The 52,026-nt window shown below is 47.9% G+C and overlaps 4 protein-coding genes across 4 annotated transcripts; all 4 read right to left on the minus strand.

Annotated features, from left to right (window-relative positions):
* Nucleotides 1-309: 309 nt before the first annotated feature.
* On the minus strand, nt 310-6,065 carry LOC149342608 (uncharacterized). Its single transcript, XM_089546819.1, has 3 exons — nt 5,874-6,065; nt 3,424-3,602; nt 310-502 (listed from the first exon to the last, which is right to left on the minus strand). The coding sequence occupies exons 1-3, from the start codon at nt 6,063-6,065 to the stop codon at nt 310-312; spliced, it is 564 nt and encodes a 187-aa protein (XP_089402945.1).
* Nucleotides 6,066-12,081: 6,016 nt separating this feature from the next.
* On the minus strand, nt 12,082-15,216 carry LOC149342609 (uncharacterized). The gene is made up of 3 exons (XM_089546820.1): nt 15,031-15,216; nt 13,453-13,631; nt 12,082-12,295 (listed from the first exon to the last, which is right to left on the minus strand). Exons 1-3 carry the CDS (start codon nt 15,214-15,216, stop codon nt 12,082-12,084), a joined length of 579 nt encoding a protein of 192 aa, XP_089402946.1.
* Nucleotides 15,217-22,278: 7,062 nt separating this feature from the next.
* Nucleotides 22,279-28,567, minus strand: LOC149342610 (uncharacterized). The gene is made up of 3 exons (XM_089546821.1): nt 28,295-28,567; nt 26,533-26,711; nt 22,279-22,492 (listed from the first exon to the last, which is right to left on the minus strand). Exons 1-3 carry the CDS (start codon nt 28,472-28,474, stop codon nt 22,279-22,281), a joined length of 573 nt encoding a protein of 190 aa, XP_089402947.1. The 5' UTR covers nt 28,475-28,567.
* A 4,668-nt stretch (nt 28,568-33,235) lies between these two features.
* Nucleotides 33,236-37,550, minus strand: LOC149342611 (uncharacterized). Its single transcript, XM_089546822.1, has 3 exons — nt 37,359-37,550; nt 34,204-34,379; nt 33,236-33,440 (listed from the first exon to the last, which is right to left on the minus strand). The coding sequence occupies exons 1-3, from the start codon at nt 37,548-37,550 to the stop codon at nt 33,236-33,238; spliced, it is 573 nt and encodes a 190-aa protein (XP_089402948.1).
* Between the last annotated feature and the right edge of the window lie 14,476 nt (nt 37,551-52,026).

Raw genomic sequence — 52,026 nt, forward strand, 5'->3', positions numbered from 1 at the left:
CGTTATAAATGTTATGCCTGTATGTTTCCTTGTCTGCTACGTAGAGTAACAAACAAGGATATTGCAGTTATGCGCTGTGGTCGGGTAAATAGGAGGCGCTCCGGCTTCGCCAGAAGTGCTAGAAGAACTCAGTCCAGACGGAAATTAGCTATTAAGAAATCTTCGGGCAGCGCGCTGGTTTGAACTGTCGCTGTCCGACGAGCTCCGGTGTCAGAACAGCGACGCGCGCACGAGCCCGCTCCTCGGGATATGGCAGGCCGTCCGTGGTTTCGTATCGAAACACAGCAGCCTGCCTCCCGAGGCGGCCGCCTACCGGAGCTGCAGGGCCGAGCCCTGGCTGCGCGCCCCGTTCTCCAGATGGTAGAGCGGGCCCAGGACTGGGCAGGCCGAGCGGTTGGTCTTCATCGCATTGGAGATGGGGCCCGGCCAAGCACTGTGCCGCTGCTCGCACTCGCAACCACGGAGCTCGGACCCTAGTCGGCCAGCCCGGACATGGCCATACCTGCGTGGCACGGGTAGTGTATGCTAGTAACCACGAGCATATTTTGCACGAGTACACTTAGAAGCTGCCAGCTTCAGTCGTTGTTATACGATTTCTTTGCTCCTGAATTTTGAAGGGTGAAGCCCATGGCTGCCACAACGCGTAGGAAGTAGTCGTTTGCACACAAGGTGCTTTGAATTCATGATATAAGAAAACCGGGACTGCAAACAGGGCGTCACGGTATAGGGCGTCAGCAAAATTTTAGCTTACGTGTCTCAGGCATTTCCCTTCGACACCGTGCATTCGCACACATTTCCCATTCACTTTTAAAACATATAAAACAAATACTAGGAAGGCAAATTAGAAGGTGCTTGCAGGAAAGCGCAAATTTGTCATGCAATTTCTGCAGGTCAATAAATATCGAATTTCGAACATGGCATTTGCTATTGCATTACGAAGTCATATGGTCGAAAGCCAACGTGCTTTGTGAATGAATTATCAGGTCAGCATTATTAGAATTTGCGCCTGATTAGCTCTTTTACAAAGGCTAGTTAGCTATTATTCATCAAAATTGGCTCAAAATTTTCAGTCAGAAATGTTGACCATGCTCATAAATTTCGGTTTAAACTAGCTTTAGCGCTCTTTGTAGAAGAATAATTGAGCACTACCCAATTCAAAGGAACACACATGCAGACATGACAGGACGAGCCATTCCTGTCATGACAGCGCCCGTGCTGTTATGGCCGCTGTGTTCTCGTCTAAAATAAACGCTCAATTACTCTTCTAGAAACAATAGAACACCAACAAACCCCTGAAACTGTTCCATTATCTTCATCGCATTTTTTTTTTTGGCCTAAAATGAAATTCGAGAGGTCTGACAACGGCCACTTGAAGATGAGCTCCAGTGTCGTTGTGTTAGCCCCCTCCACACAATGCGATCCAAGTAACTTGGTTCCAAAAAGCCGCAGTGAGTAAAGGGGCCACCGGTCAAACTGATGGTACACCGATCAGCATGCACACTTAGTTTTCCTAAGATCATGATGCTCACGCTTTCAAGCGGACGCATTGGACAGCAGGAAGTTATCCGCGCTATGACGTAAAACGGCGGCAACATTTTCTCGCGCCTGCTGCAGAATCATGATTTTAACTAAGCCAAGGGACCTCGCAAATCGAGGGATCATCGGTGTGAGTGGTGGCCTGATTACGTATCACGGAATTGTGTTACCGTTTTTTTTTTATCGAACTGCGTTCGAGGGGCTAATATCGTGATGCGGCAGTGCATAGTCACGCGAAAATTTTTAAATCTCGTGGAATACATGTATATTTAAGGCTAAAAAAGGAACCACGTTAAAGTTGCCGTTAAGGAACCAGCTTAAACGAGCCTTTTTCAACTAGCTCAGCAGGCTATAGGTAAAATAAATTGCGCGTATATAGATATTAAGGAAGCTAACCAATTTAATTTTTTAATTAGTCAATCAGGTGCAAGAAATATGCTGACCTGGTCAATACGACTGCGTGCAACGCTGCACTAGTCGAATCTCAAAAGAGTGCATTGTCTTTTTTATGTCTTAATACAACTGAGCCGAAGCCAACAATGATCCAGGAGGCGTGAGCTATGTGAAAGATTGATTCCAAGCGGAAGTGGCAGCGAAAGCTTAGGCATTGCTGAGCATAGGGCCACAAATTATCCGCTCCTCGTTGAGAGTGTTCGGAAGCTTGAAATTGTCCCCCAACAGCTTCGCAAAAACTCCACGTCGCTCAGACCTCCAATTACGTTGCCTTACCCTGGCCGTTAAGTGCGTGATTATTTCAAATAGCGAACATATATGTCCTCTGCCAAGAAAACTTCTTGCAGCTGGAGGAAAGAACCAGGCTTCAGAGGGGTCGCGTTTGCAAGTACGGTGTACGGTTATGCGAGAGCCTAACCCCCCTGCTGACGACGTCTTCCCAATGCATGCATGATTGCATGCTATTAGGTTATGTATAACGAGTAGATGTATCGGCCAACAGGCTGGCTGCTTATTAAAATAACATTTTTGTGTACAGGACCAAATAACAGGCTTCCCACCTTATATTTCACACGAATGGTGTGCCTTGATTGAACTATGAAGTGCACCCGACGTGTAAATGCAGTGAGCACTTTGGTGTTTCTAAGCGTTTAGCCTACTCGAACACGCAAAAGAGCATCATAAATTATACAGCACTGTTGCTGACAGTCGTGGATGGAACATTATTCAAAAGGGGGATATGAAATTGATTGTCATTTTAATTGCTTATCATCGATTTACAACATGCTGTTATTCTTTGTGGCGCAGTAACAAAACTAACTCTGAGGCACCATGATCACCCACGAGTCGTTCCCGATCGCAGTAACACGAGCTGTCTGCACCTGTCCTGAAAGTCAATATTAATTTGTCAAAATTCCTTAAGTGTGCTTTTTGTTCATAAAAACCTTAGGATCGAAAGACAAATTCCTTAAGCATTCACTAGCACATAGATATATCCTGTATATGAAACAAACGTTACAAATATCTGAGGAAGAGAAGGCTAATGAAAACATTGCTGTGACCCCCTTATACTTGTACGGATATGCTGGAGACCGACGCGAGCCAAATCACATGTGAGTTAAGCTCCGGTTACTGCATCTCTCTGCGTTCTCTCAGCGTTCCATTGCAGCTGCGCAAGGAGATTCTGCCTCGCCCCCGGCGCAGTACGAAAAATTCTTCCGATACGTCGTGGGTATTCTTAGAACGCTCTAGACCAAGCTATGTTGAGAAATTGCTTGCTATTCTCTTAGACAAGTTTCCCACAGAACACATTTAAGGTAATTGGGATTGGAACACAAATTCACTGAGCTTGTTTCGTCATTTTAGCGTGTTTTAGGTCAAGATGTTTTTGTCCTCTGCCACTTTTGTGACTGGCATGCGGGGAACTTTACTCACCAGCAGCGCGGATCAGCACTGAGCTGTTTGCTGACTTGCTCGCTGCGCGACTCGGTGTGCTGGTGAACTGAGAGCTGCTCGACGATGACGGTGCACAGCCGGGCATTAGTGCTGACTACATCTTCCTCTCCGGGGGAGTAAGGGGCAAGCTCGGTGGCCGTGCTTAGGACCTCGGTGGTCTGCGTTTACAATAATGGTACAGTTAGTCATAAGAGGTCAAAATACCAGAATAGAAACTTCTGACAGCGACCCTACTCCGTTTCGTTTCTCCATATTCAAAGTGGCACTGGTTAACTCTCTTAAGATGGGCAATACATAGAACGTGGCTCTAAATAAGGATTTTAATTTCTTGTTATCTAGTATGAATTGCTTCCCATTTAATCGCGCACAGTATAACTCTCACACCCAGTAATAATCTGCGCACATCTATTCCAGGCTGCGTGCTAATAAGAGGCTGAAATGTGGTTTAGTTGCTATTATTGCGTTCTATAAACTTTTGGTAGTATGGCTATACAGGTACAAAATATTGTAGTCAAGATAGACAAGTTTGTAGGGACACCGCGCTCGTATAGGAGAGGTTAAAAATTACGAGGAACTTTAGCGGCTAAAGTGGTGAAAGGCGAAAGCCTGAGTGCTGCATTCTGCTACGCAATTGTTCACTTCACATTCTGTTGGTGCATTAATTAACTGCCAATTAATGACGCTTAATCTTTGCCTTTAGGAGTGGAACGCGACAGCGTGTTGTAGCGCTGCCAGGAGTCCACGGAACGACACCACCCGTTCGGCGCGATGCGTTGCACTTTGAGCGCAACGCTTTTTGAGGAAAGGAAATAGCGCTGTAATTCTCTGTGATCTCGGTGGACACCTGAACCGCACCGTACAGGAAGGGAGGAAGTGGAGTGAAAGAAGAAAGAGGGGCCATAATGAAGAAAATAAAAATTGTATTTGAGGAAAGGAAATTACACAGTAACTGTCTCACATATCTCGGTGGACACCTGTCGAAAATTGTATTTGAGGGAAGGAAACTGCGCATTAACTGTCTCACGTATTTCGGTGGACACCCGTCGAAATTCGCTGGCAGTGACGTCATGATCGTTTCGACCATTCTGAAACGCGGACAAATTTGCTAACACGTCTTGGCCACGACAGTATGAACCATTAAAGGCTTTCGCCTTAAAAGTATACTTTGCACACGTCTAACTTCCGCCCCCGCAGGTTAGGTCGGTACTGGAGGTGCATTGCCTTCGCGCAATTTAAGTGCAGTTACAACAGCGAAATGACTTCCACTAACCACTATGAACCATGCAACTTAAAATTACGCAGTGCATTTCAATAAAGTACGGTGCAATGACCTCAGCTCTAGTTCATTGATGACTAATCGGAATATATCATCATGGTAACATGATAGTTACTGGCGTGTCGAATTCCTCCAGATCACTGCCTCCGTCGTTAGCGACAAATTTTTTCGGGTACTGTATAAACCTGTGGAGAATTATTCGGCTCCTTCCACAATATCAGGCGTATTCATAATGACATTGCCCTCCTTTCTTTTTGGAGGGTCTGCCCGATTTTGCTAGTGCTTAGTTGCCGATGACCGCTTTTTAGGTTAACACCACCGCGGTGGCTCAGTGGTTATGGTGCTCGGCTGTTGACTCGAAAGACGCGGGTTCGACCTCGGCCTCGGCGGTCGAATTTCGATGGAGGCGAAATTCTAGAGGCCCGTGTACTGTGCGATGTCAGTGCACGTTAAAGAACCCCAGGTGGTCGAAATTTCTGGAGCCCTTCTCTACGGCATCCCTCATAGCCTGAGTCGCTTTGGGACGTCAAACCCCACAAACCAAAAAACGAAGCAACCGCTTTTAGGTTACCTACGTTCTTCAGATCAGGGTGCACGCCTTCGCTGCGTACCTGTCCTCGAAGACCTAACATTGGGTCGCGAATAAAAATTTCTGTCTCAAGGAGTGTTCAAATTGTGCAGAATATTATTTTCAGACGTCATGAAGACGAAGCAGAGAACTGGGAGAGAAAGCAACAAAGAGTACGCTCGAGATCGTGCACGTTCAGCCCTGTCTGGTAGCACCCAGCTTAGGTGGGTGTGGTTCATTGTCGCCTGACCTATTGATTCTACGTTATGGACATACATTATTAACAGCTGTGCAGTTTTACACCTACCACCACTTTGCCAGAATTTTTTACTCCAGCCACGCACAGAGCTTCAGTCCTCATATGTACAAGTGAGACAATTTAGAATTTATGCAGAGTCGTTTAACTTTATTAGCTAAACAGCTAAATATGATGTGTTGAGCCTTGTGCCCTTCCCCATCATCTAGAAAATGTATTTCACTATGATAGTAGGAATGTCGAGCGTTAAATATGTGGTGGTAACGGTGATACAAACGCGCTGGCAGTTCATTGACAGAACTGGCGGCCCAGTTCTGTGCATCACCTACCTGCGTCGTGATTTCGGCAGTGTTGGGTTGTGAGCTGGGGCACAGCAATGGGTCGTGCATGTCTTGAAGCTGGCGGTGGCTGAATGGGGCTACGGACCTGACCGACGTAGGCAGCGCATTTCTTGGCTCGACGTTGACTTTAGAGTTCGATTGCTGTCCTCTGCCGCTGTCATCGTTGGTCGTGTCAGGCATGGTGAATAGCCCCTGAACCAGCGCTGTCGGGCGGTGAGCCAGTGCAAGTTAATGACAGCGCCTTAAAGTGAGCCTGCGATTCTATTTGTTGGTTCAAATGAAGAAGACGCAATTCAGAGGCACTGGAATTTAATTAAACAAAGTTTTTAAACTATAAGATATAGTTGAAAAAAAATGACAAAATATATCTTTTGTGAAGTCTCCTTACTTCCACGGTTAAGGGCCGGATGTTTCAGAGGGAAATACTAGACGCAAAAGTTGAGCACTGCAAACGATATTTGTTCTTGCTGTTTGCAAAGATGCGAACTGGGAACATGTTCTGAAAGAGTGTGTTACCATAAAGCTTGTCATCAAAAAATAGAACTACAGAGGTCGCAGGCACTTGGAGGGTTTAAGAATACCATGTAGAAGCGTAAGAAACTGTGGGATAACTGAAAGGAGAACAATCGGTCAGAGGTAGGTGGAGAATGCAGGGACACTGAAGAAAAAAAAGGAGTTTTTAAGAGACGGTGTTGGGATTTTTACCTGCTTGTGAGGAACGAAGGACGGGATTGTGGCTCGTACAGGACGACGCTCGCTGAAGCACCAGGAGCTGTAAGGTATGAGACAAATGAGTGAATAAACAAGCACTCACTTGAAAGAATGGCAGCCTTGCACTTTGGGTATCGGGCAAATATTCTCATGAATGCTGGTGTTAATGAAAATCATTATAATGATTTCTAACAAACCTAGCACGTATGCCGTTGTGCTTCAGCCCTGAAATGTGCTGAATTTGTCACCCTTCGTTGCGGACCACTGCGCGTTGGGCACTAGCCGCTTACACCACCGCCGGGTTCGTATCTTCCACCGTGGCCTGGGTCTTGGCCCATATAGCAGTTACAGCAGTTTACAGAAGGCATGTTAAAACTCAGTATTGTTACAACGTACGAAGTTTTGTGCAGTTGCACCGGTAACGCATAGTGGTGAACAAAGTGGAGGCTTACCTGCAGTATGTTAAGGCTGACCGTTTCAAGAAGACAGCTATACAAGAACAAATAATTGCGCAGAGCACTGTGAAATTCCATTGACATGGAGTGCTCTCAGAGGTAGACGTCATTAAAGGATAACGCCAACAATGCAGGGAGAGCTTATGGTTTATGGGATTTAACGTCCCAAAGCAACTCAGGCTACACGGACGCCGTAGTGAAGGGCTCTGGAAATTTATACCACGTGGGGAAAATGTAGTACGTGACCACGGTCTGTGCATGTGCGAAAGACAGCACACAATGGAAGGCGGATGCAGCTTAATTTCATAAATGAGTTAAGGAAAAACAACTACGATCAAGAAGCGCATTGAGTGATCACTGATTGGTTTTCTTCGTAATTTATGAAGACCTGCGAGGCATTTCTAGGAGCGCATAAGGGAGCAACCTCTTTCGTTATCACTCGAAACTCTCAAAATCACGAAGATTTTCTTCTCGTTGCTTCGCACAAGAATTATTGCTATTGACAAGTTCGCACTGCTCAGTGTGCTCATCGTAAACGCTCAAACTACTTTGGGTTGCATCTAACCATGCGGAAGTGCTTCGTCGTAGAAAATTTTTTCCTACACGAGGAGCGCGAAAACTGCATTACTCGCATTTTATTATCTCTAGCCTGCGCCCTGAATGACGCGGCAAAGTCGGCCACTTTCGGGCCACGGGAGCTGACGCATTGGCTCGAAGCCGAGAACCGTCGTATCGCTTCAGACAGAGGGAAAGCTAAAGCCTGACACCGAACAGATAACGCGCTGTGGCCCTTGTGCAGGGGTGTTCGGCATTAGGGAAGGCTGTGACGAGACTAATAGGCCAGAGAAAAAAGGCTTCGTTTACCTTGCGGAGGTCGTCTTGAACAGATGCGGGAGCGGACGAAAAACCGGCAGCCGCGCACGAGAGGAAGGCACGAGGAACGTGTTGCCTGACCTCGTGATGAGCGTGCTGGTAGTGCGATGATGATGATGATGAATGAGAAAGCACCCATTATTGGGCTTTATATTGGTGGTCGGTCCCAGTTTTGCAGTGAATGATTGGCTGAAGAAATGGCAGTGGTGGAAAGTTATAACAACATTGTAATGGAAATTGTTGTGCTTCAGTCGTTTTTCTTCTCTTTTATGGATGCGTTATGGTTACAGAGACAACTCTGCGTTATGGTTACAGAGAATCAGCTGTCACTACCTGCCCTAAATACACATATTCCCTTACTAATTCTAGTACCACGCCACCAATTGCGAACTGCTGCTCTCTTGCTAGACTGTTGAATATTACTTTGGTTTTCTGCATGTTAACTGGTTGAATATTACTTTGGTTTTCTGCATGTTAGCCCCACCGTTCTGCTCTGCCTGTCTAATTCATTGATCATGCTTTGAAGTTCATGTCCTGAGTGACTTAGCAAGGCAATGCCATCAGCGAATCGCAGATTACTTAGGTATTCTTCATTAACTCTTATCCCCAACTGTTCCCATTTCAGGCCCCGGAATACCTCCTCTAAACAGGCAGTGAATATCAAAAAATGTGCTTGGTTGCATTTGACCCATTATTAGGGAAACAGTTATCGGCAAAATGCTTATTTAATTCCAGATTTATACGCACACAAATGGAGAAGTACTGAACTAGATCGCTAGAGACCACCTACGCCTAATTTCTTCCTTGAAGACATTTGCCCCATGAAAACAGCACAAAACTCCGAGTATTAGTTAAGTTAGAGGGTGGCAGAATAAGGTGCAAAGAAAAAGAAATCCTAAACGGGCAGTGTTGGGGCTACTGGCCACTTGACAGTTTCTAGAGCGGCTATTTTCCGCTCTGCAAACGGCCTCAGTTTGTCCTTAGAGAGCACCTGTTGTCTAAAATTGTAGTCTGGCTTAGGTCTATGTAATTCGTTAGCAATGTGCAGGTTGCAATAGCTGTTTGCTTCAACCATACGCTACCGCTATATGCTAAAAACTTATCTGCCAGCGTGGTAAACGGTATCCTGCAGGAGTACCTGTTACAGTATCCGAGCCGTGCTGTTATTTTCACAGATTCCTCTCAAGAAGGCGAAAAAGCAGCAGTAAGTGTTTATTTTTACACACTAGATTGGTGTTAATGTATCCGAGTCCCTGATTGTACACCAAATTTCGCTGCTGAATTTCTTGCTATTGGTTTCACCTTCAAAAACTTCTCCGCAATATTTCTCAAGTAGTCATTCCATCGGACTGTCTGTCAGTCTTGGCAGCGCTTGAAAGTTCGGGTACTTATTTTTAATGTACTTTGTCCCACTTCATGTGAAAGAATTGCGTTTTCAGTGGATCCCAGGGCACAGTGGTATTACTTCAAAGTTGATGGCAGATTTCTTAGCGAGGTCAGCCATCAATGAGCCTGTTGCCCATATTGCGAACCTCACCCTGCTGACCAAATACACCAGTACCTGAGCCATGAGCCCATCTTTGGTACAGCGGAAAAAGGCAATGTGAGATTTCCATAACGCTGTTGCGCTGCAGAATTCCTCACCTTATTTTATATTTATGCCAATCTGTGTTTACGGCGTCGAAACAATGTGCACCATGCGAGGATGTTGAAACGTCAGATCATTTCATCCTCTAGTGCCGGCGGTTTGCACGGCAAAGAATGCAGTTTTTGCAAAATCCTCTCCCAGAATTAGGGCTGCCGTTTACGCTTCCCGTCCTCCTTTTTTTTTGGTGCAACCGTCTAAAGGCATACCCTGAAGCAGGTGTGTCAGCTTCTTGAAAAGTATTTGAAACCGGCAGATTATTGCGTTGACTTCTCCATGCCTTTCCTTCTCGCTCAAAATTATTTTATTCCTGATTATTGCTTTAAAATATAGTGACTCAATCCACACCGCTTTGTGTCCTCGATTTTTATTCCGATTTCCTCAAGATCTCTGAAAGTTATTTTTTTTTCACAGATTCCTCTATAGTTAAGAGCCGCTTGATATAAACCTGGAGTTTTTAAGCATGAAATGATTTTAGCTCCGGTTGTCGGCAGTGTGGTGACGTCCCGCCAAGACCGAGAGCCAGCATCCGGGCACTGAATTTCACTCATCCGGGCACCGAATTCCACACATCCGCGAGCTGAAACGAGAGCATCCGGGCGCCGTACGAGATTTAACGAGACTGTCTATGAGGAAGGGCTGCTTAGAGCAAGAGGGGAGCACCATGGCGAGAAGGGCTTTGGGCGGAAAAACTGCTTCCGCGCCGTCCCCAAGGATGGCGCAGCGGTCCCACACTCACGCATGTAAAAGACCGGCCGCTGGGCCTTCAGCTCATGACGTTTCCCCCTTTGGCAGGCAGATGTACACACTCTCGCGGAGTATTCGAACGCGCTGCATATACATTCTTGGCAGGCCTGCGTCTCGTCGTGTCCGCGTACGCTTCTTCATCGTCCTGCATTTCAATGCCGCCACCGTCACAGCTGCTTAAGCCGAGCAATGGAGCCTGACAGAAACCGGATACAGCTGACGAGGCAGGGCGGAAGAGATTCCCCAGACACAGGAAACGATTGCGTCTACATGGACCAGTGCACAGTGTGTGTGGTGTGGTGAACGCTTGACCCATTTCAAGATTTTGACTAGTACCATCTACAACCGATGTCTTATGCCCGTAAACATTTCATTCTTACTGTGCTCTCGGTTACAGGGGAGGCAGATGTTTTTTCCTGTTTGGACCTGCACCAAACCGTGCCCAATCCCCCCCCCCCCCCCCCTCCGTGGATATGTGCCATCAATTTTAAGGAAACTGGAAAAACTGATCCAAAACATGTATAAAGTAGATATATGTGTAGGGCCACTCCTGTGTCCTTTACTTGCTCTGACATCGCGCACAGCAAGGACATTCATGATTGTTTACAGCCTAATCTATGAAAAATTGCTATCTCTGCATTCTTCTGAAGGAGTTGTTCGCAAACTTGCAATAAAACGACCACAAATCAGGCAAGCTCTTGCCACAAGCCATTTATTACCCATGTCTGCCACCCCACAGTGACTTCGGGCTGCTGCCATCCCGCAAACAATGAATTCACGGGTGCATAGAGTACTACTACCGCGAGCCGGACTGCAAGCGGCCGTGGCTCATCCAGTCCAGAGTTCGCGACCAGGAAACAGTGCCGACGTCTGCTACGGCCACAGCGTTGCATATCTACTGTGCAGAACGAAGGGAACGAAGGTTTCATCCACGTGGAGATTGTCCCGATGTGACAGGTCGCATTAAGTTCTCCAGTTATCGTACACCGCCTCTAGTCGGTTGAGTCACTCGTACTAGGTAGGATGCTTTGCGCGAAATGTGGCGAGCAAGCTGGCAGTGGGGTACGAGAAACAGCTTGGTAGCTTGCGAAAGTTAAAGACAGGTACCCGTAGCTCCTCGACTGCATTATCGCGGAGTATGGCCCTAAACAGAGAAAAGTAATCAGATCACAGAAACTGTCAGTGCTTCACTCGTACCGCGTGTCCGCGGAATTGGGCACTACAAGAATGCTGTAAATAGGTTAGAGCTGGTGGCGGGCCATGAGTCCATGAGTGAGGCGGGTCATTAGTGAATGGCTTTGGCTTCAAAGGTGCAAGCCAGTCCGAGGCGGCAGTGATTCCTTTGGCACTATCAGTAACTCCGTACACAGCATCTTGCGGATGACACTGTTCACGAACTATCCACTCGGAGTTCACACGATCGCGCTCGTGAACACGGCCTGGGTTTTCGTGTGATTTTGTTATAAATATTATGTTTGGATCTTCCTTGTTTGCTACGGAGAGTAACAAGCAAGGATATTGCAGTTGTGCTCTGTAGTTGGGTATATAGGATGCCCTCCAGCTTCACCAGGAGTGCTATGAGAACTCAGTCCAGACGGAGTATGACCATTAAGAAATCTGCGGGCAGCGCGCTGGTTTGAACTGTCGCTGTCCGACGAGCTCCTGTGTCGGAGCAGCGACGCCCGCGCGAGCCCGCACCTCGGGGTTGTGCAGGCCGCTGGTGGTCTCGTATCGAAATACAGCGGCTGCACCCCGAAGGGGCCGCCTAACGGCGCTGCTGCGCCGTGCCCTGGATGCGCGTCTCATTCTCCAGGTGGTAGAGGAGCGCGCGCCACTCGCCCAGGGCTGGGCAGGCCGAGCGGATGGTCTTCGTCGCATTGCCGATGAGGCCAGGCCATGCACTGTGCTGCTGCTCGCACTCGCAGCCACGGAGCTCGGAGTCGAGGCGGAGGCAGCAGCCAGCCCGGATGTGGTCACACCTGCGTAACACGATAAACGTGTGCTTGTGAACACCAGTATAGTTTACACGTATACACTTAGAAGCTTCACACTTCAGTCGTTTTTATGCGATTACATCGCTCTTCAATTTTAATGGTGAAACCGATGACTGCCAGAACGCCTAGGAAGATGTCATTTGCCTTCCCCTTTGAAGGGACAAATCCAAGAGAAATGGGGTTGCAAACACGGTGTCACGGTACTGTGAGCCGCAAAATCTTAGCCTACGTGCTCGGATCTGGATGGAATTTTGCCCATATTTTCTCTAAGGTGTGAGGAACGCCATTATTTTATTTAAATCTAAGTATTGCTCATATATATGTGACAAATTTGAAATGAACACCTACTGGGGCCTGGGTATTGGAAACTTCCTAAGTACCAATTTTTCGCGGGTATATGATATTTTATGCACTATTCTTACTTATTTTTTGGTATTCTACCGTTCAAAAACAATAATATGAACCATGAATGGGTCGTAATTATGAAAGTTTAATGCTAGTAAAAAGGGAGGCAAAAAAGCCCATGTTTTGCACTTTGGCATACTACGGAACAAAAGATATGGAACTTGCAATAAAACGAAATGTATATTTGAAATAAGCATAAAATTTATATAAGGAACCAGAATTTCATTGTTCTAGTCTATGTATTTAAGAAAAAGTGTCTTCGAGTAGCATCTCCCTTTAAAGCATGTAAAAAAGTATACTCCGCAGGCAAATAACGAAAGCGCAAATTTCTCATGCAATTGTTGTAGCACAATCAATTTCGAATTTAAAACAAGGCATCTGCTAATGCATTGCGAAGTCATAATGGGAGAAACAGTGCGCAATCGAAAGGGATCGTGCTTTGCGAGAATTCTGCTGATGCATACAAGGTATTCTTACAACGCCTACCCGAGCAATGGATCGACATGAAAATGAACCATTGCTTGTTGTTCTCTTAGATAATGTTTACACAGACACGAACCGAAGCGCGCATGCATATACGTGTACACGTAAGTTTAATATAGGCATGCATGCGCACATATGAACACATCTGAGGTAGTTGAGAGCGGCACGGCTTTTCCTACTACACGTATTCACTGAAGTTGCTTCGTCGTGACCTCTGCCACTTTCATGAGTGGCATGGGGCAAACTTCACTCACCGGCAGCGTAGATCAGCACTGAGCTGTTTGCTGACTTGCTCCCTGAGCGACTCGGTGCGGTGGTTATCTGAGAGCAGCTCGTCGCTGGTGATGCACATCTGGGCGTTGGCGTTTACTCCGTCTTCCGCTCCGGTAGAGTGCGGGCCAGGTTCGGTGGATGCTCTTATGATCTCAGTGGCCTGCGTTTGCAGTAATGGTTCAGTAAGTCACAAGAGGTCAAAACACCAGGAGAGGCTGTGTTGACCGCGACCCAAGTCCATTTCATTTTACCACATTCGTAGTTTGGCTGGTTTCTCTCTGTCCAGATGGGCAATGTACGAAACGTTTCTTTAACGAAGAAATTTAATGTCTTGGTATCTATAAGAAATTTCTTCCCATCTAGAAGTGCACTGTGTAGCTCACACAGCCTGTAATAATCTGCGCATATCTATTCCAGGCGGCGTGCCAATACGGCGCAGTAATGAGGTTTTCTTGCTATTGCTGCGTTACATAAACTGTTGACAGTAATTCAAAATAGCTACAAAAGATAGACCAGTCTGTAGAAGCACCTCCCTTGGACAGCAGAGGTTAAAAGTATACTTTGGACGCGTAAAACGTTCGCGTCCATAGGTTTGTTCTCTACTGGAGGCGCATTGCCTACGCGTAAAGTGCAGTTATATACAGCAGAGTGACTTCCACTTCCCTCATTGAACCCTGCAATTTAAAATTACGCAGCGCATTTCAATAAAGTATGATGCAGTTAGCTCTGGTCTAATTCATTGCTTACTAATCGGAATATCAATTCATGGTAACAGGATAGTTAGCAGCGGGGTGTCCAGTTCCTCCAGATCACTGCTTCAGGCTATCGACCAAATCGTTTCGGGTACTCTATTTTCCTCTGGAGAATTATTCGACTCTTTGAACTTATTAGTCGTATTTATAATGACCCTGCCTTCCTTGAGTCTTGTCGTGTGTATGTTATTTTTGATTATGCTTAGTTTCCTTTCAATGTTTTCAGGTTACCTGCGTTTTTCAGATCAGGGTGCACGCCTCCGCTGCACATTTGACTTCGAAGGCCCATCCGCTGATCACGAATAAAAATTTCTCTGTCTGAAGAGTTGTTTAAATTGAGCAAAATAATATTTGCAGACGTGACGGCGACGAGGCAGAGAACTGGGAGAGAAAGCGACAAAGAGGAAGCTCCAGCTCGTATACGTTCGGCCCTGTCTGGTGAAACCCAGCTAAGGTGGATGTGGTTCTTTTACTCCTTCGCCTCTGATTCGACGTAACCGACATACACTGTTAATAGCAGTGCAGTCTTACACCTACGACGACGATGCCAGCATTTCTCATTCCAACCGCACACAGAGATTTAGTCATCATTTCTGTAAGTCAGATATCTGAGAATTTATGTGCAGTCGTTTAGCGTTATCCGCTAAATAACCAAATATGAAGTGTTGTGACCTGTGCCCCGACCCTTCATCTACAAAATGTATTTGACTATGGTGATAGGAATGCTGAGCGTTAATGAAGTGGTAACGATGCTGCAAACATGCAAGCACCGAATGAACTGGAGGCCCAGTTCCGTGGGTCACCTACCTGCGTAGCGATGCCGGCAGTGTTGGGTCGTGAGCTAGGGCAGAGAAGCGTGACGTGCGCGTCTTGGATCTGGAGGCGATTGAATGGGGCTAGGGGCCCAACCGACGAAAGCAGTGCATTTCTTGGTTCGCCGTTGACCTCAGAAGGTGGTCGCTGTCCTCCGCCGTTGTCCTCCGTCGTTGTCATCGTTGGTGGCGTCAGGCATGGTGAGTAACCCCTGAACCAGCCTTGTCGGGCGGTGAGCCAGTGCAAGTTAATGGCAGCGCCTTAAAGTTAGCCTGTTGTTCTGTTTGTTGGTTCAAATAAAGAAGACGCCATTCAGAGGCAGTGGACTGGATTAATAAAAAATGCGATAAACAAAGTATTTCAGCTATATGATATAGATGACAAAAATGAGAAAATAACTCTTTTCCTACGTCTCCTTAATTTCAGGGCAAAGGGCCGGATGTTTGAGAGGGATATACTAGATGCAAAAGTTAAGCACTGGATACACAATTTGTTCTTGCTGTTTGCAACGAAGCGAACTGAGAACATGCTTTGAAAGAGTGTTGGTTGGTTGGTTTATGGGGTTTAACGTCCCAAAGCGACTAAGGCTATGAGAGACGCCGTAGTGGAGGGCTCCGGAAATTTCGACCACCTGGGGTTCTTTAACGTGCACTGAGTGTGTTACAATAAAACTTTTATTCAAAAAATGGAACTACGGAGGTCTGAGGCACTTGGAGTGTTTAAGAATACCATGTATACAAGCGTAAGAAACTGCGGGATAACAGAAAGGAGAATAATCGGTCGGAGGGAGGTGGAGAATCTAGGGGACACTGAAGAAAAAAAGGCGTTTTTAAGAGACGGTGTTGGGATGTTTACCTGCTGGCAAGGAAGGAAGGACGTGATTGTGGCTCACCCAGGACGACGCTCGTTCAAGCGCCAGAGGCTGTAAGGTATTAGAGGGATGAATGAATAAACAAGCAGTCACTTGAAAGCATTGCAGCCTTGCACCTGGGGTATCGTGCTAATGTGCTCATGAATGCTGGTGGTAATGAAACTAATTATAATGCTGTCTAACAATCCTGGCCCGTATGCCGTTGTGCTTGACCCTTGAAATGCTCTGAATTTGTCACTCTCCGTTGCGGACCGCTGCGTGTTGGGTACTAGCCGCTTACGCCAACGCTGGGGTCTTGGCCCATAGAGCAGGATCTTACAGAAGTTTAGAGAAGACATGTTCAAACTGAGTATTGTCAGAACGTACAAAGTTGTGTGCAGTTGCGCCGATAATGCATAGTGGTGAACAAAGTGGAGGCTTATCTGCTGTATCTTAAGGCTGACCGTTTGAACATGACAATTATACAAGAACAAATAATTGCGCTGAGCACTGTGAAATTTCATTTACATGAATAGCTCTGAGAGATACACGTCATAAATAATAACGTCAGCAATGAAGAAGCATGAAGAGGACAAATTTTGGTAATTCCCACGTCCTTCTGCAGGGCGAGCGTATGGTTTATGGGGTTTGACTTCCCGAAGCAGCTCAGGCTAGAGGGACGCCGTGGTGAAGGGCTCTAGAAATTTTACCACCGGGGGAAAATCTAGGTAACCATATTCTTTGCATGTGCAAAAGACAGCAAACTGTGGAAGGCAGGTACCGCTTAGTTTCATAAATGAGCTAAGGACAAGCAACTACGATCAGGAAACGCATTGAATGCCCGCTGATTGGTTATCTTCGCAATTTATCAAGAACTGCGAAGCGTTTCTAGGTGCCCATGAGGGGCGAGCGTCCGCTTCCGTTATCATTCGACTCTCAAAATCATGAACATTTTCTTCTCACTGCCTTGCGGAAGAAAATACTGCCATTGACAGGTTGGCACTGCTCATCGCAAATGCACAAATCCGCTGCGGGTTGCACCTATGCGCGCGGAAATGCTCCATCGTAGACAATTTTTTCCTACACGAGGGGCGCGAAAACACCATTGCACGCATTTTAATATCTCTAGCCTGCGCCCTGACTCCTGCTGGAAAGTCGGTCACTTTCGAGCCACGGGAGCTGGTCGCACAGGTGAATAGCCGAGAATCCTCGTATCGCTTCAGACAGAGCGAAAGATAACGGCTGACACCGAAGAGATCACCCCCTGCTGCCTTTGAGAAGAGGCGTTCGGCATTACAGAATGTAGTGAACGGACTAATAGGCCAAAGAAAAAAAGGCTTCGTTTACCGTGCGGAGGTAGTCGTGCAGAGCTGCGGGAGCGGACGAAAGAGTGGCTGCCGTGCACGAGAAGAAGGCGCGAGGAACGTGTTGCCTGGCCTCTTGGAGAACGTGCAGATCGTGCAATTGGTTAATGATGATTATGAAAAGCGCGAAAACACCCATTATTGGTCTTTATATTCGTGGTCGGTCCCACTTTTGCAGGGAATGATTGCCTGAAAAAATGGCCGCGGTTGAAAGTTGTAATAACATAGTAATGGAAATGATGGTGCTCCACGCGTTTTTCATCTGTTTTGTGCATGCGTTTTTTTGTCAGAGACAACTATTGTGAGGATACGAAGCTGTAAAAAAGTAACAGTACACTTCCCCTAATTACCTTGAAAAGCCTTGTTTTCCGCAACGGGTGTAGATAGCGGCATGCACATGAATTAGAGTAGATTGCTGGTCTTCGGAAATAGGCGAGGTGGGTGTTTGTGTCGTTTTGGTGGTCCGTAATGAATTTCAGGCGGATTATGAAGCAGGAAATGACCACATTTTGGAGAGAGTAATGGAGCTAAGGACGGTTAGCTTGAAACATGCGTGTTATCTTGAGGCACATGACAGAAACCCATTTCTGAAGCGTTGCTTGTTGGGCCAGTCAGTGCATGATACCGGGTAGAGAAACCAGCTGAGCAGGACGCGTGCACAAGAGACGAAATTCACATGGACGACGTGCAGTTTTTTTTTTTCAAAGCTACAGCTTTCACTCACAAGGTGGTTAATGCGAGGATGAACCAAAGCACATTCCAGATGAATAACAGCAGTACGAATAACTAGAGCGTTCTTCTTTTTTAGCAGATTTTGTGGGACTGCCGACCAGTAGAAATCTGTAAGCTGAGCCGCAAGACGGGGGTGCTGGTGGAGGTTGCTGGCAGCGAAAAGAATCAAATGATGTTGGTCCAAAATTATTTGCCTGCTTTTGTGGTGTTTTGGTTGCAGAGTGAACTCTGGCGAGAAAACAATAGAGCCATTATCCCCGCTGAAGGGAAATAAGGCGAACCAAGTCATGTAAATGACCCACCTGTCCACTGTTCAGTCTGGAGAATTTAGCATATTCGTTTCCAGTGGCCCGCAGATGGATTCTGAAGGCCGAAGAGACTGATGATATCTTCTGGTGGATGTCAATATCAAATGAAGTGCGAATAATATCAGGCTTTGCAGGAGGTAAAGGCGGTAGCACTGGCGCAGAAGGTAGCCAGGCCTCCAGCGTCGTCAGTGAGAATTCCTTCTCTTGTGCACGCGTTCTGTTCCGCTGGTCTCTCTATTCGCTTGGACTGCAGTAGCTACCGAGGATAATTATTAGCACTGTCGTCACCTTCATCGCGATTGTTGGAGCAAGTCTCGCAATGATCTCCGAATATTCCCTCCCGCAGGCTGAAAACATATCATATGAAAACGCACGTTTGACAGTGAAAATCAGTAGTATGAAGCGCGGCTTCTACAGCAGAAGAAACAGCAGATGTTTTTGTCATCTACTCGACTTTCTTTGTGTCCCTTTGTGATGGAGTGATTGAAGAAACCTATATTATAAAGCGCGATCAAAATTTTGTAAGAGCTACATATTTTTGGGAACTGCTCCTTGCAATGAAGGAAGGTTAGATAAGGTTTAAAAACTATCACTGTAGGCAGTTGAGATTGGATAGCCTGTTATGGAACGGCCCGGCGCACCCAAATTGCCCCTAAGCAGAGAGTGTTCGCTTCGCGTAAGTGAAGCTTTTGCTGGAGCTATACCACCCTGCTACAAAGAAAAAAAAACGCAGTTCGCAAGCGAATTATAGTGAGGAAACAAACCTCTAAAAAACTAGCAATGCGCCTGTAGCGATTATCTCGGAAAACTTTTCTTTTCTACACGGCTTCAGTTAGTGGCATGCGTAGGAAGTAGAGAAGAAAAGGACTCTGTTATAATCGGCTGGGAGGGAGTTTTTACCGGTTGGTGTCTTCGGGTTAAACTTTAAATTTTGGGAACCTGAAATGATTCTCCGCCGAGAGACACACAGCTAAGCGTACAGAGCTGGTGTTTTAAGGACAGAGAGTAGTTTAATGATTAGAAAGGCAAAACGGTCAGATGTAGAGATGAATATGTGGCCTATTTCTGTGCCTCGGGGAAGGTGAAGAGGAGAACAAAGTGGGCCGTGATGGGTGACAATGTGATGACAAGAGAGATTAGAGAAATTGGCAGTGGTATAGCTCTGATTAAACCTTGATGATTGCGAAAGCAACGAGGAGAGAGAGAGAGAGGCGATGGCCCCGGCACGCTAGCTATGCTCCGCTACCGCGCATGAGCAACTGCCAGCGACGGCGGTGGTGCGCCAGCTGTGCGCCGTCTGACGTTACTGCTCCTCGCGCATGCGCAGTATGGCCTTTCGTCAAGTCCACGAAATGGATCGGCGATTCGCGTAGTGTTGCTTTAGCAAAAACATGTACACGCCTATTTTATTACATCGCAACCTCGAGTCGAGGCCCGTGTCACTCAAAAAAACGTGAAAACGCAAGCATTGCATGGACTGCTTTTCAACTCTGCGGCCTAGCAGTCAGTCCTCCGAGAGTGACCCACTGTCTAAACGCTTCAAGGAAGAGGCGAACGATTGCCTTTTATGGGCATATACGGGACACACCACCAGTACCTGCTCCGCAGTATTGGTTATGCGAAAAGGGGACCAATCCGGGGTGTCCGCGTCCAGGCCGAGCCCAGTATCCGAACCATGCTGTTATTTTCACAGATGCCTCTCAACAAGGCGAAAAAGCAGCAGTAGGTATTTATTCCCACACACTAGAATGGTGTTATTCAATCCGGGTCCCTGATAATACACCAATTTTCGCTGCTGAATTTCTCGCTATTTCTCAAGCAATCATTCTATCGCACTGTCAGTCAATCTTGACAGCGCTTGAAAGTTGGGGAACTAGTCTCTTGTACCAATCCCTAATGTATTTTGTGCACTTAATGTGCGAGAAGTGCGTTTTCAGTGGATCCCAGGGCACTGTGTCATTACTTCAAATTCAATGGCCGATTTTTGAGCGAAGTCAGCCATCAATGAGCATGTTGCCCATGTCGTTCCGAACCTCACCGTGCTGACCACGACCGTCATGAACGTTACCAAATACACCAGTACCTGAGCCATGAGCCCATCTTTGGTACACTGGATTCAGAACATTTAAAATTTCTATAGAACATACGTTCTTGCGCATCAAGGAGTCGTGACACATCTATGACGCTGGTGCGCGGCAGGATTCCTCGCCTTAACCTATATTTATGCCGCTCTGGGTTCACGAGGTCAAATACATGTCCGCCATGCTGGGACGTTGAAACGATAGATCATTCCAGCCTCTACTGCCGGCGGTTAGCACGGCAGACAATTTTTGCAAAACACTCTCGCTCAATTAGGCATGCCGTTTACTGTTCCTATCCTCCTCTCTTTTGGTGCAACTGTGAAAAGGCATGCCCTTAGGCAGCTGTGTCAGCTTCTTCACAAGGATATTATTGAAACCGGGAGACTTTTGTGTTAACTGCTCGATGCCTTCCCTTTTCTCTAAAAATTTGTGTTTCTGATTACTGCTTTAAAATTGTTATTCGACCCACACCACTTTTTTTCCTCGATTTTCATCCGATTTTCTCAGGTTGTCTCAAAATTCATAATTTTTATTTAACAGATTCTATATTTAAGAGCCGCTTGATATAAACTTGGATGAGTTTCTTCCTGTTTTTATCTGCACCAAAACCTGGCCGATACCCCTCCGTGGGTATATGGCATCATTTTTGAGGTAACAACAGCAACTGGCAAAACTGATCCTAGACGTGTCTAGTACAGATAAGCGTACAGCCACTGCTGTGTCCCTAACTTGCAATGATATCGCACAGAACAAGGACTGATTATGATTGTTTAGAGTCTAATCGGGGAAAAATTGCTAACTCTGCTTTCGTCCGAAGGAGTTTTTCGCAACTTGCAATAAAGTGACCACAAGTCAGACACGCTCCTACCACGTTTATTACCCATGTCCGCCACAGCTCAGTGATTGAGGGCTGCTACCGTCTCGTCCACAGTGAATTGAATTCACGAGCGCTATGAGGACAACTTCAGTGAGACTGAAATGCAAGCTGCAGTGGCTGATCCAGTCCAGAGTTCGCGACCAGCAAACAGTGCCGACGTCTGCTATGGCTACGGCCGCTGGATATCTACTGCTGCGGAACGAAGGGAAATGTTTTCTTGCACGTGGAAATTGTCCCGATGTCACAGATCACAATAAGTTCTCCGGTTAGCGTACATCGCCTCTGGTCGATTGGCTCCCTCGCACTAGGTAGGATGGTTTGCGCGAAATCAAGTGGCGAGGCAGCCGGCAGCGGGGTGTGAGACACGGCTGGGTAGCATAAGAAAAATAAGACCGCTTCTCGACTCAGGCTCTTCGACTGCATTCGGGCGGAGCATGGCTCTAAACAGAGGAACGCAATCCAAGTTCAGAAATTATGAGGGCTTCACTCGTATCACGTGTCCACGGAATTCGGCCCTACCAGGATGCTGTAAATAGGATAGAGCAGGTGGCGGGTCGTGAGTCCCTCTTACAAAGGTGCAAGCCAGTTCCAAGCGTAAGTGATTCCTTTGGAGCTATCCGTAACTCCGTACCCACCGTCTTGCCGATGACACTGTTCACGAATTGTCGATTCGAAGTTCACAAGATCGCGCTCGTGAATATGGCCGGGTTTGTGTATGATTTCTTCATAAATAATAAACTTGAATCTTCCTTGTTTGCTGCAGAGTGTAACAAAATAGGATTTTGCAGTTCTGCACTCTGATTGGGCAAATAGGGTACACTCCAGCTTCGCCGGATGTGCAAATAGAACTCAGTCCAGACGGAGATCGATAACTAATAAATGTCCGGGCAGCGCGCTGGTTTGAACTGTCGCTGTCCGACGAGCTCCTGTGTCGGAGCAGCGACGCGCGCACGAGCCCGCTCCTCGGGGTTGGGCAGGCCGCTGGTAGTCTCGTATCGAAACACAGCGGCCTGCACCCCGAAGCGGCCGCCTAACGGCGCTGCTGCGCCGTGCCCTGGGTGCGCGTCTCGTTCTCCTGATGGTAGAGGAGCACGCGCCACTCGCCCAGGGCTGTGCAGACAGGGCGGTTGGTCTTCGTCACATTGGCGATGAGGCCCGGCCATGCACTGTGCCGCTGCTCGCATTCCCACCAACGGAGCCCTGACTCGAGACGGAGGCAGCAGCCAGCCCGGATGTGGTCACACCTACGTAACACGACAAACGTGTGCTTGTGAACACAAGTGCATATTACACCCCTGACAAGCGCGCAAGCGGCGAAGCAAAGTGCACTCGTAGGAAAAAACTAGACAGAAAATGAGAAAATTTTTATGAGTGTACAATGAAAAAAAAAAAAGAGTTCAAAATTTATTGTTTGTCGTGATAGCGCAAATAAAACGGTTTAAACTCTATTTACCGGTGATAAAAATTCAATAGAAAAAAGAGCAGGGACAAGCCAATGCAATCCAGAATTTTGACAACGTAGCAGATCGCGGCGCGCTGCAGAGTTGCATCTGATCTCGTTGTTTTGCTGTCTTGCTTCGCCTGTTGCTCTAACAAAGGAATCTTTTGTTGCAACAAGTAAAATAAACATTTGTGCACTTTTTTATGCACTATACATACCGTGCCTTTGAAGTCGCTGCCGTCAAGGCTACGCATTCGGTCCTCAAAGCGTGTTCTGTGGACGCGCTCCCACCTGAGTGCGCACTTTTAGCAAGTGACACTCTTCGTAAGTACACTTTATTTTACGCCCTTGGCAGGGGTATTAACACGAATACATTTAGAAGCTATCGTACTCGGCTGCTGGCCCGAAATACGCGGGTTCGATCCCGACAGCGGTGGTTGAATTTCTTCGGAGGAGAAATTCTAGAGGCACGTGTACTGTGCGATGTCAGTGCACGTTGAAGAACCCCAGCTGGTCCAAATTATTCGGAGCCCTTCACTACGGCGTCCCTCATAGCCTGAGTCGCTTTGGGACGTTAAACTCTAATAAACCAAACCAAACGAAACATTTAGAAGCGGCCCACTTCCGTCATTTTTATACGATTTCTTTGGTCTTGAATTTTATCGGTGAAACTGATGGCCGCCACAACGCCTAGGAAGATGTCATTTCCCTACCACTTTCAATGGACAATACAAGAAAAAGGGGTAGAAAACGGAGTCAAGGTACTGTGAAGAGCAAAATCTTAGCCTGCGTGTCTCAGGCATTCCCCTTCAACACCCTCCATTCCCAAACACTTCCCATTTACTGTTAAAGCATATGAAACAAATTGTCGATAGGCAAACAAGGTTCTCAGGACAGCGAAAATTTGTTACGCAAATTCGTGCAGGACAAGAAATATCGAATTTAAAACCTGGCATCTGCTAATGCATTACGAAGTCATATTGGGAGAAAATGGCGCGATCGAAACCCATCGTGCTTTGCGAATAAAAGATGCTGCGAGAGACGTATAGCAGAACGCGTGGTAGTCACTGAGATAGAGGGGTGATGTTAAAAATAGCGTATATTACGAACACCTGGTTGATGACCACGTTTTCAAAGAAACAGAGCCAATGGAGGCAATATTAGGCAGCGTTACTCTTTTCAGGCAAGCACTGAAAGTCAAACGAGCAGTGAATGTCGAGTAACCTTGTGGATATATGTTCAACATAAATAGATCGTTTGTGAGGTGGCTTAGAAAAAAATATCGTGCGTTATGTTCGAAATCTACTGGTGCAGGGTTGTAGGGAGTCGTCTTGACGATGTCAGCATAACTTTTATTTCCGCCAGATTTGCTAGTTTAGAAAGGGTACGTAGCTTTTAATCGTTAGAACATGCCACAAAATTTTCATTCAGAGACGTAGACCATGCTGACAAATTCTTGTTTAAGCTGGCTCTAGCCCAGTTTGTAGAAGAGTTATTGAGCGCTACTTATTTCAGACGAGCACACATGCAGACATGACAGAACGATCCCTTCGTGTCATGACAGCGTCCGTCCTACCATGGCTGCAATTGTTTTCGCCTGAAATGAGCAACGCTCAGTTACTCTTCAGAGAACAATGCGCACCAATATCTCTTCAGCCTGTTTCGTTAGCTTTTGCGTAGTTGCTTTTTTTTTTGCGTAAAATGAAATTCATGAGATCTGAGAACTGTCACCTGACTACGCCCTCTAGTGTAGTGGTGTTAGCCCCCTCAACGTAGTACGATGCAAGTAACTTGTTTACTGAATGTCACAGTGAATAAAATGCCACCGGTCACAACGATGGTGCAGTGATCAGCCTGGACACTTAGTTCCCCTAGGATCATGACGCTCGAGCATTCGCGCGATCACATTGGACGGAAGGAAATTATTCCTGCTGTGACGTGAAACGGCGGCAGCGTTTTCACGCGCCTGCTGCAGAATCTCGATTTTAACAAAGGCCCCGCTTATCTAGGGATCGTCGGTGTGAGCCGTGGCCTGATTATTTATCGTGGAATTGTACAACCGTATTTCTCCATCGAGTTGCGTTTGATTGGCCTAACATCGCGATGCGGAAGCGGATAATCAAGCGACAAATTTAAATATCTTCAGATTTGTTAGAGGCTTCAAAAGGAAACGTGTTAAAGTAACAATGAAGAAACAGGCTGAGCTGAGCCTTTTTAAACTATCTCTAAAAATTATAAGTAGAATATTCTGCACGTATAGGCCTATGAAAATAAAACGTGAGGCAGTTTAGGTTTGTTGTTAGCGTATCAGGCGCGAAAATTATGCGGACCTTGTCAGTACGACTGCGTAGAACACAGGACTAGTCGAATCTTAAGAAGGGTACGTTGTCTTTTTTGTCTTGATGCAAGTAAAGAGAAACGAACATAATGAATCCTTGGAGGCGTGAGCAATGTGAAGCGATTCCAAGCGGAAGTGGCACCGAAAGCCTGGGAATTGCTGAACATGAGGCCATAAATTATACAGTTCTCGTGAAGTCCGTTCGGAAGCTTGAAATTGTCCCCCAACAGCTTCGCATAAACTCGACGTCACTCTGACCCCCAATTACGGTGTCGTATGCTGACCGTTAAGTGCGTGATTATTCCAGATAGCGACCATCTATGTCCCCTGCCAAGAAAACTTCATTAAGTGGAAGTTAAAGAGAACGCTTAAGAGCGTTCGCATGTGCAGACACGGTGTGCAGTTATGCGAGTGGCCCACTCCAGCTCTTCCTCCCAATGCATGTACGCATGGTGTTAGGTTGAGTAGAACGAGTACGTGTGTCGGCCTAGAGGCTGTCATAATATGAAAATAATATTTCTGTGAACTGGACCGAAGGTCGGGTCTCCACATCTTATATCCCAAACGCATGATCAGCCTGGAACGAAGTGTGAAGTGCAACTGACGTGTGCAAATACTGGGCGCCCTGGTGTTTCTAAGAGTTTGGCCTACTCGAATATACAAAAGTGCATCTTAAAATTGTCCGCCACTGTTGCTGACAGACTTGAATGGAACTCCTTTATTCAAAAGGGGCATTTCTCAATCGATGTAATTTTTATAGGTGATCATCGATTTGCAATATGTTGTTCTTCGCGGCGCAGTGACAAAACTAACTATAAGACACCATGTTCACGCACATGTCATTTCCGATCGCAATAATACGAGCTGTCTGCACCTGCACTGGAAATGAATGATAATTGGAAAAAAATTCCTTCAGTATGCTTTTTGTTCAGAAAAATCTTGAGTTCCAAAGACGAATCCTTGTGAGCATTCACTAGCACCTAGGTGTATCCTGTAAATGAAACAAACGTTACTTATATCTGAGGAAGAGAAGACTGATGAAAACATTCCTGAGGCCTGCACATATTTGTATAGAGATGCTGGAGACTGACGTGAGCCATATCACCTGTGAGGTAAGCTCTTTACAGGGTCTGTGTGCGTTCTCTCAGCGTTCCATTACAGCTGTGCAAGGAGATTCTGGCTCATCCTCAGTGCAGTACAAAAACTTCTGCTGATATGTAGTACACATTCTTACAACGCTCGCCCGAGAAATCGATCACTCGGAAGTTGAGCCATTGCTTGCTATTCTCTGAGATAATTTTCACACAGACACGGACCGAACTGAGTATACATATACGTGTACACGTAGGTTAATTATATGCACGCTTGCACACATATGAACACATTTAAGGTAGTTGGGATCGGCACGGCATTGCCTCCTACACACATTCACTGAACCTGTTTTAGGTCAAGCTGCCTTTGTCCTCTGCCACTTTCGTGACTGGCATGCGGGAAACTTCACTCACCGGTGGGCCGGATCAGCACTGAGCTGTTTGCTGACTTGCTCCCTGCGCCACTCGGCGTGGTGGTGAGCTGAGAGCTGCTCGTCGCTGATGATGCACAGCCGGGCGTTGGCACTGACTCCATCCTCCGCTCCGGCAGAGTGCCGGCCGGGCTCGGTGACCGCGCTTATGACCTCGGTGGCCTGCGTTTACATTATTGATACGGTCAATCCTAAGATGTCATAATACCAGAATAGAAACTTCTGAAAGCGACGCTACTCCGTTGCGTTTCTCTATATTCAAAGTTGCTTCCCATTTAGTAATGCACTGTATAACTCGCACACCCTGCAGTAGTCTGCAGATATCTATTCTAGGCTCCGTGTCAACACGTCGATGAAATGGGTTTATGTGCTATTGTTGCGCTCCATAAATCCTTGGCGGTATGGCTGCACAACTACAAAGTATATAATCAAGACAGACCAGTCTGTAGGAGCACCGCACTCGTACAAGAGAGGTTCAAAGTCCCCTTTGGACGCGTAAATATTTCGCGTCCCTTGGTTCCTTCTCTACTAAAGGCGTATTGTCTTCGCGTAATTTCAGTGTAGCTACAACAGCAAAATGACTTCCACCAACAACTCTGAACCCTGCAACTTAAGATTACGCAGTGCAGTTCAAATAAAGTACGGTGCAATGACCTCAGCTCTAATTCATTGATTAATGATCGGAATATCTGACCATGGCACTATGATAGTTACCAGCGGGGTGTACGATTCCTCCGTATCACTGCCTCTGCCCTTAGCGACTAAATTGTTTCGGGTACTGTATAGACCTGTGCAGAATTTTTCGACTCTTTCTACTATATTAGTCGTATTCATAATGACCATCCGCGGTGGCTCAGTGGTAAGGAACTCGTCTACCGAGCCGGAGTACCTGGGTTTGAACCCGACAGCGGCGGCCGCGTTTCGATGGAGGCGAAACGCAAGAGGCGCCCGTGGGCTGTGCGATGTCAGTGCACGAAGATCCCCAGGTGGTCGAAATTATTCCGGAGACCTCCACTACGGTACCACTTTCTTCTTTCACTCCCAGCTTCCTCCTTTCCCTTACGGCGCGGTTCAGGTGTACGCCGAGATATGTGTGGCAGATACTGTGCCATTTCCGTTCCTCAAAAAACCATAAAACCAATTTACCATCTTTCCTTTCCCCTTGGTTGCCGATGGCCGTTTTTAAGGATACCTGCGTTCTTCAGATCAGGGTGCACGCCTCCGTTGCCCCCCTGTCGTCGAGGGCCTAGTAATGGCTCGCGAATAAAAATTTCTGTGTCTCAAGGAGTGTTTAAATTGAGCAAAACATTATTTGCAGATGTGATGGCGACCAGGCAGACATGGGAGAGAAAGCAACAAAGAGCAAGCTCGAGTTCCTGCACGTTCGGTCCTGCCTGGTGGCACTAAGCTAAGCTGGGTGTGGTCCATTGTCATCCGCCCCTCGGATTCTACGTTACGGACATACATTATTAAAAGCAGTGCGTTCTTACACCTAGGACCACGATGCCAGAATTTCATTCTCCAACAACGCACAGAGTTTTAGCCACCATATGTGTAAGTGAGATATGTGACGATTTATGTGCAGTCGTTTGACTTTATCTGGTAAATAACCGAATATGAAGTGTTGTGACCTGTGCCCTGACCCGTCATCTAGAGAATGTAGTAGGAATGTCGGGCGGTAGGTGGTGGTAACGATGCTACAAACGCGCGAATGAACTGGAGACCCAGTTCAGTACTTCACCTACCTGCGTCGTGATGTCGGCAGTGTTGGGTCCTGAGCTGGGGCAGAGCAGCGTGACATGCGCGTCTTGGATCTGGTGGTGGTTGAATGTGGCTACAGACCAGACCGACGGAGGCAGTGCGTTTCTTGGCTCGCCGTTGACCTCAGAGTTCGGTCCGCTTTCATCGTTAGTGGAGTCACACATGGTGAGTAGCCGCTGAACAAGTGTTGTCGGGCGACGAGCCAGTGGGGGTTAATGGCAGCGCCTTGAAGTGAGCCTGTGGGTCTATTTGTTGGCTCAAATGAAGAAGACGCAGTTCAGAGGCAGTGGCCTGGAATAATAAAAAAATGGGATAAACAAAGTTCTTCATCTACGACAGAAATTAGAAAATAAATCTTTTGTGAAGTCTCCTAACATTCAGGGTAACGGGCCGGATGGTTGAGGGGGAAATACTGGATACAAAAATTAAGCACTACAGATGGTATTTATTCTTGCTGTTTGCAAAAGAGCGAACTGAGACCATGCTCTGATACAGCGTGTTACCATAAAACCTTTACTCAAAAAAGGAAACCATGGACGTCTGAGGCACTTGCAGGGTTTAAGAATACCGCGTAGATAGCATAAGAAACTGTGGGATACCAGAAAGGAGAATAATCGGTCGGAGGGAGGTGGAGAATGTAGGGGACACTGAAGAGAAAAAGGAGTTCTTAAGAGACGACGTTGGGATTTTTACCTGCTGGCGAGGAACGAAGGACGTGATGGTGGCTCGGACAGGGCGACGTTTCTTGAAGTACCAGGTAATAGATGGATGAGTGAATGATCAAGCACCCACTTGAAAGGACTGCAGCCTCGCACCTGGGGTATCATGTGAATGTGGTCATAAATGTTGGCGATTATGAAGCTCATTATACTGATATCTGACAAACCTAGCACGTATGCCATTGTGCATGACACATGAAATGCACTGAAGTTGTCACGCTTCGTTGCGGACCGCTGCGTGTTGGGCACTAGCCACTTACACCAACGCTGGGGTCTTGGCGCACGTAGCAGAATCTTACAAAAGTTCAGAAAAAGCGTGTGCAAACTCAGTATTATCACAACGTACGAAGTTGTGTGCAGTTGCGCCGGTAAGTGTTGAAGAAAGTTGAATACCTGCTGCAACTTAAGGCTGACCGTTTCAACAAGAAAATTACACAAGAAGAAATAATTGCGCAGAGCACTGCAGAATTCCATTTACATGAAGTGTTCTCAGAGCTACACGTCATAATTGAGAATGCGAAAAATGAAAAAGTGCGAAGAGGACAATTTTTTCCTAATTGCCACGTCCTTCCGCAGGGCGAGCATATGGTTTAGGGGGTTTAACGTCCCAAAACAACTCAGGCTACAGGGACGCCGTAGTGAAGGGCTCCGTAAATTTCTACCACCTGGGGTAAATGTAGTTCGTGACCACGTTCTGTGCATGTGCGAAAGACAGCAAAGAGCGGAAGGCACATGCCGCTTGGTTTCATAAATGTGTTAAGGACAAGCAGCTACGATCAGGAAGCGCATTGAGTGACCACTGATTGGTTATCTTCTCAATTTATCAACAAGTGCGAGTCATTTCTATATGCGCATGAGAAAGGGGGGGGGGGGGGGTGTCCGCTCCGTTATCAATCGAAACTCTCAAAAGTATGAACATTCTCTTCCTGCTGCTCATCGCAAACGCACGAAACCGCTTCGGGTTGCACCTAACCATGCGGAAGTGCTCCATCGTAGATAATTTTTTCCTGCCCGAAGGGCGCGGAAACAACACTACTCGCATTTTATTATCTCCAGCCTGGGCCTTGAATGACGCGGGAAAGCCGGTCACTTTCGAGCCACCGGAGCTGATCACACAGGCACGCAGTCGAGAACCCTCGTAACACTTCAGACAGAGCGAAGGCTAAAGGCTGACAGCGAACAGATCACTCGCTGTTGCCCTTGCCCAGAGGTGTTCAGCATTCGAGAAGTTTGTGAAGATACTTATAAGCCAAAGGATAAAACGGCTTCGTTTACCTTTTGGAGGTCGTCTTATAGAGCTGCGGGAGCGGACGGAAGACCAGCTGCCGTGCACGAGAGACAGGCGCGAGGAACGGGTTGCCTGGCCTCGTGAAGAGCGTGCTGGTCGTGCAATGATGATGATTATGATTGAGAAAACACCAAAACACATAATTGGGCTTTATATTGGTGGTCGGTCCCAGTTTTTCACGGAATGATGTGCTCGAAAAATGGGTGTGGTTGAAAGATGTAATAACATTGTAATAGAAATGGTGGTGCTTCAGGCGTTTTTCTTCTGTTTTGTAGATGCGTTTTAGCGGCAGAGACAACTGTTGCGAGAAAACAAAACTGTTAATAAAGTAACTTTACAATTCCACTAATTGCCTTGAAAAGCCTTTTTTTCCTCTACGGCTGTAGTTAGCGTATGCATATGAATCAGAGTAGAAATTGTTATTCGCAAATCGGCGAGATGGGCGTTTTTTGTCATTTTTGGTGTTCTGTCGTGAATTTTCTGCAGATTGTGGAGTAGGAAATGACCAAATTTCGGAAAGAGTAATGGAGGTAAGGATACACAGCTTAAAATAGGAGTATTATCTTGAGGCACATGAGAAAAACGCTTAGATTGCAGATGCGTAGCTTCTTCGGCCAGTAGGTGCATGATACCGGGTAGAGAAGCCAGCAGTACAGGGCGCGTGCACAAGAGAAGGAATTCACATTGACGACACTGGAGTTTTTTTTTTTTTTTTGTTGCAGGCAATGGGCTTTTACTCAGAAGGGCGTCAATGTCAGGATGAACCAAATCACATTCCAGATACATAACAGCTGTACGAATAACTAGAATGTTCTTATTTTTTGGCAGATATTGCCGAACAGCCGACCAGTAGAAATCAAGCTGAGCAGCAAGACGGGAGTGCTGGCCGAAGTTGGAGGCAAATTGGGCGAAGCCAGTCATGCAAATGACCCACCTGTCTCCACTGTTCAGTCTTGAGAATTCGGCATATTCTTTTCTGGTAGCCCGCAGATGGCTTTTGATGGCCGAAAGGACTGCTGATATCTTGCGGTGGATGTTCATATCGAATGCAGTAATAATAACATCGAGCTTTGCAGGAGATGAAGGCGATAGCACTGCCGCAGAAGGGAGCCTGGCGTCATTGGGCGCCAAGTCGGCGTTCATTGGGCGTGTTGCCCACGTCGTTCCGAACCTCACTCTGCTGTCTACGACCTGTTATGAGCGTTGTCAAATACACTAGTACCTGAGCCATGAGCCCATCCTTGGCACAGCGGATGTAGAACAATTAAAATTCCCATGGAACATACGTTCTTGAGCATGTAGGCAGTATGAGGTTTCCATGATGCTGTTGCGTTGCAGGATTGCTCGCCTTAATCTATATTTATGCCGTTCTGGGTTCACGCCGTTGAATCGATGGGTGTCATGGGGGAACACTGAAACAGTACATCATTTCATCCGCTACTGCCGGTGGTTTGCACGACAGAGAATTCAGTTTATGCTAAATCCTCGCGCTCAGTTAGCTCTGCCGTTTACTCTTCCTGTCCTCCTCTATTCCGCTGCAACCATCAAAAGATGAGCCTTGAAGCACGTGTGTCAGCTTCTTCAAAAGTATATTATTGAAACCGGGTGGAACTGCCCCGAACCCTGGCCAATCCCCCACCGTGGCTATGTACCATCATTTTTGAGGCAAAAACAATAACAACAACCAATGTTTAAACTGGTCCTAAACGTGTCTGAAGTAGAGGTAAGTGTAGGACGACACCTGTGTCCTTAACTTGCGCTGACATCACACAGAACAAGAACATTTATGTTTGTTTACAACCTAATGTGAAAAATTGCTAACTCTGCCTTGGTCCGAAGGCGTTGTTCGCAACTTGCAATAAAGAGACCACAAATCAGGCGCGCTCCTACCACAAGCCGTTTATTACCAATGTCCGTCACCACACAGCGATTGCGGGCTGCTGCCATCACGCACTCAGTGAATTCACGAGAGCTTAGAGCACAATCACCTGAAACGGAATGCAAGTAGCAGTGGCTCATCCAGTCAAAATTTCACGACCAGCAAACAGTATTGACGACTGCTATGACCACGGCCACTGCATATCTACTGCGGCGGGACGAATGGTAAGGGTTTAGTCTATTTGGAGGCTGTCTCAATGACACATGTCACAATAAGTTCTTCAGTTATCGTACACCGCCTCTGGTCGATTGGCTCACTCGCACTAGGTAGGATGCTTTGCACGAAATCATGTGGAAAGACAGCCGGCAGTGGGGCACAGGACACGGCTTGGTAGCATGCGAAAAATAAGACTGCTTCTCGATTCAGGCTTCTCGACTGCATTCGCACGGAGCATGGCCCTAAACACAGAAAAGCAAAGTTCAGAATGTGTCAGGGCTTCACTCGTAACGCGTGCCCGCGGAATTGGGCACTGCAAGGATGCTGTTATAGGGTACAGTTGGTGGCAGGCCTTGAGTCCCCCTTGCAAAGGTGCAAGCCCATTCCAAACGGCAGTGGTTCCTTTGGCACTATCCGTAACTCCGTACACACCGTCTTGCCGATGACACTGTTCACGAGCTGTCGATTCGGAGTTCACATGATGGCGCTCGTGCAAACGGCCGGGTTTTCTTATCAATAAATTGTTTGGATCTTCCTTGTTTGCTACGGAGAGTAACAAGCAAGGATATTGCAGTTGTGCTCTGCAGTCGGGTAAATGGGTACACTCCAGCTTGGCCGGGTGTGCTGAAAGAACTCAGTCCAGACGAAGATAGACGATTAAGAAATGTGCGGGCAGCGCGCTGGTTTGAACTGTCGCTGTCCGACGAGCTCCCGTGTCGGAGCAGCGACGCGCGCGCGAGCCCGCTCCTCGGGGTAGGGCAGGCCGCTGGTGGTCTCGTATCGAAACACAGCGGCTGCACCCCGAGGCGGCCGTCTAACGGCGCTACTGCGCCGTGCCCTGGGTGCGCGTCTCGTTCTCCAGGTGGTAGAGGAGCCCGCGCCACTCGCCCAGGACTGTGCAGGACGGTCGGTTGGCTTTCATCGCATTGGCGATGAGGCCCGGCGAAGCACTGTGCCGCTGCTCGCATTCCCACCAACGGAGCCCTGACTCGAGACGGAGGCAGCAGCCAGCCCGGATGTGGTCACACCTACGTAACACGACAAACGTGTGCTTGTGAACACGAATACATTTTACACGAATATACTTCCAAGCTGCCGACTTCAGTCGGTTTTATACAGTTTTTTTTGGCCTTGAATTTTAAGGTGAAGCCAAGGCTGCCAAAATGCATAGAAAGATGTCATTTCCCTTCCCCTCTGAAGAGAAAATCCAAGAAAAACGGAGTTGCAAACAGTTTCCCCGTACTGTGAACAGCAATATTAGCCTACCTGTTTCAGGCATTCCCCTTTAACACCCTCCATTCGCACACAATTTCCGTTTACTGTTAAAACATATGAAACAATTACTCGGCAGGCAAATAAAAAGACTTTCAGGAACGCGCAAATTTTTCAGCAATTTGTGCACGACAATAAATATCGAATTTAAAACATGGCATCCCTTAATGCATTGCGAATACATAATGGGAGAAAGCGCGCGATCTAAAGGGTTCGTGCTTTGCTAGTAATCTGCTGATACGTAGAAGATGCTCTAACAATGCCCACCCGAGCAATGAATCAACCTGAAATTGAACCATGGCTTGCTATTCTCTGAGATAACTTTCACACAGGCAAGAACAAAAGTGGGTGTACATATACGTGTGCACGTAAGTTGAATATATGCAAGCATACACTCATATCAGCACATTTAAGGGACTTTGGGACCGGCACGGCATTGCCTACTGCACACATTCTCTGAAATTGCTTTGTCTTACCCTCTGCCACTTTCGCGACTTGCATGCGAGACACTTCACTCACCGGCAGCGCGCATCAGCACTGAGCTGTTTGCTGACTTGCTCCCTGCGCGACTCTGTGCGGTGGTGAACTGAGAGCTGCTCGTCGCTGATGCACAGCTTGGCGTTGGCACTGACTCCTCCTTCCTCTCCGGAGGAGTGCGGGGCAGGCTTGGTGGCCACGCTTAAGATGTCAGTGGCCTGCGTTTACATTAATGGTTCGGTAAGTCACAAGAGGTCAAAATAACTGAACAGGCTCCGGTGACCGCGACCCAAGTCGATTGCATTTCAGCACTTTCGTAGTGAGGCTGGTTTATCTCTCTCCAGATGGGCAAGGTACGAAAGGTTTCTTTAACGAAGAAATTTAATTTCTTGGTATAAATGAGAAATTTCTTCCCATCTGGAAAGTGCACTCTGTAACTCCTACAGCCTGTAATAGTTTGCACATATCTATTCCAGGCTACGTGCCAATACGGCGCAGTAATGAGGTATTTTGCTAATGTTGCGTTTCATAAACAGTTGATAGTAATTCAAGATAGCTATAAAAGTTATACCAATCTGTAGGAGCCCCTAACAGCTACGGGAGAGGTTAAAAGTCTACTATAGGTTCGTTCCCTAAGAGAGGCGGGTTGTGTTCGCGTAATTTAAGTGTAGTTAACAAGAGCAAAATGACTTCCACTCCCCACTTTGAGCCTTACAACTTAAAATTACGCAGCTGCATTTCAATCAACTATGGTGCAATGACGTCAACTCTAAGTCATTGATTAATAATTGGAATACCAAATCATGGTAACATGATAGTCAGCAGCGGGGTGTAGAATTCTTCCAGATCACTGCTTCTGGCGGTAGCGACCAAATCGTCCCTCATTTTCCTGTTGAGAATTGCTCGGCTCTTTGAACTATGTCAGTCGTATTCATAATAGCATTGCCCCACGCAGAAGGGCAGACCACCCGGAAGTGGTTGGAATGCGGCAGCGACAAAGCGCGAGTACGAAGAGATCAGTCTACGCACGAGAAACGGAGCAACCATCCCGATAGTACACACAATTAGGGTCCTCGGCATGATAATCGAGGCCAACGTCGTCAACGGCGAAGCGAACACTAAATTAAAGCACAAGACAGCCAAAGCGATGCTAGTCCTCAAGAGGGTCACTAGGAGAACAGACGGAATGAGGGAGGAGAGTCTCACACGACTCATACACTCTTTCGTCATTAGCCATATTGCGTGCGTTGCTGCATTCCACAACCGGTACATGGGAGAAGAAGCCAAGATCAATGTCCTCATTCGCAGTGTGTACAAGATAGCACAGGGTCTACCAGAGTCCGCCAGCACGAAACACTTGCTCCAGCTCGGACTTCACAACACGCTTAGCGAAATCGTAGAGGCGCAGCGCACTTCACAACTAGAAAGATTAACGGGAACGACAGCAGGCCGCCAGGTCACGGAAAGTCTCGGCACCCGTTACCACGCACAACAAGGCCAGAAAGTCGCCATTCTGGACGCGATCAGACAAACGCTAAGATTCGACGCGATTCCACGGAACGTCGACCCGGAACACAACCGGGAAAGAAGAGTGGCCAGGGCCAGAGCTCTCCTACACAGCCACGGAGACGATATGGGGACAAGGTTCGTTGACGCCGCGGAATACGCAGAACGCTCGCGATTCGCAGTTGCGGTCGTCGATTCGTGTGGCAGAACGCGCATAACGGCAAGTGTATCGTGCGAACGAGCAGGAGAGGCGGAGGAAGCGGCGGTGGCACTCGCCTTCACGGATCCGACGTGCGCCATGGCTCTCCGACTCTCGTCACACGGTCAGAAACTTCGCCGAAGGATGGATCTCACACAGAGCCTCCCGAGTCCTGAGAAACCGACAAGTCCAGCACGAGGTAGAATTTCAATCCAGAATTCAGTGGTTCCGGACGCGCATGAAAGAAGTATCGAAACGCATCGCAACCAAAACGAGACGGCACACGCCAAGGCGCGCGAGCTCGCGAACCGCGCGGCGACCGTCGTCCGTGGAATAGCGCCAAAGACTGCTTGACCAGCTACAACGAAATTACCAAGGCCCTCTGCCTGGCCCGCAAAACCTTCCCTCCGCCCAGCGACAAGCTGGACAAGGCGCACGCGGTGGCCCTCAGACAAATGCAGACGCTCACGAACCCCAACCCGGAACTATACCACAAACTCTACCCCGATACATACCCGACGAATATATGCAAGGTCTGCCACGCCAATATAGCCACTTTAACTCACATGCTTTGGGACTGTAACAAAAACCTGCACGGTGCAAATTCTGGAACCCTCGCGCCGCGGTTGGCCGCTGCCTTGCGCAGCCCCAGCCTCGGTGACCAACCCTGGGCCGTCGACACTGGGTGAGGCGACAGCGAGGCAACGCCTCGACGTCCCCCCGTGGGAGACCTAAGGCCCCGTCCGCGAAAGCTCTGCAGGACTACATATATATTTGTGTTGTTACTGATAAAGCTTTCAGTTGATAGTTAGCGCTGGTCCTGTTGTCCTCTTTTCTTTGTCCCTCGTCTTAGCGCTGTTTTTTTTTCCAGCAGTATGTACCAACTAACTCAACTCTCCGTTTTAATAAAGTGGTTACCAACGAAATGTTTCCAGGTTGCCTGCGTTTTTCAGATCAGGGTGCACGCCTCCACTGCACACCTGTCTTCGAAAGCCCAACTCTGGGTCAGGAATCAAAATTTGTGCCTGAAGGGTTGTTTAAATTCAGCAAAATATTATTTGCAGGCGTAATAGCGACGAGGTAGAGAACTGGGAGAGAAATCAGGAAAGAGCAATCTCCATCTCGTACACGTTCGGTCCTGTCTGGTGGCACCCAGCTGAGGTGGGGGTCGTTGATTGTCTTCCGTCCCTGTGATTCTACGTTACGGATATGCATTATTAAAATCAGTGCAGTCTTAAACCTACGACCACGATGCCGGAATTTTTTCTGCAACCAGTCATCATTTGTATCATTTGAGAATTTATGTGCAGTCGTTTGCATTTATGGGCTAAATATCCAAATATGAAGTGTTTCGACCTGTGCCCTTACCCGTCATCTAGAAAATGTGACTATGGTAGTAGGAATGCCGAGCGTTAAACATGTGGTGGTAAAGTTGCTACAAACGCGATGGCATCGAGTGTGAACTGGAGACCCAGTTCCGTGCTTCACCTACCTGTGCCGCGATGTAGGCAGTGTTGGGTCGTGAACTGGGGCAGAGCAGCTTGACGTGCGTGTCTTGAATCTGGAGGCGATCGAATGGGGCGACGGACCCGACCGATGTAGAGAGCAAATTTCTTCGCTCGCCGTTGATTTTAGAGTTGGGTTGGTGTCCTCCGCCGCTGTCATCTTTGATGGCGTAAGGCATGATGTATAGTCGCTGAAAAAGCGTTGTTATACGGTAACCCAGCTGTGGTTAATAGCAGCGCCTTAAAGTAAGCCTGTGGTTCAATGTCTTGTTTGAAAACAGGTAGTGTACTAGAATAATAAAGAATGCAATATACGAAGGTTTTAAACTCTATTACATAGGTGAAGAAATTAGAAAATTAATCCTTTGTGAAGTCTCCTTACTTTCAGGCTAAAAGGCCGGATGTTTGAGGGGGAAATACTACATGCAAAAGCTGTGCACTGCAGACGGTATTTGTTCTTGTAGTGTGCAAGGCAGCGAACTGGCTTCATGTCCCGATAGATTCTATTACCATAAAACTTTTAATTAAAAAAACTTAATGATTGAGGCCTGAGCAGCTGAGAGGATTCAGGAACAGCGCGTAGATGGCACAAGAAAGTGTGGGATAACAGAAAGGAGAATAATCGGTCGGAGGGAGGTGGAGAATGTAGGGGACCCTGAACAGAAAAAGTTCTTAACAGACGCTTTTGGGATTTTACCTGCTCGGGAGGAATGAAGGCCTTGAAGGTGGCTCGGAAAAGACGACGCTTGTTGAATTACCAGGAACTGTAATGCATTAGACGGATGAGTGAAAGAACAAGCACTCACTTCAAAGCATTGCAGCCTTGCACTTTGGGTATCGTGCAAATATGCTCATGAATGCTGGTGGCAACGAAGCTCATTAGACGTGTAGCAAACCTAGCACGTATGCCATTGTGCTTGACCCTTGAAATGCGCTGAATTTGTCATCCTTCGTTCCGGACCGCTGCGTGATGGGCACCAGCCGCCTACGCCAAGGCTGAGGTCTTGGCCCATGTAGTAGGATCTTACAGAAGTTTAGGGAAGGCACGTTCAAACTCAGTATTGTCACGACGTACGAAGTTGCGTGCAGTTGCGTCGGTAATGCGTAATGGTGAACAAAGTTGAGGCTTGTGTGCTTATCTTAAGGCTGATAATTTGAACAAGACAGTTATGCAATAATAAAAAAATTACTCAGAGCACTGTGAAATTCACTTCGCGTTAAGTGTTCTCAGAGTTACACGTCATAAATAATAACACGAACAATGAAGACGTGCGAAGAGGGCAAATTGTTGATAATAAATACGCCCGTCTGCAATGCGAGAACGTGGTTTATAGTGTTTACCGTCCCAAAGCAACTCAGGATACAGGGACGCCGTAGTGAAGAGCTCGGAAATTTCTACCACCTGAGGAAAATATAGTAGGTGACCACGTTTTGAGCGCATGCGAAAGGCAGCAAACAGTGGAAGGCACGTACCGCTTAGTTTCAGAAATAACTTAAGCAAAAGCAACTACGATAAAAAAGCACGTGATCTGATTCCTGAGTTGTCCTCTTCGCAGTTTTTCTAGAACTGCCAGGTATTTATGGGTGCGCGTAAGACGGAAGCAAGCACTTCCGTTATCACTCCAAACACTCAAAACCATGAACATTTTCGTCTCGTTGATTTCGTCAAAAATTACTCTCATTGAAAGACTTGTACAGCTCAGTATGCTCAGCGCAAACGGAAAAAAGCGCTTCGGATTCCACCTTCGGAGCACTTCGGAAGTGCTCCATCGTAGACAATTTTTTCCTACAGGATGTCTATCAACAATAGCATTACTCGCATTTCATACACTCTAGCCTGCGCCCTGACTGATACTGGAAACTCGGTCACTTTCGAGCCGCGGAAGCTGACGCATTGGCGCGTATCCAAGAATCCTCGTATGGCTTCAGACAGAGCGATAGATAAGGACTGACACCGAAGAGATCACCCCCCTGTTGCCCTTAGGCAGAGGTGTCCGGCATCAGAGGAGGTTGTGAGGAGACTAAAAGGCCAAAGAAAAAAGGCTTCGTTTACCTTTTTGGAGGTGGTCTTGCACAGCTGCGAGAGCGGACGAAAGACCGGCTGCCGTGCACGAGAGGAAGGCGCGAGAAACGTGTTGCCTGGCCGCGTGAAGACGGTGCTGTGCTGCTCGTGAAATCGGTTGATGACGATTATTACGGTGATGATAAATAGGCAAACATTTATTATTAGGCTTTATATTAGTGGTCGGTCTCACTTATCCAGGGAATGATTGGCTGGAAAAAGAGGAAGATTTGAAAGTTGTAATAGCATAGTAATGAAAATGGCGGAGCTCTTTCCTGCGAATAAAATGTTTTACAATCAATACAATAAAAAAAATGGCGGTGCTTCAAGCGTTTTTCTTCTAGTCTGTGGATGCGTTTTGGTGGCGGAGACAACTCTTGTGCGGAAACAATGCTGCATAAAAAGTGACATTACACTGTCGCTAAATGCGTTGAGAAGCCTTGTTTTGCTCTACCGCTCTAGTTAGTGGCAAAGACGGGTTTTAGAGTCGAAAAATATTTTTTGAAAATTTGCGAGAGAGGCGTTTGTATCGTTTATTGCTTTATAGTGAATTTCCCGCAGATTATGGAGCTGGAAATGCGTACATTTCGGAGAGAAAAATATAGTTAACGATGGATAGCTTAAAATAACAGCATTAACTTCAAATATCTGAGAGAAACTCTTAGAGGACCGTAACTAACGAGAATAATTATTAGCGCCATCGTCGCCATTGTTGGCCCCCATTTCGTAATGATCCACAAATTTCCCTCCCGCAGGCTTTCGGAGGGCTATAGCGTTTTGGAAGGCACCTGCTGAGTGCACCAGAAGATAACGTACGTTTGAAAGTCGCAATCGGTAGTATGGAACGGTGCTGCTGATACTGCAGAAATAGCATAGGTTTTATTTTTATTTTTTGTCGTGTGCTCGACCTGGTATGTGTCGCTTTGATTTTGATTTGATTTTTTTGATTTGATTTATTTGTTTCCTTTCTGATACAGAAAGAGGAGCAAGAGCAAAAGGCGGAACGCCTGACGGTGGCTCTTGCCCCGCATACAGTTTGGCACAAACAGTCATTTAACATAGTTTTACACAAAAAGTTCCACACCAAGGTTTTCGGGGGGAAATAAGAAGAAAGTCACAGCACTGAGGGAAAAAGAAGGGTAAATAAATTATGCGAGAAAAAAAAAAATTGAAGAATTTTGAAGAAGCCCGCATTGGAAAAAAAATAAGCGCGGTCCAAATTTCGTGAGAACTAAATATTTCTGGGAAATAACCCTTGCAAAAACGAAAGGTCAGGTAAGATTGACAATACCGTCGGTACAAGCAATTCAGACTGAATGACCGTTATGTACTGGCCCGGTGGACCCAAATTGCCCCTAAGCAGACGGTGTACACGGGTACATGTAAATTCTGCCCTCAGTCAGTCAACCTCACGCATATGATGTGGGGTTGCTCAAATCTTCCAAAACGACACAGCAACATTGAGAATGTGGAGCAATGGGAGGCACTGATGCGCAGCTCAGACCTAGCCGTCCAAGTGGCGGCATACAGTGGGCTGGGGAGGCCGCCGGGGCTCAAAGGCTCCCGTCTGCCTGATCCCATCACCCTTCCCTTTTAAATCTGCGCACAAATAAAGTCTTAAACAACAACAACAACCCTTTTATAAAGAAACAGAAAACGAAAGCACTGCACAAGCCAAAAGAAGAACAGAAAACGTTATTCGTGTGATTTTTTTCTAAAAAAAAGTGTAGATATAAATTAAATATTGTTGGTTCAAATATTTCTGCCTGTTATTTGGTTGGATTTTGGTTACAGAGTGAACTGTACTGAGGAAAACAACCTGTAAAAAGGCAACAATGCGCTTCCGACCATTATCTCGAAAAACCTTCCTTTGCTCTAAGCTGCAGGTAGTGGTATGCACATGAAGTAGAGAAGAAAAGGACTGTTTAAAAATCGGCAAGAAGGCAGTTTTTAGCGGTTGGTGTTTTTCTGTTAAAACTTTCAATTTGGTTTGGTTCGGTTTATGGGGTTTAACGTCCCAAAGCGACTAAGGCTATGAGAGACGCCGTAGTGGAGGGCTCCGGAAATTTCGACCACCTGGGGTTCTTTAACGTGCACTGACATCGCACAGTACACGGGCCTCTAGAATTTCTCCTCCAAAGAAATTCTTCGCTGCGAGACACGCAGCTAAGCGTACAGAGCTGGTGTTTTAAGGAGAGAGAGTAGTTTAATGATCTGAAGGGCAAAGAGGTCAGCTGCAGAGATGGATATTTGGCCGACTACTCTGGCTTCGGGAGGGGGAAGAGGAGAGGAAAGAGGGTCGCGATGAGTGGCAATGTGGTGACAAGAGAAATGAGATAATGTGCACGCCTATTTGATTGCATCACAACCTCGAGGCAAGGCCCGTGTCGCTCAAAAAGCGTGAAAACGCCCGCATTGACTCGACTGCTTTCCAACTCTGTGGCCTAGTAATAAGACCTCTGAGAATGGCCTGCTGTCTAAATGCTTTAGGGAAGCGCGAGCCATTGTCTTTCATGGGCATGTATTGGACAGAGCCAGTACATGCTTCGCTGTCTCGGTTATGCCACAAGGGAAGCAGTCCAGGGAGCCCGCTAGTCGAATGAAATAGTAGTACTTTTGCGTGAAAGCGATGCCTAAACGAAGTCTATGCATGAAGCATGCACATGAGGGCGCGGAGATCAGCGTGGAACTAAAATGGTATTGACGGATCTCTCTCGCACTTCCACCTTCCGCCTTTATCTTACTTCGCGGTTCGGGTGAGCACCAAGATGTGAGACAATTACTGCACTATTCCCCTTTCCTGGGAAAAAAAAAAGAAAAAAAGAACAACCAATCTGCTCCTTCAAGCGGATATGCTGAGCGCCTGGCTGGGCCCAGTATGTAGTAGTAGTAAGTTGTTTTAGTTTTTACATGGTAAATGGAAGGAAAAAAATGGCAGTAGTTTAGCTCTGGTTAAACCGGGTAAATTGCGTAAGCAATGATGTGCGCGTTCTTCTGGCAATTAGTAGAACTTTTTGAAGGGTTAGTTGGTACATTGTCTTGAAAGAATGTCGTACGCCAAAAAAGGACGAAACAGGAAGGAAAAAACACATTACAGGAGAGAGGCGCAACTTCCAACTTTAATAACAGGAAAGGAAACCTGGCGCTCTTTTATAGCCGCTGAGCTGCATGAGGGTGCGTGAACTAAAAAAGAAATGAGGTGGTGGACGAGTGATAACAACACTACAACACAGCACAACAAGTCATAGGGAGGTCGCTATTACAAAAGGCATGTTGATAACTCATGCGAGCGTGAATGATAGCACAGGTTGAACGATTATGAATAAGGATAAGAACTACCTCTAAGATATTAACAATCATGAAACCGATTGAAGGAAGCAGGCGGACTTTGCAAAGGGCATCTAAACAAAACCGTCCAAAAAAGCTAGTTGGTTTCTGGTGAGGAGAACAGAAGGCGTGCTAACGCAGTTGTCTTTTCTTTGATCAATATAAAAAGCCTCAATGACTTCTCTTTCGATTTTTTCTTTTGCCCTGGCTAGAAACCTGGTCTCTTGAAATTTCGGAAAACAATCTTTACACCTGCTACAATGTAAAGCTAGATTGCTTCCCGTCTTGCTTTTTAGTGTCACATTGTGCTGTCGAGCACGCTCATTGAAGCACTGTCCCGTTGCCCCACATATAGTTTGCCACACGTCAAAGGGATCTCGTATACCACATTAGTGGTACATTTTGTGAACACTGTTTGATGTTTGACAGTGCAGGCCTTTTTGACCCGCTTTCCTGACACCATCGGACATATGCTTGCCAGTTTGCAGGGGGCTGAAAAAACCAGCCGCACTCCGTGCCTGGAAGCCACTTTTTTCAAATTGTGCGAAAACCATGCAGGTAAGGTATGACCTGCACAGGTTTGTTTCCAATGTCCCGCTTGTAGTCCGGTTTCTTCATTTTTTGAAGGAGGCTTTCAGACACACTGGTGACCAGTTGCAATGGGTAACCTGCTGACATAACTCTTCTGATCTGATACTGGAAGCTTTCACTGATCTTGTGTGGACAAGATTTTTCTAGGGCCGACCTAATGCACAGAGAAACTATTCCTCGTTTTACTAATTTGGAGTGGGCGCTATCGTAGGCTAACAGAGACTTCTTTGAGCGAGGTTGATACATCCAAAAGACGTGGTTGTTGGTAAAGGAAATCTGTAAATCCAAGAACTGTATACAATCATGATCTGCCTTTTCATGCGTGAACTTCAGGGACGTTGACTTCGAGTTAAAAGCGGTCAGTACGTTTTCGATATGCGAATCTGATTCACACTGGGCCGGCACATCAAGCAGAACAAGATAATCGTCAACGTATATAAAAATGCATGAGACAGCTGTGCCGCAAAAACTGGATTCAAGTCGTCGATCAAATTCTTTCGCAATCCGACTTTTCCTTTCAACCTTTCAGCATTCGCCTGCCGTAGTTGCCCTCCAAGAGCCAGGGAAAGGCGCCGTACTAACAAATTATACGACGTTCCAGCAGGATCCCGCGTCTTGTCTATTAGTCCATAGAAATTATACAGCCAACCAGGTCGACTTAGACGTGCAACTTGAATACTCCTATGTAATGGTGACCCTCATCCCACTCCGCAAACAGGACCCACCGCTACACATACTCAATGTATACTGCAATCCGAAATTGCCGAATGTATCATTTGCGGACCTCTTTAGCCGCGCACTGAGAGTTGCGGGTCGAGACCCCCTCCTGATTGTGGGCGATTTCAACGCTCCCGCTCGGATGTGGGGTTACTGCCGTGAAGAGAAGCGGGGACGCAAGTTGGCGGAGCTTGCGTCAACGCTGGGCCTCACTCTTCACACTGACCCAGTCCACCCAACTCGTATAGGCAACTCCGTGACTAGGGATACATGTCCGGACTTGACCTTCACCCGCAACATTCAATATGCAGACTGGGTCAACACCGAGGAAACCCTCGGCAGCGACCACTGCCTCCTGAATACTACGATTAGGACCGTTCCTTTCGCGCGACCAACAACACAAGCCCGACTCCCAGATTGGACCAAGTTCAGGCAGAATTATAACAATGTCACACCCATACATGAACAGGGCTACCAGTCTTGGTCACAACAATTGGTATCTGGCCTTCGCTCCTCCGAAACTCAAATTCAGCTCTCAGAGGCGGTCTCGGACGTGGACAACCACCTGCTCCACCTCTGGGAGGCCCGGCATTGCCTCGTCCTTCGGTGGCGCCGGCAGAAGCACAACCGGAAACTTAAAGCTCGCATCGCCGAGCTCACTCAACGAGCGGCTGAGTATGCGGCCCAACTCGCCGACTCCAACTGGGTTGTCCGATGCAATACGGCCGCGCGGCAAATGTCCAGCCGGAACACATGGCGACTCTTTCGCGCCCTAATTGACCCAACGCAAACACGCACGGAAACTCAAAAACACCTCCAAAGAGCAATACACAGCTTTCAGGGCAACACAAATCAATTGGCGCACAAGCTCCGGGACCAGTACTTGTGCACCACCGAGGACTCCCGCGGGCCGGCGTACTCTTATGCAGGTTCTGAGAACGTTGAGCTGGATCAACCGTTCCAGCTCCATGACCTGAGGGCGGCCCTGGCAAAAATGAAACGTGGCACCGCTCCGGGTCGGGACAAAATTACAGTCAAATTGTTAGCCAACCTCCCCGACCCAGCATACCTGTCTTTATTGAATTACATTAACTCAATCTGGCTTGGGGAAGTGCCACTACCCATCGAGTGGAAGACCGCCCTGGTCACCTTCATTCCTAAAGCTGGCAAGGCCATCAACACGGACAACCTCCGCCCCATCTCTCTGACTTCCTGTGTGGGCAAACTCATGGAGACGATGGTACGTGACAGGTTGTCCGAGTTCATGGAATCCAAACACCTTTTCGCAGACACCATGTTCGGGTTTCGCCCACACAGATCTGCACAAGATGTCCTGGTACAACTCAATCGGGCTGTCCTCGACCCCGTGGAATACCCTCACAATGACAAGGTCGTACTCGCCTTGGATTTGAACGGTGCATTCGACAACGTTACCCACGAGATCATTCTCACCCACCTCTCACAAACTAACTGCGGCAGAAATGCCTTTCAATACATTCGGCAATTTTTAACCGACAGACAATCTTACATTCGGATCCAGGATAAAGAACATGGCCCTTTTCATTTAGGAACCAGGGGTACACCCCAGGGCGCGGTGCTCTCTCCCCTCTTATTCAATTTGGCTATGATGCGCCTACCGGCCCAGCTGGACGCTGTCGCCGGTGTGCAGCATGCGCTGTATGCTGATGACATCACCCTGTGGGCCACGCACGGTTCCCTTGCAGACATTGAGGCTAACCTGCAGGAGGCGGCGACCATAGTGGACCGTTATGCTCGCCGCTGCGGCCTCCAATGCTCCACCCAAAAGTCTGAATTTGTGCACATACGCCCCTCACCAAAGTGCACAGCCAAAATTTCATTGTCTCTCGAGACAGGTCCAATCCCTGAAAATATCGAAGTCCGGGTACTGGGGCTTTTTATACATCAAGACAGACGGTCAGAAACAACATTGGCGAAACTCCGCCAGGCGGGGGACCAGGTGGGCCGCTTGGTCCGCCGGGTTTCTAAAAGCGCGGGGGGTTACGATGTAAGGACGCCTTGCGGCTGGCGCATGCATTTGTAACCAGTCGAATTCTATATTCGACTCCATACCTCCACCTGCGGAAGCAAGACGAGGATTCACTCGAAGTCATCCTCCGCAAAATTATTAAGCGGGCTCTAGGCCTCCCCGTGACCACTTCCAACAAGCGCCTCCTGGGGCTAGGCATGGTGAACACATTTCGGGAGCTCCGGGAAGCCCACTTGACTAACCAATACACACGTCTCTCGAAGACATCGTCGGGTCGCCGCCTTCTTGCCCGACTACACATCCAACATACCACTCTCATGGAAGAGCGCGTACGTATTCCATCCCAGTGGAGATGCGCCCTCCACGTGCGCCCTCTTCCCGCGAACATGAACCGGGAGGACCATAATGGCCGGCGCCTGGCGCGGCCGGAAGCCCTGGCCCGCCACTATGGATCGAAACCCGGCGTATTCTACGTGGATGCCTCAGGCCCCCACCATGGGGGATGGTACACAGCCGCAGTCATCCACCAATCCAAAACAGTGAACGGCCTTACTTTCCGAGCCCGTGACATAACACACGCGGAGGAGGTCGCCATTGCGTTGGCTGCATCTGATTCCAATTCAAAAACAATTATTTCCGACTCGCGAGGGGCATGTCGGAACGTCGAGCAGGGCTGGGTACCGTATCTAGCCTACCGCATTCTTCAAAACAGCGTCTACACCGGTGACCCCGCGCACCGGCGTATCGTTTGGGCTCCCGCTCACATGGGCCTTGAGGGAAATGAGGCAGCTGACGCCGCCGCCCGCGCGCTCTCTCACCGGACATTCCCCTCTGACCCTGACGATCAGGAACTCGAATTTATTCCAGCTTACACCTTCAAAGACATAATTTTACTCTATCAATCTGGCCATGGTCTTTATCCTCGCCCGTGTAAATCCTCGCCCGTGGCCTTGTGGTAGAGCATCCGCCTCGCATTCGGGAGTTACTGGGTTCGATCCCCAGTGCCGCCGGGTACCCACCGGTTTCTTTAATGGGTACAAGATTTCCCCTGGCCTGGTGCTCGGCTCTTCTAGGGTGAAATGCTTGGGAAAAGGGTCTTAGACCAAACAGTTGCCTTGGCGGATGAGTGATAAGTTCCCCTGCCAAGCAACCATAAGTTCGCCTCGTGCGGCATAAGCCCAATTTGTGGCCCTTTTTTTTTCTGTAAGGCGCAGCTTTTCAATTTCTCAAGTTGGCGCAGTGCCACTGAGCTCACGTTAGAGCGAACTCGTTTAAACTTCATCGAACTCTCCAAACTCCGTTGAACCTGTAAAGCCTGAACTGAATCACGAACCACCTTTGCAGGCTGATGGTGTTCGAAACTGGTTTTGCCCCCGAAAGGACACAGCGGGGTTTGCGGAGCCTCTTCCAAGTGCACACCCCTGAAGAAGCCGGGCGCCGGGCCGGGGGTGGCTTGTACCCATTTTTACCGGTGGGTGTCCGGCGGTGGGTTTCGAACCAACCACCTCCCGCAGCCGAGGCGGACGACCAAGCCTCTAGGCCACGACTGTCAAAGGTCTGTCAAAGGCGGAGGAGCGGCTTCTGCTCCGCCTGTATACTAATACTTTGCTGTGCCCGGCAGCTCTGAAACACTTCGACCCTTCTTTCTCGGGCAGCTGTCCGCACTGTGCGGAGAAGTCTTCGGACATCTACAACATGGTGTGGGCCTGCCCCTCCAACCCTGCTATCCCCCCTCACCCCAACACAACCCGGGAGGACTGGGAGGCGACCCTGCTCGGCTGCTCTGACCTGCAGGCCCAACGGGCCTTGGTCGGGCGAGCCTGGGCGGCGGCCGATGCCCCTGGGGTCCCGAACTAGGGACCTCCACCTAGTATTTGTAAGGGCTGGCCCCCTCTGGGTCAGCTCATGCATAACCTCCTGTATTATACCTGTACATAAATGTTTTCCACCACCATTCCCGAGCAGTCAGGTGTTGATTCATCGGTGACCGATGACGTGGAACCACTGTGCGAGGTGGAACATCGTCGCCGAGCTGCATCCTTAGCACGACGCTTTGCAAGACGTCCTTCACGCTGTTCTGGCGTCTCTAGTGCACGTTGTCGCTTTCTCGCTTCTTCCTGTCGCTGCCACTTCTTAGAGGACTGCATAGCAAAGCATTCACGCCAAGGCAAGCGAGCATTTATAGACGCTTAACCGCATGAGGGCATGGGCGCTGCCATATTTGGTCAAGTGACCATTCCGCCACGCCGCCAGGAAGTCCACTGAATGCCATCGCCCGTTCGGCCGTACGCCTTACTCGACGGTAAATTGGTTTTTGAGGAAAGGAAGTATATCTGTCTCGCATATCTCCGTGGACACCTGAACCTCGCCGTAACGGGAATGGAGGAAGATTGGAGTGAACGAAGATACCGTACTCACTAGACGCCCCTTTGTTCATTCCAAACCGTCGAGCTACTAGATGATCTAGTGAAACAAGAAATTTTAACTTCACACGTATCAGCTCAAGTGTAGCTGAAGTGTTTTTATTGTTTTCATGTCAATCTCGAAAATAAAGAAAAAAGAAAGCTGGCATGGCGGAGTGGTTAGCGTGCTCGTCTCGCACTCCGGAGATCATGGTCCGATTCCCCAACTCTAGCAATTTCCTACTCGGTGTTATTTCTTATTTATGTGGTCTGACTAGAAATTAGGCTAATCGATTAACCGATATCCTTCCAATGCCATCGATGCAAGGCTAAAGCGATTGCTGGTGCACTGTTTCTTTTACGGCGAAAACTTTAATGGCTCATGGTCGCGGTGTCCGTCCATGCCAGCGGTGTACGTCCGTGCGCTGGAATCGCGCGAACTGTGGCCTCACCTCATCTTAAAATTATTACTCTTAACGTACAGGGGTTCCGCAGTGTTTTGAAGCAGGCAGCGGTGGTCGCATTCGCTCGTTCCTCGGGTTGCGATATTGTCTGTCTGCAGGAAACCAATTTTTTTCGCCTCAGTGACGTGTTGAAATTCAAGCGTAGGTTTGGCGTCGATGCCTTCTTTTCGTACGCCAGCACGCGTTCTAGCGGCGTTGGCGTTCTCGTTTTGAACCGCTCACTCTTGCGAGATCATCATGTTATCTACGATGCGCTTGGACGCGTGCTGGCGTTCGACTGCACGTTTAACGCACTTCAGCTGAGAATTCTTTGCATTTATGCGCCTGCTCATTCTAATTTGGTAAACGCATTCTTTAAAGATTTAGATGTGTATTTTCTTGGAGGGCGTAATGTTGTGATGTTGGGCGATTTCAACTGCGTGCTCGATACGGTCGCCGATGTGCAAGGCCCTGGTAGGGGTAGGCCAGGCTGGAATGCGCGCGAGTTGCGCCGCCTAGTCAGCCATTTTATGCTCAGGGACGCTTATGAGCTCCTCCATGGCAACGTCTTTGTGTGGACTTGGCGTCGCGGGTTATCGGCGAGTCGGTTAGACAGGGCGTATGTTCCGACGAGCCTTTCGCGGACAGTGTGTGCAGCCAATGTAATGATGCTACCATCCTCGCCGGTGCACATATCAGACCACCGCCCTTTTCTTCTATCGCTCGCGGTTCCGGCAGCTGCAGGATCTCCTCAGAGACCATGGCGGTTGGATGCACGCATCCTTCACGACGCCAGCACTAAAGAGGGGCTCACGCGCGTCTTGCGTTTTTCGGTTGTTGGGGCCGTGCCTGGTGACTGGGACCGTCTGAAGGAGCAGTGGCGTCACCATTGCGCCGCATCTGGTCGAGCCCTTAGGGCTCGCGTGTGAGATGAGGTGCGCGTGGTGACGGCGAAGTTGCGTATTGCTCAACGCACCCCGTCGCCTTCGTCGCTTATGTGCGCATGGAAAGAGGAGCTTTCAGAGCGCCTACAGCGCCTTTTACGTGCCTCCTCTTAGACAGCTTCTGCATGGCGTTGTCGACGCAGTCCAACTGCTCATCCCGAGGTACTTCGGTTGGCCCGCCAAGAGCTGTTGTACACTCAAGGTGCCCCTGCGTTTACATCTTCCGCCGGGGCTACGTCCCAACCAGGTGGCAGGAATTTCAGTGCGTTTTTTAGCCATTTCAGGAGTATTGCTCAGTCGGTCATTCTAGTCGATCGCAATGTCGTTTCCGCAGCCCCATTTTTAGCAGGCTTGCCGCAGGTTTCCACTGAACTCCATGACGGCCTAATGGCTGTGCCAACAACAGATGAAATCAAGGAGGCGTTGGACTCCATGAAACGAGGCTCAGCGCCTGGTCCAGACGGCCTTCCTGTGGAGTTCTATTTAGAATTTTGGGATATTGTGGGCCCTATTTTCTCGGAAGTATTAAAAATATGCTTTACTGAGCACGTATTTCCTGAATCATTCAAAAGAGGCCGCATTGTCCTTATTCCTAAAAAGTCTCCTATGTCGACATGTCCGGCAGATTGGCGCCCTATCACACTGCTAAATTCAGATTACAAAGTATTAGCAAAATTACTCGTTCGTCGTCTACGAGCTCTCCTCCCGTCACTTATTTCCTGCCACCAGGTTTGCTCCATTCCAGGCCGTGAAATACATAGTTTATCTTCTGTAACGCGAGACATCCTAGCGTATACTTTACGACGGCGCGCACAGGGCCTTCTTGTTTCTCTTGATCAGGAAAAGGCGTTCGACTTCTTAGAACACGAGTACATTTACGGGATGCTGGTTGCTTTCGGCTTCCCACCTTCTTTCGTGCTTCTCATTAAAGAGATGTACAGAGATATTTCAAGCACTCTGTTCCTCGATGGCCGGGCAAGTACCGCATTTGATGTTCGCCGCGGCGTCCGTCAAGGTTGTCCGCTCTCCCCCCTTTTGTTTGTCTTAGCATTAGAGCCTTTCCTCTTGGCAGTCAATCGCCACTCCTTTATTAGAGGTCTGGCTTTGCCAGGCACCGAAGCGGTACGCGTCACTGCTTATGCAGACGACATCACTCTGTACTTAGCTGATGAACGCAGCCTGCTTGAAACTTTAAATGTTTTCCGTGAGTACGCCTCCTTGTCTGGGGCTGCTCTTAATTACTCGAAGAGTTGTTACTTTTTTGTGGGGTCTTCCCAGACTCGTATTACATCTTCAATACCTTTGCAGTGGTGCGCGCAGATGCGCATTTTAGGTGTGACCTACGACTGTGCTGGAATATGGAATGGTGTGTGGTCTTCGGTCGTCGAAGACATTACAGCTCGTGTGCGAAGGGCGCAGACATTCGAGTTGCCTCTGCTTGAGAGGCGCTACCTGGTCCAGTCCGTCATACTTGGTGCCTTCTGGTACCTCTGCTATACTGTTAAACCACCCCTCCGTGTCATAAGGCGAGTGCAGACTACAGTTTTTTCGTTCTTTTGGTCAGGCGGAACCGAGCTTGTGGCCCGTGCTGTTCTTGGACAACCACGGGAGAGAGGAGGGTTTGCCTTTCCAAATTTGTCCGTCACGTCCTCGCTGTTAGCGTTGAAGAGTATTTTGCGTATCCTGCTAGGAAACGCGTCTCCGGCGCGAATTCTGGCTCGGTACTTTTTGGGCCCTTCTTTACGCTTTTTGGATCCGGCGGCCCCTGTTAATCATGGACCCCAGTCAGAGCAACCCACCGCTTTCTACGCTTCATCAGTGGCCTTTTACAGGCATGTAAGAGCAGTAGCACCTGCTGTCAACATCGTTGCAGACCGTGTGGTGGACATTATGGGCACGCTATTGTTACCTGTTGTGCCGGCGTCTCGCCGCTCACCTATGCGCCGCGTTCAGTGGGCGCGTTTAGCGTCGACACCTCTCGCAGATCATCTGCGTGACTTTGTCTGGAAACTTGGCTGGGCAGTGCTCCCTACTTGTGATCGGTTAGAGCGGTGGGGTGTGTTACGCTCCAGTACCTGCCCGAATTGCCCGCTCCCGGAATCTAATCGCCACGCTACAGTCACCTGTGTTGTAGCGCGTGTCTTTTGGCGCGCGGTTCATG

This window comes from Amblyomma mixtum, chromosome 5 (assembly GCF_055824585.1).
Source record: "Amblyomma mixtum isolate Tamu chromosome 5, ASM5582458v1, whole genome shotgun sequence".
Lineage (NCBI taxonomy): Eukaryota > Metazoa > Arthropoda > Arachnida > Ixodida > Ixodidae > Amblyomma > Amblyomma mixtum.

Coding starts and splice junctions, on each gene's coding strand:
- LOC149342609 (XM_089546820.1), bottom strand. CDS start 15,216: ATGACAACGACGGAGGACAACGGCGGAGGACAGCGACCACCTTCTGAG. Junction 13,632..15,030: donor CTGCCGGCATCGCTACGCAG/GTAGGTGACCCA, acceptor CTGCAAACGCAG/GCCACTGAGATCATAAGAGC. Junction 12,296..13,452: donor AGTGCTGATCTACGCTGCCG/GTGAGTGAAGTT, acceptor CGTGTTACGCAG/GTGTGACCACATCCGGGCTG.
- LOC149342611 (XM_089546822.1), bottom strand. CDS start 37,550: ATGCCTTACGCCATCAAAGATGACAGCGGCGGAGGACACCAACCCAAC. Junction 34,380..37,358: donor CTGCCTACATCGCGGCACAG/GTAGGTGAAGCA, acceptor ATGTAAACGCAG/GCCACTGACATCTTAAGCGT. Junction 33,441..34,203: donor AGTGCTGATGCGCGCTGCCG/GTGAGTGAAGTG, acceptor CGTGTTACGTAG/GTGTGACCACATCCGGGCTG.
- LOC149342610 (XM_089546821.1), bottom strand. CDS start 28,474: ATGTGTGACTCCACTAACGATGAAAGCGGACCGAACTCTGAGGTCAAC. Junction 26,712..28,294: donor CTGCCGACATCACGACGCAG/GTAGGTGAAGTA, acceptor ATGTAAACGCAG/GCCACCGAGGTCATAAGCGC. Junction 22,493..26,532: donor AGTGCTGATCCGGCCCACCG/GTGAGTGAAGTT, acceptor CGTGTTACGTAG/GTGTGACCACATCCGGGCTG.
- LOC149342608 (XM_089546819.1), bottom strand. CDS start 6,065: ATGCCTGACACGACCAACGATGACAGCGGCAGAGGACAGCAATCGAAC. Junction 3,603..5,873: donor CTGCCGAAATCACGACGCAG/GTAGGTGATGCA, acceptor TTGTAAACGCAG/ACCACCGAGGTCCTAAGCAC. Junction 503..3,423: donor AGTGCTGATCCGCGCTGCTG/GTGAGTAAAGTT, acceptor CGTGCCACGCAG/GTATGGCCATGTCCGGGCTG.